This window comes from Chenopodium quinoa, unplaced genomic scaffold, assembly GCF_001683475.1.
Source record: "Chenopodium quinoa cultivar QQ74 unplaced genomic scaffold, ASM168347v1, whole genome shotgun sequence".
Taxonomy (NCBI): Eukaryota; Viridiplantae; Streptophyta; class Magnoliopsida; order Caryophyllales; family Amaranthaceae; genus Chenopodium; species Chenopodium quinoa.
In genome coordinates, this window is record NW_018745024.1 from 6475252 (window position 1) to 6547340 (window position 72089).

Sequence of the window (72089 nt, forward strand, 5' to 3'; positions counted from 1 at the left end):
ATATGAGATTATATTGATGCTACAGTTCTAAACTTTACATATTTTTATAAATGATTTATAATATGAAGCTATTTTATATTAAGCTTGTATTAAGGACACCAATAAGGAAGATGCTTCCAATGATGGACTCATTGACAATAATGTATACTACAAGTATCTTTAAACCTTAAACAAAGATATATACACGTGGTATTTACAAAAAATCTCATAGAATCCTAGAATTTTTACATGCATGTGTATTTTATCATATCACGCCTCTAGTTAGAGCAAGAAAAGAGTGGACTATCAAAGTATAATTTGAAGTACATTAAGAAATAATAGTTGTATGAGAGTGAGGGTTAGCTCAAGTAGTCAGAGCTCCCCTCCCGATTTTAAGTGATCTTGGGATCGATTCTCATTAGCTGCCCTTGTGGCTATCGAAAATAAAATAATAATAGTCGTATAAGTGACCTTTAGTAGTGAAGATGTCGACCTGAGATAGTGTGTTAAGTCAAATCGTTGCAAATAATATTAAACGGAGGTAGTACTAGTATATCTTCAATTTATATTCTAGATCGCCCTAATTATTAATAATTAAGCCTTAATCCAATCCACATAGGCACATAGCTATATCACCTCATTTACGTTTTCTATTAAACGAATTGATGATCATAATAATATGTACTGTTTCGGTTGAAAACAATGGGACCTTGCCGAAGGTCCACTAAAATGGAGAAGACTGGATTCGATCCAAGCTGTGTTGGGCCGAAGGTTTCCTGCACAGTGAACACACGTAAACTAGCCTCGGGGGTGTTTCCGAGGAAGGCCCCTCCGATGCTAAAGTCAGTACAATGTGTAAAAAGGAAGACACTATGCAAGAGAGTTTGTAGCTTGAGGCTTTTGTGGAGTATTTCTCAATGCAAGAATGAGCATATGAATTGCAATAATCGGTGTATGAGATAATGCAAGTGACAATGTGTCTGATAGTGTATGATCTCGTATGTGATGTTATGAGATGTCCCCTTGAATGTGTTAATATGAGGGCTTTTATACCTCATCATATTTGGAGAGGTTGGGCTTTAGCCCAATTGGCTTACTTTGTGGGCTGACTTTTGACTTTTGAGCAATTGGAGAGTTGAACCTTGACCTTGGGCTTTTAATTGGATCATTTAGTGCTCAGGCCCAATTTTGACTAAATTGGACCCAAACATGTACTTTTAAGTTTTAACAATCATAGATTGATAGATACTTGGCGATTCCAAACCTGGCCTTAACCCTTAAATAAGCTCCAATCAAACAATTTCATAATTTAAGGATTTTAATTTTCAGATCGAATAATTAATGACAAGATTATTTTGGACAAAATAAATAAAATCAAATTAATCTTATAACTTTTGCCAAAGTAAGTAGATTGAAATAGGTTCTAAATATTTTATTGTTCATTAACTATTCATCGATCATTTTAACTCAAATCTTTTAAAACTTTTTAGATGATAAAAAATGAGTGATCGAGTGATCAAATTAAAATACCCCTCGAATGCACCTTGTTAATTAACTCTAGGTGAAGTCATGTATAAGAGTAGTTATAAAAAAAAAAAAACATGGGATGGCACATCACAAATCACAATTGACAAATCTTGTATTTGTGCATTGTGCATGGCGACGAATGAGGCAGTGAAATCACAGATCAACATAGAAACTACAAAATTAGACAAAGCATCTATTTCCTTTCTATAATACAACTATGTTGTTTCACATTTTCTGTCGGCTTGGCTTTGCTTTCCTTGTTATGTAGGCAAGTTCCGATCCCGGTAACCCCTTATTATTATTACTTCATTCGTTTCATATTATCTGCAATAAAGGTTTTAATACAAATTTATCGGCAAATTTTAATTTATTTGTAAGTGTTAGATGGAGAGAGAAAGATAGAAATTCGTGTGATGAGGAGAGAGAGAAAGAGAATGAAATAATAACTAAAAAAGGAAACATCCATATATGGTAAATGTTACACATAATATGAAACATAATTGAAATAGCATGCATTTTAACTTGAAGTTATGTAAACTTTAACTTTACTATTTTTCTGGAAATACTTCATTATGAATAAGTAGAAATAATAAGGTGAATCAAATAACACATTATATTAGTGAAATATTTCATATTTAGTATAGTCTGCGTTTGATTTATGTGTGAATAAAAGTTTTTGATACATATATTGTGGGATTTTTGAAAATGAGTGATAATGAAATTACTTTTGTTGTAGATGATGTTCTTCATAACCTAATTTATTATTCATTCACCAACAAAATTACATTTATATATAGCTGAAGTTCATCAATGTAATTAACATAAGATTATATAAGTTCATTAGTGAATTTAACATAAGTTTATTTAAGTGCAATGAACATGATACTGTCAAAACATGAATTAGCAAGCTCATAGAGTTTGTCATTTTGTCAAACACAAAAATTTAAGCGCATAATATATAATCTAACTCGATAGAAGATAAAAGTATTATTGTACTCATCGAACTTGTTGGTTTTTAGGATGCTCTTAAAAAAATAAAGTCAATAAAAAAACAACAAATAAGACAAAATGAGGACGATTCTCCTTTCGATTAATAATTAATAAATGAAGAATCGGTGATGAGATCTCAGAATTTTAGGACATATAAATATATATATAAGTATGTATTATGGTGGCTTAAAAAGAACACGTAAATTAGGGAATAAAGACATTCATGGGGGAACAAATGTATGTCTCATTGAAACAAATGTAGGAAGGAAGGAGGAACATAATTTAGACCTACACAAAAATAAAACATTAATAATCGTAGATGCCAACTAGTTTAGCTTCTAAAGTCGATTTTGAATTTGAGGATATGTAGTTCTCTCTATTTCATAATAATTGACATAAATTAATTAATTTTATTTACTATTCACATAGGAACTTTAACTGTACTATGGCTTTTGCATAATATGTGAAACATTTACGAAGAAGTATATATCATGCAATATGTTTTTAAATAGATGTTTATGTAAAGCTTAAAAATAGCAACTTTTTAATATTTTAATTAATGTATAATTATACTTCGTATATATTAGTGGTTAAATTCTTGCATTGGAATGTGTGTCAAATTCATGTATTGAGTATTATGGAACGAAGGGAGTAAAATCTAAGATTGAATTATATATGACTGCATAACAACTTTTGTGACTCTTTACATATATAGATATATATTTATATTTATTTTACATTTTATAATCATTTATTATTAATATTATTATTATTATTATTATTATTATTATTATTATTATTATTATTATTATTATTATTATTATTATTATTATTATTATTATTATTATTATAGCATTCCTAATCAAAAAATTTATGCAATCATTAGTTTAAAATACGGAGTACTAAAATAAAAAGAAGTCATTGTCGTCGTTGGAAAAGTTTTTTAAAAAAAAAAAACAAAAAATTTTAAAAAGAAGAGGAAACTATAAATTGAGTGATAAGGCAGGGGAAACATATAACATGCATGTTCATCCTGATATTGTCTTAAATTAAATTAACACTGAATCGTGGGGTCTCGATTTTGTCAACTCCCCATTTGTTATTATTACTATCGACCTGGATCTGTTACACTTACATACTCTCTTCTCTTCTATATACTACCTCGGTTGCATAATATTAAAACTTTAGGGATTATTTATGAGAGATAAAATATTCTAAAGTTTTTCAAAGATAATAAGAAAACATAATGACATGCATTTTATAAGACTTATTTACTCATGGTTCGTTTTTGATACATAGAAAGACATTATATAGCACAACAATGCGGCATAGACAAAATCCTATCTAGGTATTATATATTACTCCTACGATTTTTATCCGACATTTTGTGCCTTATTTTTCTCGTCGTCCTCACCATTGAAACTTACACCAATTAATTTAGGTCGTCATGGATTTAACAATAATTGAAGGAAAGTTTATGTTTGAGAGTAGAGCAAAATCATGAAGAAGTAGAGTAGAGCAATCATTGAGAAGTGGGAAATGAATATATATGAATATGAAGATTAAAAATAAATTAATTGAAAGTGATTAAATGAGTACCCTTTTATGATAATGATGCAACATGAGAGTATGTTGGTCCTTGAAGATCGGCTATCATCTTCACCCCATCTCAAGTCATTTTTGTGACTGCCCTATTTTACTTTCCTTTCCTTTTCTTTGGGCTTTTTATTTATTTATTCCATCCATATGAAATATCTTCCTTGTCTATGCATATACGAATATACGTACTTACTATTTTAAAATGTACATAATTTGTTGCGTTATAATACATTTGTTTAAAAATCTAATTTAAAAAGAATTTTAAACATGATATGATGTTTTATCATATTTCTAGTTGTTAACACTTATTTTAATGTTCACATACATTTGCTAATATATGTATACCTTACATTATTGATACAATGAACGATAGTCAAAATAAAATTAGTGAATGATATCAAAGGTTAAATTAAAGGAGTTGTAAATACTTATGTACGTGTAGTAAATAGTCATAATATGTGGCTCATTTTAAAATTGTACCCTTTCTATATAAAGTAAAGGTAAAACTCTTAAAAATCATAACCATCTAACCATGTATATCATATAATAATAATGTACATTCATTACACTAAAAAGTAGATGATACAATATCATATCAATCCAATGTTTCTAATCAAACCTTACCTTAACATACAAAATCGATCACATATAATAAAGTAGATAAAAAGATATGACATAAATCAATCGAATTCCTATAATTGAAAGGAAAAAAAAGGTCTTGGTACTTCCTATAAATCCATAATAAAATCAAATTGAACAACCCAAAAGTCTAGATATCATCTATAATCAAATTAAAATTGTAAAAGGAACATAAAAACAAAGGAAAAGGAGGTGTGTTTGTTGTATGTACTATGTTCATTTCCAAACTTAAATAAATAGGGTCCCATTCTCTGCATGTTTTCACGTGTCTTGCTATCTCTTGCCGTTAATTACACCATCATCACCATCACCCTTCTTCATTGGATTCTTACACCCAAAAAAAAAATTAAATAATTATTTTTTTTAAAAAAAATTAATTATTTTTTTTTGAAAAATATCATTTTGTTAAAATACAACCACACCCACATAGCCCTACAAGTGTAGGGCACTCCCAAATCAAATCCCATCTTTTCTTGTCATTTTCTAAGGAAATGCCCTTCACTTACCTTAAAGTGCCTCATAAATTTAGGGCATAGGTAGATGACAAAAACCCTTGATGAATTAAGGGGGCCCCTTTATAAGAGCAAGATGAAGGTCCCCTATTTTTTTGGTATTTTGTTTAAGGCATTGTAAAAATTTTAAATCAAGTGGTAAAGTTTTTTGGGTTTTTCTTAGAGAATCTATCTCACCCACCAAAAATTAAAAAAAAAAAAAAAAAAAGTATGCACAAAAGATGTTTGATGGAATGCCTGAACAGTTCTACCAATTTTTAGCAGCTGCTGCTACTACAACATCTATACCAACATCTTCTTCTAATATTCTTACTAATACTACTAATAATACTAATACTGCGGCTGCTGCTGCAGCCGCACTTTCTATTCCTTTATCATTCTCTCTTCACCACCACCAACACCAACACCGTCATGCGGCCGGTTTTCCTACATATACACAACAACCACCACCACCACCTCCGCCGGCCCCTCAGCCGACATTCGATGTTCCTTATGGCCACCTTCTACATCACCACCACCATCATCACTCGCAGTTTCTTACAAGGAATGAAGTTGTTAAAGATGAAACACTCCAACTTGACCCTACTAGGTTAGAAGATGGCGGCGAAACACAAAGATCTTCATCATCATCATCCTTAATGTTATTGCCTGAACTTCCATGGTCTAATGATGAAATGCTTGCTCTCTTCAGAATCAGATCTAGTATGGATAATACTTGGTTTCCTGACTTCATCTGGGAAAATGTCTCAAGGTATGTCATACATATTACATAATAAGTAACTCTGTAACATAACACAGTCATTATTTATAATATAATCATCTCGACAGATAATAATAAGGTTGCGTACATCTAATCCTCCCTTACTCCGAGCCAGCACTTCATTGCGCCGGCTCAAAAGGGTTGATATAGTTTGATTAATAGATCATTATTTTTGTAACGATATGATTTTTTGTTTTTTAATTGGACCCATGTTAAAATAGATTGATAGGGTAGTTTATTTGATATCATTGTTGATGAGATTCTAGCAAACTACACATGCCTAATTTCGTCATATTATTATTTTCTTTCTTTCTGTCTATCTGTAACATTATTATTTACAGCACCATATATTATTTCTGGTCCCTTTCAGTATTTAAATCATGAAATTGATACTCCATTTATATAATAGCTGTCAAAAAAAAAAAAAAGTACATACATTATTATTTTTAATCCTTTGATGTTGTTTTTTTGTGTATTTATGATGGGAGCAGAAAGTTATCAGAGATTGGATTCAAAAGAAGTGCTGAGAAATGCAAAGAGAAATTTGAGGAAGAAACTAGAAGTTTCAACAGCAGCATTATTTCTAATAATACTTGCAACAATAATAATAATAATAATAATAATAATAATAATATTCCGAGCAACAACAATTATAGGCTCTTTGGTGAGCTTGAAGAGCTTTGTAACAATAATAACACTAACAACATTAATGTTGATCACGACAACGACGGCGATGATCATCAGAAGGGCTCTCTTCCTGATCAATGTGAACGTGATCATCATAACCTTGAGACTTGTTTGTCTCAAGGGGATGTTTGTGTTGATGATGGAAAGGAGGAAGAGGAGGAGGAAGACGACGAAAGGCAGAAGATTGAAGATGATGAAATAAGAGAAGATAATGACAAGAGTAATGATAATGATGAGGTGGTGGAAGATGAGCAGCAGCAGTCAGTAGACGATAGCGAGAAGACGGAGGAAAGTACAAAGAGAGTGATGAAGAAGAGGAAAAGACAGAAGAAATTTGAGATGTTTAAAGGGTTTTGTGAGAAGATTGTGAGTAAGATGATGGCACAACAAGAGGAGCTTCATTGTAAGATAATTCGCGATATGGTTAAGAGAGATGAGGAGAAGATTGCTAAGGAAGAAGCTTGGAAAAGGCAAGAGTTTGAGAGGTTAGAGAAGGAGTTAGATGCTAGGGCACACGAGCAGGCGGTTTCCGGTGACCGCCATACCAAGATCCTTGGCTTCTTGAACAAGTTTAGTACTTCATCATCAAGTTTTTTGGAAACTCAATCTTTTAAAGAGGCACTTGAGAAGCTTAATAAGGTACCAAAAATGACTTCGTCCAATTCCTCTATTTTAACTCAAGACTCTATTTGTGTGCAATTACAACCCAATTCATCTTGTACTACTCATACTCCTTTGGTGAATAACATCCCTAGTTCTTCATCAAATGAGAATCTTGCTCTAGACAACTCGAAATCGACACTTCCCTTGAAATCATCCTCCTTGGATCATCAAAACCCTAATAATCCTCTTCCTAGTCATCAGAATGAGCCTTTGAAAATCCCTTCTTTAGTTTCCTCTCGTAAATTCTCCAGCTCTGAACATACCAGCACTAATGCAGCGGACCACATTACAAACACTAAGGCCTTAGAGAACATCAAGAGTGGTAATAAGGATGACACCGGTAGAAGATGGCCAAGAGATGAAGTGCTAGCATTGATCAACATAAGGTGCAGCCTTTTCAACAACAATGGCGGTGAGACTCCCCATGATACAGAAACCTCCTCTAAGGGTCCTCTATGGGAAAGGATTTCGCAAAAGATGACCGAGTTAGGGTACAAAAGAAGTGCTAAGAGATGCAAAGAAAAATGGGAGAACATAAACAAGTACTTCAGGAAAACTAAGGACTTGAACAAGAAAAGGTCCGTTGACTCTAGAACTTGTCCTTACTACCACCAGCTTAGTCATTTATACAGTCAAGGATCACTAGTGGGCCCCGCGAACCACCCCGGCTCACCGGAAAATCGGTCCATGGCAATGTCAGGGCAGTCTCAAGGTAACGGGTCAAGTAATCCTCCAGCAAATAATGGTGCAACTAATAGTATGCAAGGTAATGAGGCCAATGTGGTCCAAGTACCAGGGTTTGATTTTGAATTTTGATATTTGAAATAGCAGTTTAAATTTGTATGTGTGTGCTGCTATATAATTTTGTACCTTATGTTATATGATGAACATTTACTAGCTATATAGATATGGCTAGCTGGCTATATGGTAGTAGTAAGATTTAATTAAATTTGGTGTCATTTTTGTTCATTTCCTATATATGCCCACCATAATAAATGTTGATGTAATATGGAGTACAAAAATGAATTAGGAATTAATAAACCATGCTCTTAATTAAACAGCTAATCCCTCCCGCTACCTAGCAAAGATGATCCACTAATTAGTTTTTATGGTGGCTTGAGAGAGAAATTTAGTCTATTAACTAATCCACATATTTATAAATTAAATTAAAGCATATAACAATAATTAATCTCGTTGTACATATGGCAAGTAGCTTAATTAGATGGTTAAATTAAAGTTTAGCTAGGTCAGGGTGATAACCTAGAGTTGAATCAATGCAAGTATCGTTTACATCTATTATTTGCCCTTTGTACCTATCTCTAGATTAATAAGAAAAAAAAAATTGTCTCCTTTTTCACGTTTACCTTAAAAAAAAGAGAAAATTGCATATTTTGTATTGAAATGGCTGGAGCACTAGAAGAGAGTTGTAGTACTAATTAAAGCTTGATCGATTAGTAGTGATTAAGATGGATTTAGGATTAAGATTAGGATTATTCGAGACATAATCATGTCATTCTACTTTAGAAGTATTATGTATGATTTATGATGTGAAATGAAGTCAACTTGAATAATTATATTTTATTAAAGATATGTTGAGTTTCTCAAATTGGTCGGAGAAATTAAGAATGTGGGGTAAAGAAGCAGCATGCAGCATATGCATGTGTGGGTGTGACTACTAGCCTAACTTCATTCAGAAGCAACGGGGTCACTTGATCAGGTCACTACAGTCTTCCTCTTTCAATTCATGTTTTTTCTCTTGAACTAGCCAGACTTTCACCTTTGATTAATTTTTCTGACATTGACCACCTATTGTCCAATCATGTAAACTTCTAAAACCATTTTATTCCATGCCCCCACCAACAATGCCACCTATCATGTGACCACCGACGGTGGTCAACTCCAGATAAATAAGTCAAAGACGAAAAGCCGGTGAATAGTTTTTACAATATTATTTGTTTTAATGGGTAGTTTCTTACAACGTTTTTATTCTAATATATACTTTCTTACAACATTTTTTTTTATTAGGTAGTGTCTCACAAATTTCTGACAAAAAGTCCATTAAATAACTTGATCTCAAGATCCTGGGTTCGAGGCTTCTTAGGTCTCACTAAATCTCCCCAAAATAATGCATACCACCTTAATTAATTATTGACACTCTCTAAAATAGGACTAAAGGACCTCAACAGGGACCATCGAACAAGGTACAACGACACATCCAAAAGTAAGAATAAAGGCGATATAGATCAATAGAGTGCATAGAATTCCAATTCACATTCAAAATGGAAGATAGAATAGTAAATGAAGAGAGTGTATGGAGTCCTTCCTATATAGCTTAGGAGTATGTCCTACAATAATGTCCTCTAGTGTAGAGGCTCCAGTGTATGTACGTGTGTTAAAAAGGTTAGAGCATACTCCAAATTACCATGCGTGCGTTTGGAACCTAATTGCAGAGTTGATGCTTATTGCTTTACGCCTTCATTCCCCTTTATTTTTTCAGAAGAATAGAATCACAATATTCTAATGTAGTAATTAATCAACCAAGATTAATTTAATTAATTACGTACATGCCTTGATCAATCACCTTGTTAGTCTCTAAACTCTATATGTTTGAAATAAGATATGATGAATTCAAGAACAAAAATTAAAATTTAAAGGTTAAAATAGTACAAATTATCAACTATGAAAGAAGAGGGAGACAAGCTAAGCATTAAAAATTTATATAGTTACAAAACAAATGTATTGTAGATGTCGATTATCTTAATTGGTCGATTTGGGATCAATTCACATCTTATTATTTGCCCTCGGTGGCTCTTTTAACACCAAAATAATAAGTTAAAAAAATCAAAATAATTAATTTAACCCCTAAAGTAAGTCTTTATTGGATGGACTTCTTTTAAAAATGTAGGGCCCTGTTCTTTTGAGCTACTACTACTACTACTGCTGCTGCTGCTGCTACCACTGCTACTACCACTACTACTACCACTACTACCACTACTACTACTACCACTACTACTACTACTACTACTACCACTACTACTACTACTACTATTAATATTAATTGCTTTTATAAAAATCAATTATTGTTATTATAATTAATATTATTAGTTATAAGTATTATTATTACTATTAGTATAATTACTATTATTATTAAATATTAATTATTATTGTTATTATTATTATTATTATTATTATTGTTATTGATAATTATTAATAATTTATTATATTATTATTGTTAAATATTAATAATTATTTATTTTTTTTATTATTAAATATCAATAATTAATTATTGTTATTATTATTATTAAGTATTAATTATTATTATAATTAAATATTAATTATTTATTATTATTAAATATTAATTATCTATTATTATTATTATTATAAAATATTAATTATTATTAAATATTAATTATTAATCATTTATTATTATTATTATTAAATATTAATTATTACTATAATAATTTAATATTAAGTATTAATTTTAAGTAGAGCAGAGCAGAGCAGGGCAGAGCAGAGCAGATTGAAGCAGAGTAGAGCAGATTTCAGCAGAGGAGAGCAGAGCAGAGCAAAGCAGATTTCAGCAGATCAGAGCATAGCAGAGCAAAGCAGCTCTAAAGAACGGGGATTATGATATAAAAAGTGGTTTTACCTTAGCAAATAAATTAAACACACAATTACTATATTAGGCATATATAAGACAACTTTAAACTATAAATATAAGTAAACAAAAATATAAGTAAACATTATTAGATTTATAGGAAAAAAACAGGCCTTGAGCATGTGTAAAAAGTTGGAGAATAAGTGAGTCACTATGTACATACGCCATTGTCAATTGATTTATTTGGCATGGAATCTCACATGAATTTGTAAATATATTCATTTTATTTGGATGCTTGTATACAAATATCCTCAACAATACAATTTTCAAAGTCTGTTTTTAGGCCTTACGTCAATAAGTGAGAAAAAAAGTTGGTACTTTTAATAATGTGAATAAGATAACCCTTCCAAAAGAAAGAAAATGAGTAGGATAGTTATTAATTACACGAAGAAAGAATTGGCTTTTTATTATTATCTAATTATATCATTGCCAATTGGTTTTTGGTGAGGTTAGTTGGACTAATCCTTTAGTCATTAATTCATTATGAGTTGTTCGTATCTACAATATAATAACTTTTAAATTTTTAGACCATCATCGTGAAATAGAAGTAGTAATAGATTGATAGTGTGTTCATTATGTTAGCATGTATCAATCTTATAATAAAACATACAATGTAATATAACTTGATTAATACAAGTATTAAATAGCATTATTCTTATCGAATTTTTTTATTATGCCAATCCCCATCTGAAAATAAAATCCCAAGTATTAACATTTCACTTTGTACGAAATGTTTGGTAATTGAGTGTATAACTTAAAATAGCTCAACATGGATCTATTTAATTTGATAATTCAACCTAATACTACTTTGTGTTATTGGGCCGAATTAAAAACTATGACCATTTGATTTTATTTTAATGTAGAATAGAATCATCATCAAAAAAAAAAAAATTGACGAGGAATAATCATCAAAATTAAATAATCTATGTGGTTAAAAATAAATAAAAAATAAAAAACCAATTAATACGTAAAGTCATTGAAAAAAAAAATCAATCTAATAATCGTTCTCCAAAATAACAAGCACTTGTATATTTCATACAAAAAAAAAATATTGCATTATTAGTTTTTATGTTGGTTATAAAATAAATATCATTGTCTTAGAAAACTTAAATAATGAGATATTAACCCATAATGTAGATATACTGATAGCCAAATGATAACGACCAATGAACATTATATTATATCTGTTCCATCTTTGATTACTGCTCGACTGGTTTTTTCCACATGCTCACATCCAAGATATTATGATAATATGATTGATTCTTTATTATTTTTACTTAACCTTCTTGAATACTCTTTTTCATGTGTTCATATTCAATTCGATCACAGTCATCAACAACAATATACTACGTAGCACTTCAGATTTTTTTGTCCGAATGAGGCACACATTATAAATTACATTTGGGAGGAAGGAATTTAATCATGTGGCTTATTGTTCACATATCATCAATTTTCGCCATTTAAGTCAAAATTACATAATGGTACTGTAAGTAGGTAATTGTGTGCTTAACTATACTCGGTACGTACTCATATTAGAATTTTAGAAAATTAGTGTAACGCTTTGTTTTAAAGCATGCAGTTTAAGAATCATATCTAGCTAAGCATATGATATGAGATTTAAATTCCTTTTAATTCTTCCAATACTATAGAGGATTGTTATTATTCACATATATGTATAAAAAAAAAATTGAGATGCAAGAACTATATGTATGTACTAAAATAAAAATGAGAAGTGAAGATGAATAATAGAAATTTCCCTATTTTGGCATGTAATGAATGGATAATAGAAGTTGCAAAATATAGTGACAACACAAAGCATGTATGCTTGCTGTTAAACAACTCGGGTTGAGTACTTGGGTTAGAAATGTGGGTCCCACCACATGAGATAAATAAATCACAAAACATAAAATGTTTTCAAAAAAAATTACAAAACATAAAATAATTATTTTTTTAAAAAAGGAAGTATAATGCATAAAGCCCAAAAATTCGAAAGGCCCTTTTCTTAGTTACAAAAATGGGCCCACAAAGATATTAAAAATAAGTGCAAAAGAGAGGGTATGGTGTGGGCCCAATTATTGTTAGCTAGCTAATGCTGCCATGCATTAACGTCACATGTGACGGGTCCAGTATTCTGGTACAAATTTGGGCCTCTCTTGTCTTTCTTCGAACTTAGAACCGAATAGACTGGCCCACTTTGGGCCCACCTCGTTGCATTAATCTTGCAAAGTCAAACATGTGGCAACATTTTTTAGTTTGCCGTTTGTTTTTGGACTTTTGGGTGAGAGAATGAGATAGCTAATACGCAGTACTCCGTATCTATATCTATACTCTATACTTTGATAGTCTGTATCTATCAGATCAGGGTTCTCTCAAGGCATTGTTCAACTACGATAAAATGAGACCCAAACTATAATTTAAGGGCGAAATATAGAAAAAGTGTAGAAAAATGTGTGTATTTTTACAATATATAAAGTTATAGTGAGCTCTTATCGTTAATAATTTAATAAATCAATGTATTATTTTCTTTAAAAAAAATCAATATATCATTAATAGATAAATGTGTAAAGTTATTAAATTTGCCCTTAGTTGAAGTAAAGTGCATAAGAGGTTGTCTAAAAAAGTGCATAAGTCATAAGAGGTTTTTATACTACGGAGTAGTAAAACTAAAAAAATGAAAGGGGCCTTGTGGGCTAGACTTTAAAAACACACTAAAGGGCCCAATTCCATGTCACGAGTTTAGACGATTAATAATTGGGCTTGTTATTTTTTTTTTTTTTTTTTTTTTTGGTGTACCGACAGTTCTTTATTTGGTCTAATTCGGATTTGGGGATTAATTCTGAGTGGTTAGGCTCCAGTACCCTCCCAATTATTGTAGCGGGTTCTCCCTACCAAGTGCAAACCTCCCTACCAAGTGTAAACCCAATCACCACTACACCAACAAGCAACAACCAATTGGTGGCATGTTAATAATTTTTAACTAGTTTTAAGCCTATGTAAGCTAATTGTAAATGTTGTATTTGTATGTTAAAATTTCATTTAGGATATTAATTACATATTTTGGATTGAAAAGGTATACGGTTCTAAGGGTTTCCCTATCTCGAGAATAGGTCAATAAAAGGCATATTATTAATATATTATTATGAATATATGATGCTAGACATTCGAGAAATTATGTTTACAAAATGACTGGACGAATTTCTAGAGGTCTAGTGTTGCTTCCTAGGCTTTTCATCGAAATTTAGTAAGGGTGTATTGAAGTTATGTTCAATTGTTCATCATATAACTCATTGCCTTTGCAAAATTTATGTCTTGGTGATCAGTTCTATCATTATCACAAGTTCACAACACTTTAAATGAATCATCCTTGCATGTCTACTCGTCAACACAAGCAAATCTAGAACCTGGGCATTGTTGTGGAAAGGCTCTAAAGGGAACTCATATGCTTCTAAATATGTGCTAGCTTGACACATTATGCTCAAGGTGTTTAATTGCCTTCTATATATATAGCTACAAATATAACACATTATGTCAATCTTGTCATGCATTGCAGTTGCAAGTTTTGTCTAATAACTTGACTATATATCAAGTTTGTGTTGCACCTCCTGAAAAATGTCTCAAAATGCTCCCCGTCCCCCTTGCATCAATCTTGGACTTGTCTAGTCTATTTTAGATTATATATAGAATAGATGATACTCGATGGATAGCTTATCTTCTTGGTGATGAAGTCTCTCTTTTTATGTAGTCTTGACTTTTTATAGAGGACATTGCCAACCGGTTCAACCGATCAAATAATAACCTAACTTGGTCTCACTAACTGATAGTAAGGGCAATATTAAAAGGACCAAACTCATGAGAGTTGTAAAATTAAATCAACCGCCAAACGATAAGCTCAATTGTTTACCTTCATCCATCCCTTTTTTTTTTATTACTAGCTAGGTTGTACATGCACCCATGCTAACGCACGAGATATATCCATACTTGTCAAGGAAAATCGTGTCAAAAGTTCGTTGGAAGTATGTGAAACATTTACTCGTATTTTTTCTTTTTATGGAAGTCATGTGAAATTACTTTTTAATTTTTTCTTTTAAATTTAACTAAATAAAAGCTAGAGGAGAGTGCACAAAAACTGAGTATTGAGAACTTGGAGGTTCATGACTAAAACTTGAAAAAAAGAAAATTTTATTATTACTCATTCTGAAGCTATTGCTCTCCGAAATGGCCTCTTTCTTGCTAAGGAATTTAATATTTCTAACATTTTTATTGAAGGTAATAACCTAACTATTTTTAATATTTTGCAGGGTCATTTTAGCTGTCCATGGAAACTTCAGATTCTTATGGCGAATGTCAATCCTCAAGGCCATCTATCTTGGATTCTTTTTCGAGCTTCTAGGCAAGGCACATTTATCGGGAAGGAAACCGGACAACAGACTATGTTGCCTCTCTCGGCTATTCGACTCCAACATATCAACCCTTTTCTGGATAGCAAATTTTCTTATTTTTTTACTCTTAGATAGTTTAGGACATGGTCTTGTGAGAAAACGTACTTAAACTCCTCCTTGTATCTTACTTCCTAAAAAAAAATAGTCATTATACAAAGTATATGAGTGACAAAAACTTATTACTTAAGAATTTAATTTTTCCATCTAAATGTACCATTACTATTATCAATTTTTTTTTTTTTTTTTTTTTTTTTTTTTTTTTTTTGAAAGATACTATTATCAATACAACTTATAATTGTTTTCCATTGTCTTTCAACTAGGTGTCCCAACTTTATTTATTTTTTCCCAAATTTTCTTCCAATATTATAACTTGTCCATTTTATTTTGCAAATTATATTGCTTTTTGGCACCACTGTTCTAGAGTTTCTTTCATTACATGACGGCAAGTAATCACAAATTATAAAGTGCCACACTTGTAATATTATCGTGCCACCAAGTTCTTCTTTGCTATCCTTTTCATCCAATATACTCAATATCACAAAACCAAAAATAGCCAATTAATTATATTAAATTATCAATAATAAACATTTTTATTTATTATTAATAGGAATTTCTAATTTTATCCTCAAAGATAAAGGACGTCCACAAAGAAAGTGAAGATCTTGTCAACACGCGTAAAAGGAATACACGGCCGTATACAATAGAGGGGGCAAGGTCATTTTGGTCATTTCACTTAAAAAGACCTGATTTTAAGTAAAAAGGAGTTTGACCCCGCAAGATCTTAGTGGTCCTTTTGTATGACATCTATGATCTACTAATAATATTCTATACCATGAATCCATCCAAAATCTATATCCTATTTTCAACTCCATTACTCTTTGATTAGAGTCTAAGATGTCCATTTATACCACTAGGATGAATTATCTTACAATGCCATCAAGTTAATCATTACTTTGTTATGGATGTATTATGGGCGTGCATGGTCCACTCGAGTGTGTAATGTAATGTTCGAGACTAATTACCTTTATATTATTTAGGGCATGTTCACATTTACTTAATTTCAATTCAATTCAATTCAGTTCAGTTCATCTCAGCTCTAATCAGTTCAGTTCAGTTCATCTCCAATCAGTTCAGTTTAGCTCTTAATTTTCCTCTCTTATAAAATATTCATTTCAGCTCAATTCAGTTCAGTTCAGTTCAGCTTCAATCAGTTCAGTTCAGTAAATGTGAACAGGTCCTTAGTTTTTAATTATCGATAAAACATTTTGTATATATTTATAGATTTATAAGCAACTTTTGTTCTTTTGAAAAACTTTAACTATTAATAAAGTTAATAATGTAAAGTTACAAAGTTTGTAAGTGAATAGATATTGGAATTACTACAAGTATTTTTGTTCTGTTATTCTATTACATTTATTGCTCATCAAAGTAGTTATTAAAAAAAAAAAAGTTTTCCTTGTGATTTTTTTTTTAATTATTTGAAATGGATATTGGTAGGTTGTTTAAGAAGAAAAAAAAGACTTGAAACTAGATTGTACCTAAAAATCAGCTTAAACTCATGTCAAACTGCAACGTATATTTAGAGGTAGAGAATACTAAAATAATAAGAGACACGTATCATTATTTTCATAATGGAAGAAATATTTAAAAACTAAAATTGGTCGTATAATACCATGAATAAATCATACTTAATGTCATCATGAAATAAGATGTAACATATTAGATACTATCCTAATATCAAGTGTCGCGAACATGTATAAGTTCATTGAGACACGTTATCTCCCCATTTAGAGAGGAAAAATGTATTGCATGTATAATAAGTATGTGAAAAGGTGACTACTTTGCTTACAAAAATTAATCAAAGCAATACTCCTTGACTATGCAAGTAGTTTCTAAAAAAGTAACAATAGTAAATTCGTATGATTAGAATTCCCAATTTGACATTTTTAAATCCATGGATAGAACCACGGGGGTCAGCAACTAGTGGAGACCTAACCCTTAAAATCTAGCGTTAGAAGTCTTAATTAGTTATATTTGTATACAATTTTTGTAACAAATATCTAGACATATAGTCTAATTGATTATTAAAAGTCATTGACTCATCTAAATCCCAAACCCACATTTTACTATACTTACATCATTCACTCATTAACCATCTTTATACACTATTTTAGTCCCCAAATTTTCAAAATCATCATCACATTCACGTACACCCAAAAAAAATAAAAAAATAAAAAATCACTCTTAACACTTGAATAAGATTAATATATGAATATTCCTCAATAATTTATACACTAATCCTTTCCTTATCAAAAATAAAATAAAAAGCATATAATATAATATTAATAAAATATAATATGATCTTGGCTATTATTGTCTTGGCTTTGTCTGTCCTCTAATGTATTGCCTCCTTCATCCCCTTTTCTTTTGGATTTGCATTTTTATGCTCCCCAAATTTTCTCTCTCCTCTCTTTCCATTAATGGCGGACCACTTCTTACTCTCTCTCTCTTCTTTATAGCTCTTCAATTCCGCCATTGTTACTCTCTCTCTCTTCTCCTCCGATCGACAATTGCTTTTCTTTCAGGTATTCACTTTTTCCATTTTCGTTGCTTACTGTTGTCACTTACTCACTCTATTTCACTGCAATTTGGGGGAAAAATTGAAAATGTAGTTGTTGTAGAATGTGATTTGGGGAATCTAGTGTTTACTATCTCACTTGTTTTAGTGTTTTTCTTTGGTTAAATTGCTTAATTTCTTTGTATTTTGTTTGTAAGTTGAATTTGATTTTAGTGGAATTTTGGGTAGTTCGTCGATTTTATTGTTTGTGTTCATGTAATTTTATGGAAGTTGTTCAATTTTTAGTGAATTACTTATTTTGTGTTGAGTGTTAATTCAAATGTTGAGTTTTTGTTGATAAGATGTTGAATTTTTGAGCTAAATTTGTGTAATGTACTAGTGTACGACTTCTAATTTATTGTGATTGATGGGTTTTGCTTTTCTGAAACTATTCGATATGATTTTCGTCGTCTTTTCGGTATTTAATTTTGTTATTGTTTGTCAATTCAATCACCAAGATGACTTTGAAATGGCTTCTTTCTTGTCAAAGAGAAAGAAAGGGAGAGATTTGGATGGTTAAATTGTATTGTTTATTTTAGGGACTAGGTCAAAGAAAATTTTATGTTGTGGAATTTGGAATATTGTTTCTTGGTCATAAATTCTTAATTCAGGGTCATTATCCGTATTGTTCAGCACATCTTGGAATTTATTAATGCTCCCCTTTTTTGGTGAAAGCCTTGGAAGTTGTTGATTTCCTGTTTTTGATTTGATGTGCAGAACTTTGGATGTATTACACATAATATTTCGCGCATAAGTTGTTAAAATTGGGATTGTAAACTAGAAGATGGAGCAGTATGATGTACTAGAGCAAATTGGAAAGGGTTCTTTCGGTTCTGCTCTTCTTGTGCGACATAAGCACGAAAGGAAGAAGTAAGAAGTCCTTCTTATGTTCCTGCCTTTATGCTGTTTTTGTCCAATTCTAATAATTGTGTTGTGAAACTCCTCTGTTGCTGGCTTTGATTGTTATACCTTTGATCATTATTGCAGGTATGTGTTGAAAAAGATCCGTCTAGCTCGCCAAACAGAAAGAACTAAAAGATCTGCTCATCAGGAGGTTTGTTTAAATATCTTATGCTGATCTCTTGGATTGCTCATTCACAGCTGTAGTTTAATCAAATCTCAAATTAGGACATTGCTTCTTCAACTGTGATCTGAACCATGCTGAAAATGCTGTTAGCCTGTGGTCTTTGGATTTTAAATGTAGTAGACTAGTAGCAATTTCAGTTACACAGTATCTATATCCTTCTAACAATCAATTTTAACTCTCTTAGATGGAGCTCATCCGTAAGATACGGCATCCATTCATTGTGGAGTACAAAGATTCCTGGGTTGAGAAGGTGAGCCGAAAATATATATAACGTATGTATTAAATAATTTTTATCTGGTTAGCATGTAGCATGCCTTCTTTTCATATTTCAACATGGATTAGAAATGATATGCTGTAGAATTAGAGAAGTTGAAGCTATTGAGGAAATTGATAATTGATGTGTAATGCTGAATAACCAGTAATACGCCTGCTATTGCTATTGGAGCTACCAAACTTCTGTCATTCTAATTTTGTAGTTTCCTAGATTTGCTTGAAATTTTATGCCCAGCCATTCCTCAGTTTGATGTCAGAAAGGCACAAAAGTACTCGTTACTCGCAGGATCATGAGTAATTTTTAGGTTTGTAGGATGAAATTGTTGAATATTTGAATTTTCAATTTATGAGGAAACTAGTGATTTACTCCAGAATATGTAGTTTTTGCTGTCCTATATTGTTTTTAATTTTTCTCAGAAGATTTTGTATGATATACATATAACTACACACAAATTGAACTAAAAGCTATCCTCCATTTCCTAAATTTGATGATGTTGGCAAATTATTACCAGGGTTGCTATGTATGCATAATCATCGGATATTGTGAAGCTGGTGACATGTAAGTTCCATGGGTGACGAGTAAATTTCTAACAGTGGGTTGCTTTTCTACGTGTTTGGTTTAACCTGCTGCTATTGTTTTTTTTTTTCAAGGCAAGGAGCTGTGAAGCGTGCTAATGGTGTTCATTTTTCAGAAGAGGTTTCCATTTTATCTGTTACTAGAATAATTCTTTTCTATTCCGATATGTGGCAGCAAACTGCATTATGTAGCCTTATCACTTAAGTTTATTGTTTTGACTGCCTGCAGAATCTCTGTAAATGGCTTGTTCAACTGCTTATGGCTCTTGACTATCTGCATAGGAACCATATTCTTCATCGTGATGTAAAGGTCAGTACTTTTATTACTGTGTCAGAACTCATAATCTCACCCCGCTCCCCATTCTCCCTTTGTTTATTAAAATAATTTTCTAGTGCTGAACTCCTATTTATGATTACTACAGTGTTCAAATATATTCTTGACAAAAGAGCGAAATATACGTCTTGGTAAGATGATCGGTTTGGTATCCCCCCCCCCCCCCTTCTTCATTTGCAGAAACTGCTCACAAGTCACAATGTTTTTCATTTCCTAACAGCTATGGATTAATAGTCCCAAATTTATACAGGTGATTTTGGACTTGCAAAAATGCTGACTTCGGATGATCTTGCATCCTCTGTAAGTACTGGCTCATGCTATATATTTTCTCTCTGGTGCTGTATGAAATCTAATTGTCCAAAACATTTATCACTCAGGTTGTTGGCACTCCCAGCTACATGTGTCCTGAACTTCTTGCAGACATACCTTATGGTTCTAAATCAGACATTTGGTCATTGGGTTAGGCATCTATTATATTGACAGGTTTCGGTTCACAATTATATTTAAAAGCTTCCTGAATCAGGCTAAATCCATATTTCTTTCTTAATATTCAGGCTGCTGTATATATGAAATGGCTGCCCTCAAGCCTGCTTTTAAAGCATTTGTAAGTCCTCGTTGCTGTTTCTGATTATACTTAAGATTTAACTCTTATATTTTGTACTAGTAAATCGTATTTATATCCACAATTTACCGGACAATTAACAAAAAAAGGTTATTTTAAAAAAAAAAACATAATAAAAACCCCTTCACTTTCTTCCATTACTTTTTTTCTGGCCAAAAGAATTTTCAGAGATAGTTTCTTATAGACATTGTGGAATTAGCATATGACATTGTTGATTTGTGGGCTGTCTGATGTTTTGTATCTCAAAACTAATTTGTGGACCATCTGATCAGTGATGACTATATCTGCATCTTCTATACAGCACTTTAACTCATAATATACATGTTTTTAGTGGCTCTACGAATCTATGATTTCTACTATTATCATCCTAATAGATAATCTGAAACATCTGCATAAATTTCTTCTTTCAATCTACTTATATGGAAATAGTATACGAATTATGGAAGTAGTTGATAATTTGCTCTCTTCTTTTAAGCCTCTTGTACTCTGTCTTTGCTTGTTGAAGGAATTGACACATGAATAATTAATTTTTTTCTTGTTGTTGCATCCTACTGGAACAGGACATGCAAGCATTGATCAGTAAAATTAGCAGGTCAACTGTGGCTCCTCTCCCAGCCAAATATTCTGGAGTATTGTAAGTGCTTTAATAATTATAGTCTTCAAATGATCTGGGCTTTATGAATTTTAATTACAAGCTAATATATAATTCTGAGCCCCCTCTTACAAATCCTACTCTGGCAACCCAATAAATTAGACACCATTCTACCTCCAAGGACTGAATTAGGATAGGATCTGTGACATCACAAGTGTTTCGTGATATGTTGGTATAGCTCCAGCTTTTACTGTAAACATATTCAGAACTTTGGGGATTCCTGTCCCTGTATTCCTGTGTGAACTTAAAGTGTTCATGCTTGGATAGTTGGATGTACAGGCTCTCTTCTACTGCTGCAAGTGCTTACTGCTTCTCATGTTGTATGCATATTGATAACCAGATGACAGACTTAAACTAATCATTTTCACATTTCTGTTTGCAGTCGAGGTCTTATCAAAAGCTTGTTACGGAAGAACCCAGAACTTAGGCCCAGTGTAAGTATATTATTTATAGTTAAGGTTTGCTGTTATGGATGCAAGATTAAATATGCATATTTCAATGGTACTAACAATTCATAATATCTGAATTATTACCTCTGAATTATTGTTACATGTATCATGTTTGGCTACTCAAACTGGTATCCCTCAGCTGCGCACAGCAAAATTACTTGGGAAACTTGACTAGAAGTACTGTAGACTATCTGTACGAACCTTTAAGCTAATTTAAGTAACATTGAGCTTTGCCTTATAATGCACTGGTCTGATGGTATGCAGTATGGTGTTTTATACATTTGAGATAGACCCCACTAGGTCATAACCTATCTAATGCCCTAGTCCTTAAATTTATTAAAAGTAAAACATTTGAGGATACTTTGTGGGTATACTCTACTAATTGGAAGTATATTTATGTGGGGACAAGTGGACAACTGCCAAATACTGTGTGCTGCAAGTAAAAGATATTTAGTTGAAAAATTGTGTCCATGTTATTACTTGTCTACTAGGTTTTATTGACTAATCTCTGCACATAATTGTTTCTTCTAACAGGCTGCTGAGTTGCTCAGGCACCCCCATCTTCAACCTTATGTTGAAAAGATTCATCTTCAGACTAGGAATCCTAGATTGGCTAGATGTGATGCTGTTGATGATAACTGGGACGATACCGATTCTAATTGTATAGATAAAGCAACATTACCAGAAGCAGAAGATGAAAGGACTGCAGATCCCAGTATATCAGAAGCTGAGCTAGATTCCTTTTACACCGATGACAGAATAAAACCTACATTGTCTGATCTGGAACGAAGGTTGGCTAAATTAAAGGCTCAAGATCCCTTTAGAAGAGCCGCTGGTATCGAACCGGTTTCTTCAAAAGTTTCAGATGTTGCAAGGAATCCTAAATTGTCACGAGCAAAAACATTTGGCACTAATAAAAGACGACCAGAGCAGTCGAGACATCAACAATCGGTAAATTTTAATGTTCGCACCTCATTTGATGTAGTTTAGGTGTGGAGTAAAATGTTAATATTTGATCTGATTGATGGAATATTATCTGATTCATCTCCATTGCCAGAATGCAGTTGAACAATTATATTGCATTTTTACTTCTAGCATATTCACTAATATATTATAGCCGATTGTACTACTACTACTATACTGGTTTTGCAGAGTGTTTGGGCAAGCATTATTGTGCTTATTTAGTGGGAGCATTGCTTAATTTTCTAGCTTAAAGACTTTTATCTTTTTTCTGATGCCTGCAGCCTCCTTTACGCACTCCTGTGAAACGATCTGTTTCTGCAAACCGCACTCGAAGAGCATCTATGCCGTTAGCTACTAGAGCTGCAGTTTATGAACCACCTTGCAGACCTGCTGTGGACGTCCTAAAGAGAATCAAATCTCCAGATATTTCTGTCAACTCACCTCGAATTGATAAGATAGCTGAATTCCCATTAGCGTCGTATGAGGAGTCATTCTTCCTAAACCAAAGGAGTTCAATGATCTCCAGACAGGGTTCATCATCCCCAGTCTATGGTGGCTGTTCCATCACTAAGGACAAATTCTCTGTTAAATTTTGTGATATAGGAATGTCCAAAAAGAACTTTGATGGAATGTGGGAGAGTATTCGGGACAACAAGGTACATGGAGAAGGGAAGGATAATGCTAATTCCTCAGATCAAAATGCTACAGCTGGTGCTTCAAGCCATGCTTCATCAGACATGCGACGCAATCGATTTGACACATCCTCTTATCAACAGCGGGCGGATGCATTAGAGGGGTTGCTAGAGTTCAGCGCAAAGTTGTTGCAACAGGAGAGGTTTGACGAACTTGGTGTTTTGTTGAAACCATTTGGACTAGAAAAGGTTTCTCCGAGGGAAACTGCTATCTGGTTGTCCAAGAGTTTCAAAGAGACCTCACCAAAGCAGGAAAGTTAGTTAATAATTTCAGCGAGGAAGTTTAGTTTATTTAGTTTGTCAATATTGGTTTCATCTGTTCTCGGCCTACAGAAAAGCTCCAATGAGGGCCTGCTGCTGCTGATACCACTTGTTGACAGGTTTTTAAGCATATGCATCTGTTAATAATTTTGACCTCTCCAGCTTTTAGAAATGACCAGGTATTTGCAGAGGATAGGGGATCGGATCATTTATCCAAATTATCCTGTGAGAAATACACATTTAACGCGTTCTTTTTCCAGCTGAATGCTGGATCTACCTTTGTAACCATCATCTTGACAAACATGATAATTCTTTCAGATATACATAATTCTTTTTGTTTTGACCATGTGCGTAGAGAGTATCTAATTTATCTCAAGTTGTAAATTGCAGCAGTCTTACTTACCCCTTGGACTTCCTCGAGTATATATACATTTTTTTTGGGTTATATATTGTATTACTTTTGTTATCTGTCTATAGAAGGGAGTACTTCAAGGCCTCAACTTGAGATCTCAAGTGTTACTCTGGATAAAGCAGCATTCCAACTTCCCTGCTCCCCTCCTTGACCTTCGGAAGTGGTTGTACTCACCTAGCCAAGCAACTTTGCTGACATGCAAGACGCAAGCACCTTGGAAATCGCTGTTACTGAGATGGCTGGAACTTCATCAGAATGTTCATAGAAATGGGAGGCAGAGCAACAATAACAGTGGGTATTCATTAGGTTACTACAATTTTGTTTTCCTTGGGGAAATCTGAGCCTCTCGAAAGCTCAGCTCTTTTTGTTACTTTTTCTTCTTCATCAATTAATAAAAAATCATCCTTCCTTCTATTTTATGTGCTTACTTTGTCAATTCTATCGTATTATCTCGGTGTTTCAGTGTTTGTGATTGAAAAAAATGACAATTTTATTTTTTATTTTTGTGAAGGAGAAACACATCACAAATGATGAAATGTTTCATTCTAACAACTTTCAGATTAGTTAGGAGAGAGATTAACCACTTTGGAAAACTTAGCTTGATTTTAGTTGGGATATGCCTTCAGATTTTAATCATATCCTTGGTGAATTGTTTCATTCTAACCATTGTAAGTTTACCCCCCCCCCCCCTCTTTTTTTTTTTTTTTTTTTTTTTTTGACAATAATCTATTTTTATAAGGGAAATTCCCATTGGTACACCCGTGGTTTTGACTTTTCCCATTAATACACTTCAAAAATTTTGCCTTCCCATCGGTACACCCATGGTTTGGTCTTTTTCCCAACCGTGACTAACACTGTTAAAAAGTATTTCATTAAGTTAAAATAATTAAGGAAAAGACTATAATACCCCTTTTAAACATCTAATGTCTCAATTTGCGTGTCGAAAATTGTTCGGTTAAAGTTTTGGGAGTCCTAGTCGTTAAGGATCCAAGTTAACCTCGAAATTAGCAAAAAAAATAACACAAATGTCTCATGTGCGTGTCAAAAAGTCTCGATTTGCGGGCCATTACTTTTTTGTGATAATAATTGTTCGGTTAAGGTTTTAGGAGTCATTTTGACCCTTTATGGGTCTAAATCGAACTCGAAATAGTCAAAAAATTAACAAAAATATATCATTTTGCACGTCATGATATTTCTTTTTTGTTTTGTCATGACACGCAAAACGAGACATTTTCGTTAATTTTTTTACAATTTTGAGTTCGATTTAATTAGACCCTTAAAGGGTCAAAATGACCCCTAAAACATTAACCGAACAATTACTATCACAAAAAAGTAATGGCACGCAACCGAGACAATTTTGACACGCACATGAGACATTTGCGCTATTTTTTTTTTGCTAATTTCGAGGTTTAGATCCTTAAAGACTAACATGACTTCCAAAACTTTAACCGAACAATTTTCGACACGCAAATCGAGACATTAGATATTTAAAAGGGGTATTTTAGTCTTTTCCTTAATTATTTTAACTTAATGAAATACTTTTTAACGGTGTTAGTCACGGTTGGGAAAAAGACTAAACCTTGGGTGTACCGATGGGAAGGCAAAATTTTTGGAGTGTATCAATGGGAAAAGTCAAAACCACGGGTGTACCAATGGGAATTTCCCTTTTTATAATAAACCCATAATTTGGGAAATCAATAGGGACATACTTAATTACTTCTGGCATTAATATCTAGCAAGAGTGTAATCCGCATTTTACTTCTTCTGTTTCTTAATACTTGCAACATTTCTCTTTCCATACTTGTCAATTCATTATTTCAATCGTTAATATTTTTGATTACCAATATGTTAAAATTATTAAAATTTGATATTATGAAAGTATAAATCGAAGCGAGTATAACAAGATTATACATGACTATATTTTTTTGACAAATACATGACTATATTTTTCGTAACCTATAAATTATCAAAGCTAGTCAAAGTGAGATTTATAAATAGTGTATAAGTCAAACTGTTACAAGTAAAAAAAAAAAAAAAAGGCATATAGACAATGTGAGAGAATGCTTGATTAGTTGATTGGCGGTTTCCTAAAAACATTTGGATATCATAGGAAAATTATTGGACAATATGCACAAATTTTGCTGCTATTGACTAAGCAATTGAATAGCTAGGGCAGCTTAAATTACCCTATCATATGCAAATTTGGAGTTCCCGATAAAGTTAAGATATTTCTTATCTATGATTCGTAAATATTTTAATTAAGGACGCAAATATGTACAAATTCGCATACAAGTTAACAATTTTAAAATTTAATTTTAATTAGTACAATTTAATTTTAAGTTCACAATGGCATGTACAACAATTTCATTTTGGAAGGTCTAACAGACTAACACTATGAACCTTCAATGTTCATCGAAAAGAAGAAATTGAAATTTTTTTTTGCACAAAGGACGCGCATGCATGATGAATTCTTTGTAGCTCGACCAGATACAACGAAGTTAGGGGTTGAAGGGCATTGACATTCAAACCTGCTCGGCTGCTCCGAAATGCTCATTCCTCTTCTAGATTATCCAACATAATTGTAATGTTGTGCTACCTAAAGCCAACATATGCTAGAAAATTCTGTACGTTTTCATGGTATTGATCATTGATGTTTTCAGCCTATGGAGATACAGGACAAAATAAGGGAGCAATTGTCAATGCTTGGGTTGTTCTTAAGAGGTTGAGTTTGATCCATATACATGTCAGTTTTATATTCAAGACCCAATTAAATGTCTAGTTCTAATCCTTGCACGATAAGGGGTGAAAGTTTGGTTTGTGATGTGATTTGTAGCCAAATTGAAATCAAAACATGAAAGGATATGTGAGAGGTTCCGGCTCGATAGAGCCCTTCTCCTTACAACCACCCTCACAAAAAAAAAAAAAAAAAAAAAAAAATCTAAGAAATAATAATTAATGACTAAATAAATGAACTAAAAGAAAAAACAAAAGAAACCAAGATCCAAAAACACAACAATGTCTGCGTTCACTTTGGAAAGTTGGGGCAGGTACCGTTAACCGTTGTTTACACTCGTCATTTAGCTGACTTCTGCTCAGCTTTCATGTCAATTCAACATTTCAACATAATATATAAAAAAAGTTCACAAGAAACCTTCAAAGAAGCAATTTTCAAAATGAAGTAGCTGCTTATATCTATAAGTTAACTGAATTTTGTCAACGAAAGACAAAGGATATTAGAAAAACCAATGTAGCATGCAAGTCATAATATAAAGTATAAACATCAAACTAAAAAATTGAATGTGTTTGAAAAATCCTTCAAACTACTAGAAGCACCTGCATCAAATTCTTCAAATTTTCAAAGTAAACACGGACGAAAAAAGGAGGGGTTAGGAACTGAGAAAAGAAAAAACAAAACTCCTACAGTCCTACAACTATGTTTTTAGTAAGCTTTTTACACAACCTGCCATGAAGAAAATTATCCTATATATAGCATAATCTTGTTCCTTAGCTCTAAGCCTCTCAGCTGTCCTATAAATTTCACCTGCAACTTTGGCAACAAACCGACTACATCCAACTTGTATTCTCTTATTTACATGATAATCAAACAATAATCAATGGCTTCCTCCAGTCTAATAGCATTTGCAGCTCTACTTCTAATCTCACTCGCAGCCACTGCTTTAGGAGATTCAGGTAAACAACTCTCCCTACAGTAGAATCTAACCTGATTTTTCTAATCTACTACAAACTCAGCACACGATATTAAAGTTGCTGTCATGTTATCTGATGTTTTATTTATGATAACAGAAATTTGCAGTCAGGTAAGTTGCGGGAAAGGAACGTGCAAATCAAAACCAGACTACGTACCACATGGTTTCACTTGTGAATGTGATTCAGGTTGGAGAAGAACACGTCTATCAGACAGTGAGGAACAATATCTCCAATTTCTTCCATGTATAATACCAAATTGTAAGTTTTACTTCTTTAAAAGGGTTCATCTTCCATAGTTCTTGGCTTTCTATGGTAGTGAGTACCTCAAAGAAAAGAACCTCTTACTAAAAGAAAAGACAGAGGCAGAGAAAAGGAAGTAGTGCTCACTGATCAAGAAAGGTGGGAAAGAATCAATATAAGTAGTTTTTACTGAAAAAACATTAAAAGCATAAGAAAAATCTTATAATTAGAGCAACAAATTTGAAATATTTCAAAATGGAAAGAAGCACAATCAGTGTAAAACAAGGAAAATTAGGGGAAACACCAAAACAAATGCATCTAGCAATATATTAAAAGCAACTAATTTATTTCAAGGTCTGCAGGCACAAATTTTACCTCGTTACAAATTTGATTTAAAAACTAGTCTAGGTAACATAGAAAGAGATTTTAAGAGTAATACAACATAGGCAGATAGGTTACCAAAAAAATTCAAAATTAAGAAGCAACAAACAATCTCAAGACAAGTGCATAGATCAGAAAAGGCTAAATAACTCTTATTAAACATGCACAAATACTTGATGAAAGACTCCTCTTTTTAATGTCTATTCTTGGTTCTGTATTTGTTATGATGAAACTGCTTGATAGCAAATTGTGATCTTTCTAAATGGGAAAATGAACATCTTAAACAGGTTCTATAAACTACTCCTGCATGCCAGCTCCTGCTCCATTGCCACCCATCCCCACAAAGCCATTCGACACCGCTATCTTTAATCGTAAGTATAAACAACACTCTATTTATCCAATAAACTATATGATTAATCAAAGTTTCTAACGTGAGATTTTGATGTTCTAGCTTGCTATTGGGTCTACTGTGGCGAAGGGACATGCACAAACTCATCAGACTACAAGCATTCGTGTGAATGTCAACCAGGATCCTACAATCTCTTCAATGTGTCACACTTCCCATGTTACAGTGACTGTAAGAGCTTTATAGGAATGCATTTAACTACTTGCATGCTGTTAAAAGAAAATTCCTCAGTTTAGCATTTTTGATTGTTGGTTTTGTAGGTGCTTTCGGATCTGATTGCTCCAAGCTAGGAATCAATGTAACAAGTAATTCAAAGACATCCGTTACACTAGGTCCTAGTTCAAGTATCAGTCAGACTTCAAGAAGTGAAAACCATGGTGAGTTGAATATCAACCAAAAAATAGGAAAATTTCCCTTTACTCCTGCATCTTTAAGTTATCACAAGTGCTGTTAATAGCTAAAATTGGCCAGTACGTTTTGGAAAAGATAAATACTATCATCCTTTGTTCCTTATTACTAATTCACTTTATTATTATTTCATAATACTTGTCACTCTAGGGTACCATATACAAATGTAATATTCCATATTACATGTAAATTTTATTTAACACTATAATGCAGCATACTTGTCTATTTTACATTCCCGACAAGAAACTTAAGGAATGGAAGGAATAGAAACTGAAGAAAATAATTCAATTGAATCACATAGGATTCCTAAGAATTACACGGTAATACAAATGATTCACAGAGAGCTTCAATAACTTCAGATAATAAAAAGGGGTCTTCCATGGTAGGCAAACTAGTAGAAAAAGTTTACAGCCTTATTCAAATGTTGTTGCTTTAGTACTTATAACATAGATATATTGTCTTATTAATCCCCTTTTTTACTCATCCATAACAGGGATGCGATCATGGAAGCTCAACTGGATTGTTATAACAGTGATATCTCTCGCTGTGATATTATGGCAATGATGTTTCTCAGCCGCCATCGATTATGATTTTTTTTATTGTGATACTCATACTCTTCCCCAGAACCACCTCCTCCCCCAACACACACACACACACACAACACATACATAGAATCAAAGAGAGAGTGCCAGCATATATGAGGTGATGCTTATATATTCTATTACTGCTGCTACTTTCAGCAATTAACATTATTTATGAAATACGATTTTGTACCACTATTGTTACAATAAATAAAGGCTTATGTACTGTTAGTCTACTATCACTTTTAGTCCATTAGTATGGGTAACCGTAAAATAATATTAGTATTGCAATTTTCTGCATGTTAAATTTTAACTTTCCTAACAATTATACTCCTTCCAAAAATGTCTTGCGCGAATGTTTTGAGTTAATATAGACCTTCCTAAACCCACCATACACAGGATACATGGTAGTGGTAATTTTTTGAGGGGTGGTGGTTGTTGACTAGTATGCTGGTAGTGTCTAAAAAATTTCAATGCACTCAATCAAATGGACTCCAGATTACATTCATGGTGATTCTATCTCTCTCAACCCTAAAACATATCCAATGTAAAAAAAAAAAAAAAAAAAAAAAAAAAAAGAAAAAAAAAAGAGCAACTTCCAATGTAAATAAAAAGAGCAACTTCTGGATATTGACCTACCTATAAAATTTTGATGCTGCTACATTGGAGATTGTTTACACATGCCATTTCCAGAAGTCAAGATAACAGACATTAGATCGAACTAACAATTTTTACATCATGTAAAACATTGAAAGGAAGTTGACAACCATCAACAGGAATGCATGTTCAGGATCAAAACTGACAAGATGTAGAAATCAGAACTTCATGAATTTAAGAGTCGGAAATTTTTATTGCACCAAAGCGTAATGTACACAATTCAATAAGTTATCTCTGTATCTCAGCATTGATTCTCATCTACACTTCATAACACAACTAAATAACATCACAACAATAATTAGATACAGCAAGATGCAAAAATATCAAACCAGACCAAAGATGCCCATCTAACATAACAGGAAGTGAGAGAACATTCGTAGAGATGAAGAATAAGCAGTTATTGCTGGGAGAAGGAGACTATTCCATACCCGGAATCCATCAACCAATGGAGATCACTTGGTCTTCACAGTTACTCCAGTTTTCCCAGCAATGATGACCTCACTAGCCATACCAAGGAACAACCCATGTTCCACTACACCTTCCAAGGCTGAAATTTCCCTCCCTGCAGCTTCAGCATCCTTGATGGATGTTGGGAAGTATAAATCCACGATGTAATTTGAGTTGTCAGTCACATAAGGCTTGGCATCCCCGTCCATTCTCAACTTTGCCTCACAACCCAACTCCTTAAAGATCTCCTGCAACCAAGAAAGTACAGGCAAAGATATAAACAGGCTTGCATAACAAATGCTTGTCTGAGGGAATCTACAAATGCTACTCTCAAATATAAACAAGGATAAGTCAAAATTTTATAAAAAATAACTTCAACTGCAAGTTGTTCACAGCCATAGAAATGAACTAATGTTTATATCACCCAAAGTCTGAGATTCTTTATTTCATGACATATATCCATGAAGGATCCTTGACACTATGACATTGGACACTTAATTTCAGCTAAAATCATGAAATGTTTTCATAAAAAGCCGAGTCAGGACAATGAAGACATAAACTCATGGCCAATATAAGTACTTGAGTCCAAGTAACATAGACTAATCCTTTTGATCATCAACAAAACCTATACAGGTTTCTACTCATGCCAATAAAAAATCAACATTTACGCTCATTCATCAAAGTATGGGATTTATTACTGATGAAATCTTCTAATGTACCCATGTATCATCGATAGAAATAATTAATTAAACCATCAAAAGAGAGCTCATGTCTAATTTGAGTCTACATTTATAATGATAGACTGATTTCTGTAGCCTGAAATGCAGCACACACAAATACACTCTTTATTCTATATCACTTGACCTTCGACGATCAAGTCCGAGCTCAATGGTAGAGCTTCCACCGCCCAACCAAAAGATACCATGAACTAAAGGCCACAAATTCATTGTTCCATGATCCAACAATCAATGCCATCAAATTGAACATTATAGTACCCCCTTAATTTCCCTTATCTTACTCAAACATTAATTACTCGATTAATTTGTATAAAGGACCAAATTAACCATAAAAGCACACTAAAAACGCAATTTTGAACAAATTGTCACAACCACATGAACTATATCTACAACAACATTAAATTAATAATATATATAGCTACATTTTAAAACTCGGGCATATACCAACTATTTTAATTGGTTAAAGTCACGAGTATAGTACATTAGTACTACTCATTGGTACCCAACACCTAATATCGAATCTCATCTACATCACCGATAACATACAACAAAACATTAAATGAGTAGTAAGAAAGAAACATGCCTGCAATCTCTTAAGATTATATTTCCAGCAAAATTGAACAACTTCAACAGGCATAGCAAGACGACTACCACCCAAACCATCAACAAGCTTAGTATCATCAACAACCACAATAAACTTATCACTAGCAGCTTCAACCATCTTCTCCCTCAACAACGCCCCACCTCGCCCTTTCACCAAATTAAGATCAGGGTCAACCTCATCAGCCCCATCAATAGCAAGATCAATGCGAGGATGATCATCAAGTATCGAAAGCGGAATACCCAGAGACGCAGCCTGTTCTTGGGTGCGTTTCGAAGTCGGAATTCCAATAATGTTGGTGAGTTTACCGGAGGAGAGAAGCTCCCCGATTCGGGCGACGGCGAATGCGGCGGTGCTCCCGGTTCCGAGGCCGAGAACCATGCCGGATTTGATGGAATCAACGGCTTTTTCGGCGGCGAGTTTCTTGAGATCGTCTTGGGAGAGGGTGGGAGTTGGGGTGGGAGAAGAGAGGGATTTGATGGTGGTGGAGAAGAAGGGTTTTGAGGTCTGGTAATGGCGGAATTTGAGGTTGAGGAGTTTGGTGGAGGGGGAGATGGAGGTGGAAGGGAGGAGAGAGAAAGTGGCGGACGCCATTGAAGAGGTTTGAAGGTGAGTGAGGAATGAGAGGTGAGGTTTAGAGGAAAGTGGTGTTCCTCTAGTTGTTTATCTGATGTTGAGATTATTGAGTGAATTTCATTTGATTTTATTTTGGATTGGATTCATATGATTATGGGGTTGGTCCGTTGGTGACAATTGGAAAAAGGAACGATTTTTGTTTGTTTGTTTTTTCAATCTCATTCTTGGTGGGGAGATCACTTCACCTATGGCTTGACAATCTAGACCGGATTCGACCCTATTCCATCTTGATCCGAGCAGAAAAATTTGCTGAGAGTCCGTGAAAAAAATAATAATCCGAGTTAGATTTGGATCCTACTGAAATATGATTTTAGTTGGTTTTTGCTATTGCACTTGTATAATCCGTTCTGAATCCGATCCATAGTCATTCCTAATCACTAACACATTTTTTTTCGAATAAACTATCACCCTATCAGTCTATCACTAACACATTCTAAAGATTAGTTCACCTATTTGAGAAAAGTACTAGTTGATCTATTTGGTTGACGGAATATATTAATTAACATGGTAAAATCGATATTGTCATGAATTATTTGGGGGCTTTGTCGTAAATTCGAAAGGTTAAGTGGGAAAATTGACCACATATTCGTTGATGTAACACCGTAACTGTGTGATTTCATCATCCGAAACTTGAATTTCACCAACACATTTGAACTAATGTCCTAATGAAATGTACACTTGTGTTAACATTTCTTGACACATTTAGTCACTAGTTTTGTATAACAATACAAAATAAATTTTGTTCCAAATTCATTTGCTAATCACTATTTTAAGCATTTACAAGTATTTGCATTTACAATGTTGCACAAGGAAGCTTAATTCACAATAGATTACAAATGTGCACATATCTTAAGCTTCATTGACGAAGAAGTTCCAACGCTTTTACCAAAACTGTTCTAAACTTTCTCATATCCAACCTCACATCTTGATTATCCAAATAAATCTTCTTAAACTCGGGCCAACCCGCCTTTTTAGCTATTTCCGGGTCTGTAATTACTTGATGTTTAATCGGATATTGTTGAATGAGGCTGCTTTCCCTTACACTAATCTCATACTCCAAGTACTTGAGACTCATATTTCTAGCAGGACGTTCGTAAAAGATCTCCGACACCGACTGCAGTCCTATAGGAATTACCTGAATCAGGACAGCATTTTCGGGGAGGTAAAGAATGTTAGTTAGTCCTGCTCCATGAACACCAAGCATCACATCAGCAGAATTTACTATCTTGGAGAAGTTCTTAAGGTTCATTCGTGCATCGATAACCACTACATCGTAGCCTAATCTTTGAGCTTCGGCTACTATCTCATTTTCATTCAATATGGTTCGAGTTTTCTTCCTAGAAATGATCAGTAACCTCGGCTTCCTGTCATCCTCTGCAGTCATCTGAATCGCGGTATCCCTCTGTAACGAATAAATTTTCCTTGTGAACTGTGTGTAGTTCCTTAATGTCAGTCCATATGGTAATTTCTCAGGATCAATACCAAAATCTCGGTGAGATTTAACACCAATAATTGCATTATTAAAACATCTGATCTCTTTGTCATGATCTAAGTCAATAATTTCGTACTTAGACAGTGCCTTCAGTGTAACTTTGTGCCGTTCATTCCAGTAATAATGCTTATCTTGTATTAAGAATTGAACTTCCCTGTTGAAATGCAGGGATGTAAGATAAAGGGGTATCAAGATATCACTCGTGTCGTGGAAGATGTTGCCTCCATACCCACCAGTCGAGAACACAATGGCCGGAACTGAATGATTTACAGTACATTTAGGCATTTCTTGTACTGATGATACTGGTTTAAGCTTCAACTCTTTTGCCTGTCCCATGACATACTCGTCTATTTTTCGAGCATAAATTTTGATACCCCAAGTCCTATTTTGTTGTAACTCTATGTTTTCTAGTTGAGGTGAGTTGAAAAAGATGGAGGAAGAATTTCCATGGATCCTTATGTCACCATTAAACTCGCAATAATCCGATTTTTCCCCTGAAAAATTACACATTGGTGCTAGGAATGGCTCGAAACTGTCGTGTGGAACGAGTTTAACTACAAAAAATATTAAGAGGTGATCAATTGTAGTTAAGCAAAGAAAAAGAAGATTTTTAACCTCAAAATGGTAAGAAATTAGTGTGTTATAGCACCAACCTGTATTCTTATTGTTGGAATTAAGCCTCTTCAAATTGATTTCCCCTGAAAATAAGATTCAAAAATAGCTTGTAAGTTGTATTGAAACTGTCATTTTAGTATATCATAATCATATGAACTAATGTAACTAGATTTTTGAGTCCATACAACAAACATTTTTATGTTAAAATGTTAAATATTGAAATGCATATCAAATGCCTAACAAGTGAAACAACCAATTTACAAAAACAATACAAGCTTATCAAGTATTTCAAAGAGTTCATTAAAAATGTACTAACACGAATTTAATTAAAGATTTCGATGTTTAAGATCGAGTCATCAAACGAGCAATAGGAGAAACTCATATATGCATATAAGTTAATACAAAAAGAAGGCAAATAATAATGTAAACTTACAAATAGATTGAGGATCCATGTAAGACTTGAGAACTGTACAAAGGCTAATGGTGACAATAACAAAGCTAAAAAGCACCCATAATCCAACTCTTTTCCTCTCAAACTTTACACAACATTTTGCCAATAATTTCTCCAACATTTTTTAGTACAACAAAATTTAGAACAAAATAATTTTCGGAAGAAAATCACTATTTAAAGTCAACTTCTTAAGTAGTGTATGAAATGGCCGTGCAAAAGGGTTAATTTCCCTGATTTAGGAGTATAATAGCTAAAAAAAATCAAATTAATGTCAAAAAATGAATTAGTCACATTTGTAAATGTATCTATATATACATATACAAATAATTTTATAATAAGGTTGGTATGAATTATTAGTTTGGTAATCATATAATGCTCCCCACGATTTGGTGAAGGCTTGACTCTAGAATAAAACAAGATCCAAAAATTGTTTAATTTCATTAGGTGCAATGCAGACATACAATATCTTTTGAGTTTGATTATATTTTGCAGGAATTTGGCTAACTTGGGTGTTTCAAATAATTTCATATTACATAAATTATTAAGAAAATTGTGGATAACTATATAAATATACACCTACTACCATATTGGCTAGTATTTAGGACAAGAAAATACACGTACACACCTACCATATACAAGTATTTAGTTTGAATTAGTCATTGTTTATTTGGTGCTTTGCTTCTAGGCTTCTTCGAGTACCATGCATGCTTTGTTTATTCCCTCCTAACCTTTTATTAAGGGAGTTTAGACTGCTACTGTTCCTTCCTAAGTCCTAATCATTACTATGTGTAGCATTATTGGCGAATCTAACAAGACCTTAGAGCTAACTTTTATAATATAAATAAGTTTTAATGAGTAAATTAGTGTGTGGCTCGGAGCCTCGGACGATACCCTAAATTGCTAGTTTATACGTAGTACTTCTTTAATTTGTAATTATATTCGACTGTTTGTATAGCTAGCGTGTGGTCCGGGTGTTGCCTCGGGTGTCTTTTTTTTTACCTCATATATGTATTTATTTTATAATCTTGTGAAAAATTAATAAATTATATAACATCTAATTTACTTAATTAATGAAAGGAATATATAAATATAATGTTACGTTAAAATGTTAATAATAATTGGTTGAGATGATAAGTGTATCACCTTAGTGTGTTGGAGATTACAGGTTTGAATCTAGGTTAACGCATTTTCGCTAGAATTACTTATTTTAGGGTTATTTATTTTGGGGTTACGTACTCTCACACAAAAAAAAAAAAAGTAACCCAACCGCACGATGTGGCTAGCCACATATAGATATTTGTGGTTTATATTAGTACTCGGTAAGTCAGTAATAATATTAGTCATCAATTTTCTTTGTCTTGCGAAAAATGATTACAAAATATATTTAACTTAAAAATAGTTTCATTTAACTTAAAAATAGTTTCAATCTACATATAAACAGGGAATAAGCAAAAACTAATCTTTAATCTGAAAAAGAAAAATCAGTTGCAAACTTGCAATCAATTTAATTTAATTTAATCAGTTTAATTTAATCAAATGTTTAGAACAAAGACTAATCGAATTGATCGTTCAACTGCCTGGTTGTTAAAGGACCAATATAGCTAGAGGCTCAATGCTTGTCTACACCCAAACATGAACCGTCCCAAACTAAACTAATCTCAGATTCTTCACAATCATTTTAATTTGTTTATCTTTGCTTTCTTGCTGATCTGTTTTGTTGACTTGAAATGGTAATACTTTTATTAGTTAGACCAACATTGGTTTATGCCCAGCTAATTTATAATCTTTCGAAACTATGAGAGTGACCGAGGCCTGATGAGGAAAAATTAACAAGCAAGAAAACGAAATGAAAACTACGAGTACATAATATTGTCATCCAAGATCCAGTATGGGACCAGTTTGTGAACCCAAACTCCGCTTAACATCAAACCATTGACCAGTTTCGACACATATGATGTGGGTTACAACCTGTACCTGTCCAGTCCATAGACCAGACCATAAGGTGAAAAATGGCACATCAAAGAGCTATGAAGGGCAGCACATCCTGGACACTCAAGCACATAAGATGTCACAGCTTTGGGGTATAAATCGTCATAAACAGCCAATACATGGCTAGTGTAATCCAATATTGAAAAACCGAATAAGACTGGAAAGTTAAAATACTCAGGTCAATTGTTCAATTATATCCCAGCTCCAGATTAATGCTGGTCCTCAATCTTCTTCAAACCCTTCATATCTGTTGTCTCAACCCTGCATTGAACAATCGTTTAGTTTCTACCTCTCAACTGAAGCATTTACAATCAAAACACTTACATCCATCATCATATTTTCATCAAGATAGCTAGTCCCAACTACGATGGCCCTAGGAAGTCAGTAACACTGAAAATTTAATGCTAGTAAAAAATGATAATAGGGATTGATCGATGCATCTCAATTTTTTATTTTTATTTTGAATGGAATTCAGAATTCTTGAGATTTTCTTGGTTTAGCATAGCATAATAAAATTACAGGTTTGCTGCACATCACCACAGAAATATAGATGAACCAAAGGCCCAAAGCATCAAACCAAGGATCATGACTCCTGACTAAGGCACAGACTCAGAGTCATCAGGAAGGCCCATTAGGATATTTTAAAAATTTACTGATCAAAGGGCCTTGTGCACAGGTAAAGGGAGCCTTAAAAGATTAGGGGTTCTTAAACTCCTTATAGATTTCTAGTTATTGGGTGTATATTCAGAGCTAGTTATGCCCACCAAAACATAAGATCACATTAAGTCAGATACATAAATACATTATCAGCTCTATAGCAAGAACAACCTAGATGCCATCACAGGCAAGTGTCTTTGGGAACTAAACAGCTTTAAAGTCATTACAAGAAGCCGACTAATTCAGTCAACAAACATTTACAATAAAAGATCAACACAGATGTCTCCTTCAATCCCAGACTTCTAGAAAATAGAATATGGAAGGGTATAGAGAAACAATGAGAAGCACAAAGAACCATTTCAAACAGTGTTCATGAAATCATGAGCAATGCATAGTACTCTTATTGAAAGATAAATTATAAAATATTCTACTTTTTAATTTTTCCAGTGAACAGGAACTAGATGTAAAATTATACATGAGTCAAATGGATGATACTAGTGGGGAAAGCATAGAAGGCCATCTAAGCCCAATAGCCTGCAGGCAATTCATTTCTTTAGAAAAAAATAGTTAAGGGAAGCACTGCCAGGCTCGTGAAAAAATGTCAAGCCCTGCCCTATAATTCTAGTTGGACAACAAATGAGGCTCAGCCTGAACCATGTCCTGTCCAAGCCTGCAAATGATGACCTATAAATAAAATGTACTCAGGAGCTAAAGCATAGGCAATTTCCACAAACCCATCACTAACCTATCACTTCAAGTGGCCAGTAGTGAGTAGAGACTATATATTGATGGCAGTGTGGTACATCAGGTAATTGCCGGGAGAGAGCGTTCACGAAGACATTCCTCTAAAAGAACATTTGGACCTCCTCAAAACTCCACATGAACTAATTGCCGCTAGTTTAAAAATCATTTTTATTTTTTTAAAAATAATGGAAATTTTAGTCAGTACTAGCAAACTAAGAATTTTGTAGTCACATCATGTCGAGATACTCATTGTCTGATGGGCCTTCAGTACAAAAGCATTTGAAGTTTAGTGCTATCTTTACAGCACTTGTTCTCTTTCAGCATCATTTCAACTGAATGAGCTCATGGATAGTGTAACCTGATCTTTTAGCAATCCCATTCCTCTAGAAGTAGATCATGATGTGCACATTATGATACTCCAGGTTCAAGTAGCTTGTCACTTGTGGCTACCATCTCAAGTAAAGTCATCAAAGAATCATACTACCAACACTTATCTTTTTCTTTTATATATATGAAAATCTAACATTGATTTACAATTTAACTTTTTGGAAAAAATGAGGCTTTGTACCTAAAGAGAAACATGGTTAGTTCTAACCGGGCTCGTTTCTTACTTTCTTGGATATATAATGAAGATCACCAGACACCTTCCTAAAGTTTTCTGATGACCGCATAACCTCAACCACCCAACAAGGTGCAGGTCGTTACAGGTCATGCGCATTTTGGGGTCTAAACGACTTGAGCTTTTCTATAAGTCCCCCCCCCCCTGGGAATAACACACACACACACATGCAAACAAGATTGAAGCAGTGAACAGAATGACAAGTCAGGAAAAATGTTATCAATAAACAGTAATTACAAAGAAACACAAGATTCATTCACACCAATGATGAACTTACGTTGTTCCGTACAAAGCAATCTTCTGAACCTTGGTCACCTCCGATCCAGACTGATTATCTTCAATGAAAATTGTTAAGCTGTCCATACATCCCAACAAAAAAAATTAGAAAACATATTATTGTCAAGGTTATGGACTTTTCTTCATTTCCGTAAATATGTAGCAATTTGATTCTAGCATTTGCCCATTTATAACTTTGATTATTAATTTCCTATATATCTATTAGTAAAGTTTACAAAAAGTTGACAGTAAGATAAAAGAATTTGAGACATATCCAGCATTTAACATATTTGTAACTTTGTAAGTAAAACATGTGAAACTACTGCTATTATAAGGTAACAGAAGAAAAAAATATGAAAAGCTATTTCAGGCTTTTCAGCAATAAAGCATACCTGCGAACATTTTGGAATTTGACATACTTCAAAACTACGGGCTTTCCCTGCAATTGACAAAGTTTTACACATTGTAAACATATTTTATTAAGATGGAGTTAAATCTTTTAATAAAGTTGATGATAGAAAACAGGGAGCATTGATCAGTTACCTTTATATTTTCAGCTGAAAGCTCAACTGTATCACTAGGAGGATAGTCATTCACATTACTGCCACAAATATTAACCAGAGGTCAGAACCAGAAATACTTAAGAATTCTCAGATCAAGACAAAGCATGAGACCATGAAAAGATACCTAAATCCCATATTCTCTTTGTTTGAGTAAAGTTTGACAGTTTTAGGACCTGAAAATAAAAACTCTCTTCAGAATTTTGACAAACTACTAAAATTGCAGGAAGAAATAAATTTGCAAAATTAAGATGATGCATTTAATGTCCACTGCAACCAAGAAAATGTGAAAATAATAGGTATCTAAAACAATCACAAGCTTAAACTTTTTCCATCATCAATTAAAGAGGTGTTCACAATTAATCAATTTTAAGTATGACATGATTTATTTGAGCTGCTACACCCCCAAATGGAGGCATTGTATAACATATCCATTCAGTGTATTGACCTATGCCTAGTTGCTTATTATAATTACTTAGAAAAACTACATCAAGTTCCACATGAACTCAAATGGTCCATTAAAAGTCTATGCCTCCTTTATTTTAATATTCCACCACAGTGCATGCTCAATGCTAACCTCTCTGGTCATCCAGCTTAGAGCTTCAATACCATTTGTATCCATATGATCAACTTAAAAAGTTAAAAACAAACAAAGAAAAAAAATTCTAAGAAAATCACAAGATATCCCAGGGCATTAGCAAAGTTTTTTGCAATATATCAAGCAATTTCTAGGAGATATGTAAATACTAAATAGTATCATGATAATTTTGTAAGAGAACAGAAAAATACCAGAATTTTGATTTTAAAAAATGATATAAAATAAACGAAACATTAATGGAGATCAATCCTCCACAATTTGATCTCCCAAACATTTACATAATTGATAAAAGATGCAACTAGTGTTTTGAACCATGGTTCATCATCAAGTCTTGCATTAGAAAACAATTCAAACGATGGATTGGGTAAACTCATGACTTGATCAACGACATCCTTGACCAGCAAATCCAAAAACTGAATTTCATAAGTAACATGGAAACATAAGCCCTATTATCACTTTCATCAGAACAGAGTACCCCCAGTCTGCTTCACCAAGAATCTTCACAGTAGCTAGATAAGCTACTCTAAGAACCCCATGAAGTATATTTCTTTAAAACCCCAACCCAAATAGCCTCTCTGTAATCGACCATCCCAATCAAGAAAATCAAAATTAACCTGATACATTAAAGTTCAGTGATCACCTGATACAGGACCAATCCCTAGTTTAAACTCAATGAATAAGCAGCAAGGAAAAGCACTTCTCACATAATCCTAAGTCCTAACTTCTAACCCACACCATAGTTTACCCACAAACTGACATGCAATGAAACTTTACACAAGATCCATAATCCTTACTTCTAATACTGTGGATATGTCTTTTATACCTAGGAAACTATGAGAGCAGCAATGACCACAATGAGCTTGAGCTATCATAATCTCTTAATACAGCACAATCACCATTTCCACAGAAGCAAGAGATGGAACAACAAATAAATATATCAAGAAACAAAGGAAAGCAATATAATCAATTCTCAAGACACACAAATTGTGCACGTAGTACCACAGATAAGAACTTGCAAGATACATGCTACTCCCTACAGTAGGCCAAGTAGCACTGAGGCGTTCACAAAACGATTACCAAGATTAACAACCAAAATCTATCACAAAAAAAATTTACATAGAGAGTCAGCATGAATAGTCAAAAGAAAAAAAATCAAGATCACAAACCAGTACTTGACACTTTGACAGCTAATACACCATATAAGCGTATGCTAAAAAAAATAATAAATAAAATAAAATAAAAAGGTTAATTTTTTTCCCATAACATTTAATTTTTTTTATTATTCTATTTTTTGTTTGATCTGTCAAGAGATTGGGAAATAGGTCAAACTTGATATTATTATACTGACCGTCTTCCTCTGGTCCTTTGATGACAATAGAATGCAGCTTAATGATTTGGGTAAATGGAATGTAGATCAAAAGTTGCTCATCAGCATCACTCTCTAGATTCAAGCCATCATCTTCACGGTAACCCTGGTTAATTGACAGCAGAACATTAAAAAAGCAAATCATAAAATAATTAATCTCAAAGTAACATCAAACAGATTGATAACAAACAAAAAAAAAAAAAAAAAAAAAAAAAAAAAAAAAAAAAGAAAAAAGAAAAAGGCATCATATTAACATCAATTCCCATTATGTAATATTGTTAGAATATTCTCTGTCAAACAGACGATTGCAAATTTCCCTATTATGTAGTATCCCACCTTTGCCTGTACAACAGACGAATGCAAATTTAGGGTTTCTCACCTATTACAATAAATAAGCTGCAACAATTTTTAGGTTTTCAAGGTGTAAAAGTTAAATTCTTTGAGAATGATGTATTAGGGTTTTTGTTTTTGCGGGATTGCAATGGATGGTTTAATGTTCATAATACTGACTATGTGTGCAAGTGTCCAACTCAACTATTTTGTGAAACAATTTAGTGATTTTCACCCAAAATGAAATGCCTATATGTCCTACCAATGTCCAAGTATCAATGATCCAACACTTGTACTTGCGATAAAATGAAGAGTACAGGAAACATCTATTGTATAAGAGAACCAAGGGATTCAAGGCAAGTTTTCCACCTATATAAGAGCTATGTTACTTGAATGCAGGTGTCAAATACACAACATATCCAAGTCACTCACTCTTGATTTCAGACACAGAATTAAAGCTAGACATGGATGTCAGCATGAAGAAAATCTAAGTTTATCTCCTTGATAAACTATTGTTGTTTATCATATGGCAAAGTTGTAAATACATACATAGTTTTTTGTATTGTTCATAGTAACACCGCTACTTGAGATAGCGGTTTTGCCTGTGATATTATGATTTTACCCCTATGTTTAACAAGGAGATAAACTAAGGCTCCCTCGTTAGCATGCGGCATCTATAAAACCTATACTTGATTTAAGAAAAGTTTTGCATGTACTTCGTACATTATAAACAGAATGCAAACATTTAAGCCCTTCAGTCTGAGTTCTTTTCTAGAACTTGTCATATGAGCACAATTATGAGCATACATCACAATATTCCATTCCCTTAAGGCATAGCTATCATAATATGTAGTAGTTTATACAAATTCTAAATATGATATTACTGATATGTGTAGAGTGGCGGATCCAGGGGGGTACACAGAGGTACAACTGTACCCCATTAAAAAAAACACAGTTTAGAAAAGAGACCAGTTTTCTGAAATAGGCAGTCTCTAATGTATGAGCTAAAATTTTGTGTGACAGACGGACATATGCTAGAAGAGGGCGGCTAAAAACACGTAATCAAAGAGACCGGTTTTGTGTAAAAACAAGTCTCTTTGATGTACCAGTTTTTTTGCCTTTTTTAAATACCCAGTTTTAATCTTTTCTTAAATTTTATTTTAAACAAACCCAATTTTCATCTCTTTTGTTTACCATTGTATTATTTATATACTTGTATTTGTATTTATTAATGGATTTGTACTTCGTATATAACAATTTTATGAGGTATTCATTCTTTACTTTCTTTTCCTTAGATCTTTATCGTAAGAAAATGGTTCTTAATTAAAATTTTGACTTGTATAAACAAATTATATACAGTATATTATAATGGTCATCGGTATAATTTTTTTTTATTTTTTTTTTGTTTCCTTAAAAAAATCAAGATCCAACACTCTTGATTGTCAATACTTTTACTTACTCTATACTTCACATATAGTACTAACTAAAATGTACTACGTAAAAAAAAAAGTGTGATTAATCATATGGAACTAAATTAAATTGTTATATTATTGGTTTTGATTTATTTGCCTCTCAATATACGTTGTAAATATTGGAAATTAAAACTCAAAATTTATATAGCAAATAAATAATACTCCATAAATGATTAAAGTATATTTGAATAGGTTTAATTTCCGAACCCCCATTACCTAATTCCTGGCTTCGCCACTGCATGTGTAAGGTACATTCCAAACTAAATTGAAGAGCATTTGGGGAAGCAAAAAGTGTTATTAGTCTATGTTGTTATTCACACCATGATGGATTTATACTTCCTATTAATTTCTCAAATTTAGACACAACAAGATTGTATATTGATACGGTTTATATAATTGGTATTTGAATTTCTTGAACGGACTAGTGCTACATCCCTAACTTAATAAAAAGTATGAGAATGCTCAAATCGTAGATCCACCACTTTGCAGTTTGTACACCAGAAGGTCCAAAACTGTTTTGCGCTTTCTATTAATGTCTCAAACGTAGACAATTAGAAACCACTCCTACCCGTCCCAAGACCGAGAACAATTAGTCCGGGAATGAAATCCCCCCCCCCCTGCCAAATTATCGTACACATCCCTATTGTAAGTTTGCACCTATTTCCAATTCTCCCGCATGGTTAAATTCTTCTCAATTTCCCTACTACAAGCGAAGAATAATCTAGTAATTCATGCATACTCTTTTATTTTTAACGAATTGGAATAAATTGATGAAACACTCAATGATACAATCAACCCAGAACAAAAAAAATCAAATCCAAATAAACACAGCTAGCAAAAGAAGCATCAACCAGATTGAATTCCACAGTATCATAAACTAATCAATCGAAACTTACAAAAAGAAAAACCCTAATTTTCAAATATGTAGTTTCAATCAAAAACACTCACAAATTACTTCAAAATTGCAAAGAAAATTCAAAATTTGAAAGAATTGATGAAAAATCATAGAGAGACGAACCTGTTTGAGGGCATTGGCAACAGTGTGAGTGCCACTTTGATTGAGACATTCAATACCTCTCCAATCGATGTGCTCCAATAAATCCACCTTCGAACAAAAATTAAGATTAAATTCAATTGAAAAAAAAAATAATTGCAGAATCAAAAAGAAAAGAGATTAACAGGCGAATTGAAAGATGAAAAGGAGTTGAAGAAAGAGAAATACTTGGCTTCTCTGAATTGCAGAGGCGGATTCGGCAGCCATGGCGGACAAGACAAGCAGGAGAAGAGAGAGAGTTGGGATCCTTGAGGAGGAAAGAAGAGAATAATAATGCAGTGGAAGTGCAGCTTTCTGTCTCTTATAAGGACTACCAATTTGGCTTAACTACCCTATATTTTTTTATTATTATTAACATCTTGCTAACGAGCGCCCAAGGGCGTTAGATAAGGATAAATTATATTGGTTGAAACGACATTAAGTTAGGAATTCATGACAAAATAACGTGTCGTTCGTTGTAATTAATGTTAATTTATTCTAATATTTGCACTTTTATTCTCTTATCTAACGCCCTTGGGGCGCTCATTAGCTTTTGCTTATTACTAATATGGAACTTGCTAACAAACGTCTTCGGGCGTTGAATAAGTATTTAAAATATTACCTAATGGTATAGCGTTCGTTAGCTTTATTAATATTAACAAGTTGATTTGATCAATTTAGGGCATGTTCTCTTTAGCTTATTTTCAAGTCAGTTCAATTCAATTCCAATCAATTCAGTTTAGTTTCTAGTTTCCTTCTCTCATAAAATATTCAGATTAGTTCCGCTCCAATCAGTTCAGTTAAATTCAGCTATTTCAGTCCTTATAAGGGCTTGTTCTGATTTACTGAACTGAATTGAACTAAACTGAACTAAACAAATTGGAGCTGAACTGAACTGAATAAAGCTGAAATGAATTGTTTATGAGAGAAGGAAATTAAGTACTGAATTGAACTGAACTGAAATTGAGTTGAAGAGAACAGACCCTTAGAGGGTCGACTTTTTTTTTGTATTTAGAGAGCCACCTAGGCGCGGATGATGAGAATCAATTCGAGTTTATTCATATAAAACTAGTTTAATAAACAATATCCGGGGTTGTTTATTGAATTTTAAGATAAACTTTTTTTTTATCTATATGCAAGTTTTAAATATATCATTCATAATAAAAGTATTATATAAGAGGTGTATATTACTTATAATTCAGAATATTTAAACATATAATACTACTATTGTTTTTTATAAAAGCACAATATATATTATAAAAATATACACTTTATATGAGAAAAATAATGTTGCTATTGGATCGAATTTTCTATTCATGATATATATATATATATATATATATATATATAAAAAAAAAAAAAAAAAAAAATATATATATATATATATATATATATATATATATATATATATATATATATATACATACTTCCTCCGTTTTTATTTTATTGCACCATTTGGTCATTTAATGTTCTTTGACCATCATTTATGATTTATCCGTTAGGAAAAATATAGTCATGAGAGATCTAGCTAGATTCGTCTCGAAATCTTCTTTTCAAATATCAAATTTTTATAATTTTTACAAAAGTATAATAGAAGATATTAACAGCTAAAGTAATGCATTGGCAAGCGTGAAATGCCTCATGGTGCAATAAAAAAAGAACGGAGGAAGTATATATATATATAATACTACCGCTCATAAAATTGTGGGTGGATTTGGATAAGAGTTTGAGCTTTCAGATAATTCTTGAAAGTGACACAAGTAGCTTGGTCACATTAATTAAGGGGAAAAAAATCAATTTAGAGTTGTATCTATTTTTATGTTATTGGATGATATTTCTGAAATAAATTTATGTTTTTAATGTCTTTAGTTTTATTGCAAATCTATTACTATTAATAAAACAAAACATGCTGACATCATTAAGGGACACATATCAATTTCTTATTAAAAAATTTCCCGCCTAAATTATTTTGACATTATCCTTTTTTCTTTCCTCTTATATTCCAAAACTAAATAAATGCAGTTTCAAAATTAATTAATGAGATTATGATTTTTTTTTCGAATATAAAATTGAGAACTATTTAAAACAAATAATGACAACTTAATCCGTGCAACGCACGGGACTAAACTAGTAAACTCTATACTAACTTATTTATCCTACAAAATAATCTATCTAAATCTATCCAAACTTTTATTCTAATATAAATCATCTTCTTTATTTAATCCTTTATGTCATATGAATATTGAATTGTCGCGTGCCCGATACGACACTTGGCGAAAAGTTGAAACGCCAAGTGTCGTTGTCTCGTGATCAGGCTAAAAGTTTAGTTTTATATATTAGTGATATAAAACTTTGATGTTCAATAAAATACCAATATTTTTATACAAAATGGCGGATCCAGAAAGGTACAAAAGGAAAAAAAAATCAAAATCAAAAAATCAAAGAGAACTATTATTATTATTATTATTATTATTATTATTATTATTATTATTATTATTACTACTACTACTACTACTATTATTATTATTATTATTATTATTAGGAAAATTTGAATTTTGGTACCTCGAAAATGGGGGTAATTGAATTTTAGTACCCATCTAAAATTTTATTTTAAATTGGTACCTCAAAAATGACTAAACTATAGATATCAGTACCTCCGTTAGCATTCTGTCAACTTTGCCGTTAGTGGGTCCCATTATCTAATTATTTCATAATTTAATTTATTAAAAAAATAAAAAATATTTAATTAAAAAAAACTTAAAAAATAATTTTTTTTAAAAAAAACTTAAAAAAAATAATAATACCCCGCCACCCAGCCCTGCCTCCCCGCGCCGACGCCACCCCCCTACCAGCCCCTGCCTCCCCGCGACGATGCCACCCCCCCACCAGCCCTTCCTCCCCGCGACGACGCCACCCCCACCCACACATCGAAAACCCCCTCCCTTTCCTGTCGCCGATTTCCCTCCTCTTTCTCTTTCTTGGCTGCCTCGACATCATCCCTTCCCCCTTTCCCCCAAATCAATTTTTAGGGTCAAATTTCTGGGTTGTGGGTGGTGGGTTTCAAGGTTCGTGGGTGGTAGGGTGGTGGGTTTCTGGGTTCGTGGGTTGTGGGTGGTGGGTATAGGGGTTCGTGGGTGGTGGGGTTGTGGGTTTCGGGGGTTCGTTGGTGGTGGGGTGTGGTGGGTTTCGAGGTTTGTGGGTGGTGGGTTTCTAGGTTCTTGGGTTCGTGGGTGGTGGGTTTATTGGCACCTCTGCCTGGCCGCGGCGGCAGCTGCTGTGGCTGGGCTTCGTGCCTAGTCGCGGCGACAACAGTCGTGGCTTGGTGGTCGCCGTTGGCCGGAATAAGGAGGGAAGTGTGGCTGGTGGTTTTTTTTATTTTATAAGTTTTTTTTTTTGTTTTTTTTTTATTTTAAAAAAGGGTTTTTTTAATAATTTAAATTATTAAATAATTAGATAATAGACTCCACTAACGGAAAACTTAACGGAACATGGATGGAGGTACCAAAACCTATAAAGTTACACTTTTGGAGGTACCAATTTAAAATAAAATTTTAGATGGGTACTAAAATTCAATTACCTCCATATTCGAGGTACCAAAATTCAAATTTTCCTTATTATTATTATCTTTTTCTAAAGTCTTAACAGGAAAAGTTGAAATGCCAAGTGTCGTTGTCTTGTGATCTGGCTAAAAGTTTAGCTTCATATATTATATTGATATTGATTGATATGATTAGTTATTGGTTGATATAATTAGTGTAATACCCAATAATTCTCTCTTTAAACCTGTGAGGACCCTGAACAATATTCAATCGAATTATTGGCGTGCTACCGCCACGTGTTCAAACGTTAAGGCTTTATCAGAAAATAGCAGCGAAAAAATCAATTATATAAATAAGTTTCAAAACCAACAAATGAAGCCAAATTAAGCGTTACAAGTTGGAACCATTAAGGCCCTTATTCAAAACCCAACAATAGTAGCAAATAAATGAAACTAGAGTTTAAATAAATTCAAACTTATGAAAAGAAATAAACTGCGAATAATAACCAACTCACCACTCAAAATCCCACAACCCTGATGCGAATGCTGCATGTGTAAGAACTTGTGGTTAATCTGCACCCCAATATTACATGTGTAAAAATTGGATCGTCACAGGGTCATTGAAAGGCGAAGGCCATGACCAAAGAAAGACACACACAAAAGCACGCAATCAGCAAAGCTGAGTACATACAAGCTGCGAAATAAATTAAGAAATCCCTAACCTGCTACTAATAATCAAACATCATGCATCATTAAATTATAGACTCAACACACGACTCAACTATCAATTTTATTAAGTCTTCACTAGTTGATAGTAGCTAACTTATTTATTTATTTCATTGGATTAAGCAATAGACAAGGTTGTCCAACTTATGCTCCATTTGGAACATCAATAAAAGAAAAACCCATGCCGCCTTTCGGAAACATCAATAAACATCCAACGACCACGGGCGCGACTCCGTGACCGTAGTTAGTATGAGATCTCATCTAACTCCTAGTTTTGAAAAGTATTTGAAATAAGAGACTCGTAGATCAGACGGCCTCGAGAAAAGTGCACTGCTAATATCCCGTGTACCCCAACCCCTGATTGTCATTACTCCAGATGTGCATGACAGGGTAAAGTCGTATCCCCTAATCAAAAATAATTCCTAAGTCCTCTAACTAAAGTAGATAGGGAAGTAGGGTCGATCTCCACAGGGAAACAAGTCTTTTTACTCCTAATTAATTATTATAATCTAAATTATCTAAGTAACCAATATTTATATTCGAATAAGAAACTAAACTACTAAGATTGAGAATAGAGAGAAAACAATATATGAAAGGATCTAGGGCATAAGTTCACCAATAAATAATACTCCAGGGTAAAACATAGTAATTGTAGACACCCATTTGTGTCTCCCCAAAACCAAACCTAGTGATGAGTACCTTTCGCGTTGAATCATAATCGAATGAAGCGAAAGTGTGGAAAGTCTAGTGTTGCGGATAAGTTTTAATTCTTTTCTCTTCTCTCTGTTTTTGAAAACTTATTTTAAGAAAACAGCCAATCCAGTTTGGTTGGTCCATGATATGGGTCCAATAGTAGTGTAGTTGGATGGAGCTTGCAAAGACCTTTCCAACGATATAATATAAGCCCAATTCCGATGAATATTGAGGAAGTTATGGCCAATTTACTAAACTGGGCCCGGTTTGAGCTTTATATACGGCCCAATGATCTAGGGGAGGGCCTAATATGATTTATCATTCCTAATGCAATTAGGAATGGTTTTAGTCTTCTAGATTCTTCTAGAAGGTTCTTTTCATACCTAATTCAATTAGCATTGATAAATTGACTTTTGTTGACTTTTCAGAGTTTTAATAAAAATCAAATAGCATTTTCGAGGAAATTATATGATTTTATCCTCCAGTACGGTAAACTTATCTGATTTTCGAAAACGCGTTGGAAATAAGCTTGGCGCCTAACCCCAGGCTTTGACGCCTGGAACCAAGCCTGGCGCTAGCCATTGGCGCCTGGCGCTAGTGTTGGTGCCTGGCGCCAGTTAGCCAAGGGTGGCGCCAGCTCTATTTTCTGTGCGTCAGACTCTGTTTTGTTTAATTTATCTTTTTGGCTGATTTTCTCTATAAATATCGTATTAAAAACTCCGTTTTTTTTCATCATCTACATTCACCATCATTCGCCAATTCTCCTCATTCACAAGTTTTCATCTACAATAATTAATTCTTTAGCATTCTTTAATTCATCTTCTTTCTCTTTTTCAAACTTGTTTTCACATACAAAATTTCGCATTCACAAGATCTAGAAACACCTAGCCATATTCGAAGTTGTTTTCGCCCTAGATGTGAAAGGTTTAATTTCTGAGGGTTTGGTCCCAAATCTCTATTTCAATTATTTAATTTAATTGTTTGTTTATTATTTTCATTGAAGTTACTAACGTGTGTATTTTGTTATTAGAAAGAGGTATGAGGCATCAAAGTAGGTACTTTAATGGTTTTAATTGATATTATGATGTAGAATCATGTTTACATTGTTATTATGATATTCTTAGTATCATGTCTAGGGTAATTTTAATATTAAATATTATTGTTACGATGCTTCCTATGTTCTTCCTAATATTCATGATTGTTAGTATCATGTTAGGGTTAAAGATTTGATTTTTATTGCTTAGTGACATGCTAGGGTTTGTTATTAATCTTGTTAGTATCATGCCTAGGATCTTGCTATTATTATTATGCTTTAATGTTAACATGAACATGATTATGATTATAATTGTTATAATGATTATGAATATTATTATTATTATTTTGATGATGATTATTTTATTATTATGATTATTATAATTTTATTGTCATGATATTTATTCATGACTTATTATGTTGCTTGATGCTTATTTATTATTTATTGCTTGATCACGCCTTTTATTGCATGTTAAAGGGAATTGGTACTTGTAATCACGCTTAATAAGATATTTAATAATCTTGTTAGGTTAATTATGATTATAATTCAAGTGATCGCCAATAATAGATTTGTTTGTGCATTAAATTCAACCAACATAAATAAACAGATTTAGGGTTAATCCTATTGATTGCATGTTAATCAGAAAGCGCACATGAATACGATCAGAATAAAGTAGAGGCCTATTATTAGGGCAGGTTCAATCTCTTTTAGGTTGGATTTGTACCTTCATCCCCGAACCCTTATTTGGTTCTAGACCTTATGGAGTTGACGATCTCTTGGATCGTTAAGGGGTGTAACCTTCACCTCGTGAATGGTTTACAAGTTCCTAAAACTTGTTGGCGACTCTTTTGCTCTATCTTCTTCCCTTTTGGACGCCACGGTACTTTAGTGTATGATCACAGTGGGGTTCAAGCTAGTGGGATTAAAGATTGAAATTTATTCCCCATAGTTTTTGGCGACTCCGCTGGGGAGGATTTCTATTTTAATTCCTGAATTTGTTTCGGCAATGATTTAGAATGAGTGGATGAGACTCGAAACGTTCTAAGTATTTCATGTGCGTAATTTTGATTAACATTATTGTCATATGCATAAAAAAGATCTCATTGGAAAGACCATCCGTAATGAGTTAAAAACATAGGATTTTACACGTAGGAAATTAGAGAAATATCTTTCACAACTAGGACCGAAATAACACCGCGCGAAACTGAAAAATTTTATCGAGCACAGAAAGCTGCTGAGGCATGTGGGAAGTAGCGTCAGGGGCCAGAGCTTCGCGCCAGCATTTTAGTCGTAGCGCCAGACGCCAGTATTGGCGCCAGGCGCTACAGTTAAAATTTGGCGCCAGTCTCTGATTGCTGGCGCCAATTTCCCCCAATACCGAGCCAGAAATATGCGTTCTAATTTCAACCGGTTTTTCGTATTGTTTGCTCGAACCTACTTCCTGATTGAATTTTTTTCTCACTTTTCTGAAACCCATATATGTTCTACATATGGACATAACCCTCAGGGAATTCATGATCCATCTACCTGATTGAACGCTCTGTGCAACAAAGGGTACATCCGAGATGTTGAATTCACCAAACCATGGAAGCGAGTTTTTTCTAAAACTCGCGGTGTCCCATCCACTCGTGCCAACCCTTCACGGTTAGGCTTTCGCGCGGTGCATCTAGACAATTAACCATGGACCCTCTTTGACTAAACCATATCCCGAACTTTAGAGAACTAGAGCCATGGTTAGGTTGCAAACTCATTGCATCATATTGTGCCTACTTGACTAATTGTGCATTATTTGTTGTGCATATATATTCTATGTTTCTCTTAACCGTTTGTTGACTTGTGTTGAGACTGCATAAATTAATGACTTAAAGAACTTTGCCTAATTAATTAATTAATTAATTAATTAATTTGAGTCAATAAAGTCCAATATTTTAATCGGAATTGACCTAGTACGACTTTAGGCATACCCTAGTTGACTAATAACACCGAAAACAGTCCCAGACCGAAGCTCCAATACTGGCGCCAAGGTCTGAGCTGTAGCGCCACATTATGGAGTGTAGTGCCTGACGACACCTCTGTCGTCTGGCGCCAAGCTCCACAGTGTGACGCCAATCCTGTCGCTTGGCCGACAGTTCGGATTATTGGTCGAGTCATCACCTAGCTAGGGTCTAATTAATCAGTTTTCTGTTTAATTCGGCTAAAATCTTGCTGTCAATAGTTTTTATTTGAGTCAATGATCGAGTTTAGGCACTAAGTCCCATGGTCATAACACGAGTCTCAACATGTCACCTACACTCACTAGTCTTAGCACACACTTTGAGTATATGTCACCTTGACCACGTCTTAGGTTCATGCATGAGTCGGTCTTTCCGTCATTTGAGTTGGGGGTACATTCTATTCCTAATTCTTCATATCCCTCCATCTAAATCTTCTTCACATTCTATTCCATCTTTGTTCACTTCCTCCATCCATTGCATGTTGAATAAAGTTTGAGTCAAATAATTAACAATAAGTATCCCCAAATTCCTTTTCCACAGTACTTGGTCAAGGAGAGAAGGGCGATTAATCAAGGACAACCTCTTTATTCAAGTCTCACTTTTTGATAAACCGATTCGTCAAAAGAGGAAGGCTAAGAAGATAATGGCAACTCAAGAAGAAGTTAATGATCTTAAGAACCAACCGGCTACCGTGACTGAGACACTGAAGCTTCTCGCACTCAAGATCGATGACCCCGTGAAGCAACAAAAGATGGACCTCATGCAAGAGAGCCTAAGCAAGTTGTCTAGCGTTACAAGTTTCAAGAGCTTACATCACAAGGGGTCTCGGTGGACAAAGATCATCTTCCGCAGAAGTTCAATGCCAACGACATCCCAAAATTCAAGGCAACAGATAATCCTTACTTTCATCTAAGATCTTTTGAAACCATAATGAGTATTAAGGGTATTGATAAGAAGGTTTTTCCCTCTCTGTTCTCACTATCTCTTGAAACCGTTTGCCAACAATGGTTCTTCTCCCTTGACAAGGAGAAAACCTCTACCTGGGAATCGATAGTAAACGCTTTCATTGATAGGTACAAGTGCAATATTCAAGTTGAAACCGACTATAGACAACTTGAGATGCTAAGACAAAAAGAGAATGAAGGCTTTACTTCTTTCTTTAATAAATGGAGGGAAACTTCCCCCAAGATGATTGAGGTCCCCACCGAAAAGGAGTCTGTGAGGATGTTTATCAAGAATCTTCAAGAAAAGTATTCGAAGCATTTGAAATATCAACACAATTTGAATACTTTCAAGGCCGTTTATGACATCGGAATTGAAATCGAAGATGACCTCGCAAAGAAAAAAGCTACTAACAATAGTAACCACGGTGGCTGGAAAGGAAAGAAGAACGACAATCCTTCTTCTTCCGAAAACGCCCACTCTAGTAATAATGTTAGTACCTTTGACCATAGTGGTGTCTTAGCCATGGACAATCAAGGATCTAAAAAGAAACCCAGGCGAGAGTTCACACCCATTGGAATGACCTACGATGTTGCTTTCGATCGCCTCTACGATCGAGGATTAATCAAACCTATTGGCCCTACCGAGGATCCAACACCAGAAAATCGATCTTCGAGATTGAATCCAAACTCCTATTGCAAGTACCATCGAGGAAACGGTCATACTACTGATGAATGCTACAGGTTTCAAAACCTCATTCAAGATCTCATAGAAGCAAACAAGGCCCCATTGCCTCTAGCTAGCGAGAAGACTAGGTGATGATGAAGCGAATGACACCAGACAAGAGGCGAGCTTCAACGACGAGATTTCGTGACCTCTTTTTTTCTATTTCTTTTTTTGTTTACTCTTTCCCCAATAAGTCTAGCATAGACACCTTTTCTTTTCCCTTAGATTTATTTTGTAGATAATTATTTTCTTTTAATAAAAATGAGCATTTATTTCCTTATATATGATCATCACATTGCATTGCATTACAAATAAAAAAAAAAAATCCATGTCGAATTAAACACAAGGTATACCAATGATTTAAGGCAACCCTTGTAGCCAAATTATATCACCTTTCACCCTTTCTAATATACAATATAATCCTTTCTTCATAAACCACTTTGAGCCTTGTCTAACGATAGACCCTTCATTTTTTTTCAACCTACATCTACCTAACCTTGGGATGGGATGGTGTGCAACTTTCGCAATTCTAAAGAAAGCTTGAGCAAATTTAAAAGATTAAAATAGCAAAAATAAGCAAAAATAAATAAATAAAAGTGTACAAAAGGGCAAGTGTTCCAATGTCTTTGATATGAAAATATCTTCGATATGAACACGTCTCAGATTGCGTCTCTTATCGAGTGCTCGGTACCATGTCTGAGAAACATGAATGCCAAGTGAGTGATAGACCGCATGATCGGGATTGCCCACACTTATAAAAATAGAATAGATGTTAAAGCAAAAAAAAAAAAAGAGAGAGCTAAAAAAGAGTAGAAACTCAAGCATAAAATTATAAAGATTCAAAAGCAACGTTGCACACCTTGGGGGCTTATCTAGGGTCTTGAGCCTTTATCCCCTTCTTCTATAACCTTTAGCCTAACCACGTTACAACCCTTAAAAGACCTTTTTGAGGTATACACACACTTGTGAGAGGTTTGGCTAGAGCTACGTTCGGCCTGATTCCTAACGGATACGTAGGCAACCTCACATCGAGGTGCGGCCGTAATAAAAATGCATTCATATTCACATTCATATACTTGCACCATGATCATATCAAGGGATATCCACTGCTCAGCCCTATTCATTTAGAGCTAGACTTGGAGGCTTGATCCCTACATCATTAGCTTACCTAGCCTAAGAGTCACCACCATTTGACTCTTTTCAATAATATTTCTCCACACACTTAGCTCTTGCGGCCTAACTTTAGTGTCATATTCACACACTACACAGATACATGACCAAATATACTTCCCTTAGGAACCCTTTGTCATGAAATCTTAACATAACGCTGAATCATGCCTTGTCATATTAACATCGTTTATCCATCATCACTACATCGAAGTATGAAGTGCTTAGCCTCCGTGCCTAAGTTACCCAAATACTTTCATCACTGAGTCAACCATTGAGATAGCCTAGGATGGATTAATCCTTGCACCTTGAGAGACAGTATCAAACAACATCTGACTAAGCTCATTCAACATGCACCTTCAAAACTTCGATTCTTTTTCGCGTCTTTCTTTTTCGGGAGAAAGTCGGTACCCTCCACAAAAATGACGGAAAATTTTTGTTTTTTTGCATTTTTCGAGTCGCACAATCATAATACAATGCACATGAGTCATGTACACATTGAGTCATGTCGTGTCATATCACTTTGATTTGAGTCTAACACATGTGTCAAACTCTTTGAGTCGAGTCAATCTCGAGTCAATCACAGCGAGTCAAGTTTATACCTTGAGTCGTGTCAAGTCGATGAGTCAAGCAAAATGCTAAACCTTAGGTCAACCCTAAGATAATTAAAGAGATTGGCAAAGTTCTATAGTCAAAATAAATACAGGTGCAGCAGAACAGGGAAGACCCTACTCCAGCGCCTGGCGCCAGAGATATCTAAGCAGCGACAGAGCTTGAAGCCTCTAAGAAAGGTGATTTCGACCTCATACAGCAATTTCGGGTTCCTTGGTACGCCAGTTAGCCCCTATAAGCAATTTAACATGATTGAGTAGTCGATTTAATTACAGTTTAAGTGATCTACCTGACAAAAGATCGTCTCACTTAGCTTAAGCGCCTAAGTATTGGCTCATTATAAGCACCAAAGCATCGGTTCAAAAGCAAGCACTTAAACGACAATATTTCCAAAAATGGATTGTCGTGCATCTTCTTCAACGACAATTTTTCCAAGATTGGATTGTCATCTCTGGCAAACTTTTCAAGCGTGGATTGTCGTGCTCCTTCTTTGTTTGGCAAGTTTTTCCGAATTTGGATTGTCATACATTCATAGATCGCTGGCAAGTTTTCCGAGATTGGATTGTCATACACCCAGTTCCCTATGGCAAAATTTCCCAAAGGATTGTTGTAGGTCTCTACTAATCATAAATTTCGGCAAAGGTTCCTCAACGTGGATTGTCAATCATTTCAATAAGTGGCAAATTTTCCCGAAGAGGATTGTCGGTCGACTCTTTTTTGCAAATGTTCCAAGACGCGGATTGTCAATAGTGGCAATATTTTCCCAAAAGGATTGTCACATGGCGTTGGCAAATTTCCAAGGTGGATTGCTTTCAAGAGTTATATTCCAATATGTGGATTGTCAATCATAGCAAAGTTCTTGTGAAAGATTGTTACGAAGCATTGGCAACTTTTCCAAAGATTAGATTTTGACAAATTTTCCGAGATACGGATTGTCGCTTCATCGTGGCAACATTTTCAAGGATGGATTGTTACGTGGCATTGACAACTTTCCCTAAGTCGGATTGTCATACATCATACAAGAGTTGTGTTGGCAACTATTCCCAAATAAAAGAGGATTGTCGACATACTGGTTCACAAGCAGCAAAGCGCCGACATACTGACATAGCAAACATTAAGAAGCAGTGATCTTTTCGAAGACTATCACAGCGGAAATTGGAGTCATATAAAAAAGAAGCTCTTTGATCAGAGACGAGTGAACATCGAAACAACAAGGTGGCGTACCCTAGATTGTGGAGAGTTGTCACAAACAACTGAGGATTGTTTTAAGAGAAATAATCTTCGATAGTATTCCCTTGGACGAGGAATATTATCAATGCGGATGAGGATTGTTTCAAGAGAAATAATCTTCGATGACATTCCCTTGGACAAGGAATATTATCAATGCAGATGAGGATTGTTTCGAGAGAAGTAATCTTCGATAGTATTCCCTTGAACGTGGAATATTATCAATGCGGATGAGGATTGTTTCGAGAGAAATAATCTTCGATGGTATTCCCTTGGATGTGGAATATTATCATAGCAGAGGAAGATCGTTTCAGGCGAAACAATCTTCTAATTTGGAAGCAGTTACAGGCGTAGCAGTTTTCAAGCGGGATGGCATTCTCTAGCTTGCAGGAGGTCATCGAAACAAGGAAGCGACAGCAAATCAGTTACTTTCAGAGACGTGTACTCGACGGTGCAAGATACGCGTTTCTTAACTCTTTTATCTGTTTAACTAATGCTAGTTTTGCAGGTATCGGCGTTACAAGAGTGATTTAGGATTGCAGAACGTTCTGAATCATTCTCCGTCCCTATCGATACTTTGACTTTTGTTTTCGAAACTTGCGTTTCTCTAAACTCAGTCAAAGTGGGGGCTTCTGTAGACACCCATTTGTGTCTCCCCAAAACCAAACCCAGTGATGAGTTCCTTTCGCGTCGAATCATAATCGAATGAAGCGAAAGTGTGGAAAGTCTAGTGTTGCGGATAAGTTTTAATTCTTTTTTCTTCTCTCTGTTTTTGAAAACTTATTTTAAGAAAACAGCCAATCCAGTTTAGTTGGTCCATGATATGGGTCCAATAGTAGTGTAGTTGGATGGGGCTTGAAAAGACCTTTCCAACAATATATTATAAGCCCAATTCCGATGAATATTGAGGAAGTTATGGCCAATTTACTAAACTGGGCCAGGTTTGAGCTTTATATACGGCTCAATGATGTAGGGGAGGGCCTAATATGATTTATCATTCCTAATGCAATTAGGAATGGTTTTAGTCTTCTAGATTCTTCTAGAAGGTTCTTTTCATTCCTAATTCAATTAGCATTGATAAATTGACTTTTGTTAAATTTTCAGAGTTTTAATCAAAATCAAATAGCATTTTCGAGGAAATTATATGATTTTATCCTCCAGTACGGTAAACTTATCTGATTTTCAAAAACGCGTTGGAAATAAGCTTGGCGCCTAACCCCAGGCCTTGGCGCCTGGAACCAGGCCTGGCGCCTGGCGCTAGTGTTGGTGCCTAGCGCCAGTTAGCCAAGGGTGGCGCCAGCTCTATTTTCTGTGCGCCAGACTCTGTTTTGTTTAATTTATCTTTTTGGATGATTTTCTCTATAAATATCGTATTAAAAACTCTGTTTTCATTCATCATCTACATTCACCATCATTCGCCAATTCTCCTCATTCACAAGTTTTCATCTACAATCATTAATTCTTTATTATTATTTAATTCATCTTCTTTCTCTTTTTCAAACTTTGTTTTCACATACAAAATTCCGCATTCACAAGATCTAGAAACACCTAGCCATATTCGAAGTTTCCTTCGCCCTAGACGTGAAAGGTATGATTTCTGAGGGTTTGGTCCCAAATCTCTATTTCAATTATTTAATTTAATTGTTTGTTTATTATTTTCATTGAAGTTACTAACGTGTGTATTTTGTTATTAGAAAGAGGTACGAGGCATCAAAGTAAGTAGTTTAATGGTTTTAATTGATATTATGATGTAGAATCATGTTTACATTGTTATTATGATATTCCTAGTATCATGTCTAGGGTAATTTTAATATTAAATATGATTGTTACGATACTTCCTATGTTCTTCCTAATATTCATGATTGTTAGTATCATGTTAGGGTTAAATATTTGATTTTTATTGCTTAGTGACATGCTAGGGTTTGTTATTAATCTTGTTAGTATCATGCCTAGGATCTTGCTATTATTATTATGCTTTAATGTTAACATGAACATGATTATGATTATAATTGTTATAATGCTTATGAATATTATTATTCTTATTTTGATGATGATTATTTTATTATTATGATTATTATAATTTTATTGTCATGATATTTATTCATGACTTATTGATAGGGTAAAGTCGTATCCCCTAATCAAAAATAATTACCTAAATCACTAACTAAAGTAGATAGGGAAGTAGGGTTGAAGTCCACAGGGAAACATGTCTTTTTAATTCTAATTAAATATTATAATCTAAATTATCTAAGTAACCAATATTTTTAGATATGAATTCTATACTACGAAGAATAAGTTTAGGGAGAAAAGAATCAATAATAAGGAAACCTAGGGTCACGGGTTCACCAATAATTAATATTCTGGGATAGAACGAAGTAATTAATAATTAACAATGCACAGATAACATGATTAACAAGCTCTCGCAATTTATTAATCAACATAGATCTAACAGGCTCTCGCAATTTACTAGACCTAAGTTCCTATTAAAATTAGCCTTTAGTATTAAATCAACATCTGCTCGATTCATCAATTCAATAATGCTAAGCATTCACAATCAAATTATATCTGCTCGATTCATAATCTAATTGCAAAGAATTAAAACAATTCAATAGGAAATTATCATGCAATATCAATAATCAATAATAACAAACTATCCCTTCATATTAATTATGGATCCCCATAAACCCTAGAATGGAACTACTCACTAATCATCATAACTAAGCCAATCAAGTAAATAATTAAAAGCATAATCAAGAAAACAATTAAAATAGCTGAAATTAAAAAGGGAAGAATTGTACCAAAAATAAAACTGGAATTAAAGGAAGTATTAAGAACAAAAGTTTTGAGAGAATTTAAGAGAGAGAAAAATACTAAGTAGAGAGAGAAAGTCTAAGAAAGAAGGTAACTAAGAATTCCGTACAAATCGTATTTAAACCTTTTCTAAAAACAAGAATTAAAACTAAACTTAATCAGGTCCTGTAGGGAATAATTTCAAGCCTTAAAAATCCCACTAGCTTGAACCCCACTGTGATCATACACTAAAGTACGGTGGAGTCCAAAAGGGAAGAAGATAGAGCAAAAGAGTCGCCAACAAGTTTTTAAGGAACTTGTAAACCGTTCACGAGGTGAAGGTTACACCCCTTAACGATCCAAGAGATCGTCAACTCCATAAGGTCATGAACCAAATAAGGGTTCGGGGATGATGGTACAAATCCAACCTAAAAGAGATTGAACCTGCCCTAATAATAGGCCTCTACTTTATTCTGCTCGTATTCATGTGCGCTTTTTGACTAACATACAATCAATAGATTTAACCCTAAACCTGTTTAATCTATGTTGGTTGAATTTAATGCACAAACAAATCTATTATTGGCGATCACTTAAATTATAATCACATTTAACCTAACAAGATTATTAATTATCTTATTAAGCGTGATTACAAGTACCAATTCCCTTTAAACATGCATGAAAGGTGTGATCAAGCAATAAAGAATAAATAATGTATCAAGCAACATAATCAATAATAATTATCATGAATAAAATTACAATCATAAATAAAATAATCATCATCAAAATAATAATAATCATAATCATAATCATATTCATGTTAATATTAAAGCATAATAAAAATAGCAAGATCCTAGGCATGATACTAACAAGATTAATAACAAACCCTAGCATGTCACTAAGAAATAAAAATCAAATCTTTAACCCTAACATGATACTAACATGAATAAATATTAGGAAGAAAATAGGAAGCATCGTAACAATCATATTTAATATATTTGATATTATAACCTTTTCCCTAAACATGATACTAGGAATATCATAATAACAATATAAACATGATTTCTACATCATAATATCAATTAATCAATAAAGTACTTACTTTGATGCCTCGTACCTCTTTCTAATAACAAAATACACATGTTAGTAACTTCAAGGAAAAATAATAATCAAAACAATTAAATTAAATAATTGAAATAGAGATTTGGGACCAAACCCTCAGAAATTAAAACCTTTCACGTCTAGGGCGAAGGCAACTTCGAATATGGCTAGGTGTTTCTAGATCTTGTGAATGCGGAATTTTGTATTTGAGAAAAGGCTAGTTTAGAAAAAGAGAGAGAGAGAATAATCAAGAAAATCTTGATGAGAGTTGGTGAATTGAAATAAGAATTGATGAAATCTGGTTATCGAAAACGAAGTTTTAATACGTTATTTATAGAGAAAATCAGCCAAAAAGATAAAATTAACAAAACAGAGTCTGGCGCACGCAAAACGAGGTTGGCGCCAAGCATTGGCCATTGGCGCCAGGCGCCAATGGCTAGCACCAGACGCCAATGGCTAGCACCAGACGCCAATGGCTGGCGCCAGGCGCCAGGCGCTAGGCCTGGTTCCAGGCGCCAATGCCTGGAGTCAGGCGCCAAGCCCGTTTTTAACGCGTTTTTGTTTTTATCATATCTTTTGATCCGAAACTCCAAATTAGGCATATAATATGTCGTTGGAAAGATCTTAAAGTCTACTTTCCAACCCAATTAGAATCAGATTAAAATAATTTGTTAGATAAAAATATATGGCCAAAATAGTGGAAGGGTGTCAGTTTTGGATAAAGTTTCATGTCTCATTCATATCTTTTTCGTTATAACTCGGATTTAATATTATAATATATCATTGGAAAGATAATTTAAAGATCTATCCAACCATATAAAATTTGGATAAATATTATTAGGCACAAAAATAAAATCTGAATATATTCCACTTCGTACAAAACAAGGATTCTTAAAAGGAGTAGTTTTATTCAATTTCAAACTCTTTAAAACATAATTATCAATCCTAATTCCATTAGGATTTAAAAGAACCTTCTAGAGTATTCTAGAAGACTATAATAAATCCTAATAGCTTTAGGAATGATAATTAATAATAGGCCCTCCCCTAGATCATTGGGCCGCATATTAGGCTCAAACCGGGCCCAGTTTGGTAAATTGGCCATAACTTCCTCAATATTCATCGGAATTGGGCTTATAATATATCGTTGGAAAGGTCTTTACAAGCCCCATCCAACTACACTACTATTGGACCCATATCATGGACCAACCAAACTGGATTGACTGTTTTCTTAAAATAAAGTTTTCCAAAACAGGGAGAAGAGAAAAGAAATAAAACTTTCCGTAACACTAGACCTTTCCACACTTTCGTTTCATTCGATTATGATTCGACGTGAAAGGTACTCATCACCGGGTTTAGTTTTGGGGAGACACAAATGGGTGTCTACAGAAGCCCTCACTTTGACTGAGTTTGGAGAAACGCGAGTTTCGAAAACAAAAGTCAAAGTAACGATAGGGACGGAGAATGATTCAGAACGTTCGCGATCCTAAATCAATCTTGTAACGCCGATACCTGCAAAACTAGCGTTAGTTAAACATATAAAAGAGTTCAGAAACGCGTATCTTGCACCGTCGAGCACACGTCTCTGAAAGTAACCGATTGTTTTGATGACCTCCTGCAAGCTAGAGAACGCCATCCTGCTTGAAAACCGCTACGCCCGTAACTGCTTCCAAATTAGAAGATTGCTTCACCTGAAACGATACTCCTCCGCATTGATAATATTCCACGTCCAAGGGAATACTATCGAAGATTGCTTCTGTTGAAACAATCCTCAGTTGTTTGTGACAACTCTCCACAATCTAGGGAACGTCACCTTGCTGTTTCGATGTTCACTCGTCTCTGAACAAAGAGCTTCTTTTTGATACGTTCCAATTTTCGATGTGATCTTCTGAATGATGTGTCCACGCTTCTCTGAACTAAGAGCTTGATAATAGGATGCCCACGCGTCTTTGAGCAAAAGAGCTTGAATGAAATGTCCACGCGTTTCTGAACAAAAGAGCTTGAAAATAGGGAATGTCCACGCGTCTCTGAACAAAAGAGCTTGAAAATAGGAAATGTCCACGCGTCTCTGAACAAAAGAGCTTGAATGAAATGTCCACGCGTCTCTGAACAAAAGATCTTGAATGAAATGTCCACGCGTCTATGAACAAAAGAGCTTTGATGATAGGATGCCCACGCGTCTCTGGAGCAAAAGAGCTTCTGATGGAAATGTTCACGCGTCTCTGAACAATAGAGCTTCGGTGCTTGAATGTTTGTTGCGATAATGTCTTGAAGAAAAAATTTCCGAAGACCAACGTTTGTCGATCTCTAAAGCTCGCCTGAACTTTGCTTTTGCTAAAACCAGTATGTCGGTGTTTCCGTGATTAGGCGCTTTAAGCTAAGTGAGAAGATCTTTCATCAGGTCGATCACTTATTGTAATTGTAATCAAACTGACTACTTAATCATGTCAAATTGCTTATAGGGGATAACTGGCGTACCAAGGAACCCAAAGTTTTTGTATGAAGTCGAAATCACCTTTCTGATAGGCTTCGAGCTCTAGCGCTGCTGAAATATTTGTGGCGCCAAGAATTGGAATAGAGTCCTCCCTATTCTGCTGCCCCTGTATTTATTTTGTACTATAGAACTTTGGCAATTTCTTTAATTATCTTAGGGTTGACCTAAGGCTTAATGTAGCTTGACTTATCGACTTGACACGACTCAAGGTATAAACTTGACTCGATATGTTTGACTGACTCGAGGTTGACTCGACTCGAAGTAAAATGACACATGTGACTCATGACCCGTGTGTGCTTTGTAATGTGATCGTGCGACTCGAAAATGCAAAAAGCAAAAATTTTTCGTCATTTTTGTGGAGGGTACTGACTTTCTCCCAAAAAAGAAATACGCGAAAAAGAAAATCAAAGGTTTGAAGATGCATGTTGAATGAGCTTAGTCAAATGTCATTTGATACTATCTCTCAAGGTGCAAGGATTAATCCATCCTAGGCTATCTCAACTGTTGACTCCATGATGAAAGTATTTGGGTAACTTAGGCACGGAGGCTAAGCACTTCATACTTCGTGATGCAATGAAAATTATGGGTGATGTTGATATGACAAGGTATGCTTCAACGTTGTGTTAAGATTTCATGACAAAGGGTTCCTAAAGGGAAGTATATTTGGTCATGTATCTGTGCAGTGTGTGATAGTGACACTAAAGCTAGGCCACAAGAGCTAAGTGTGTGGAAAAACATATTGCTAGAAGAGCCAAATAATGGTGACTCTTAGGCTAGGTAAGCTAATGATGTAAGGACCAAGCCCCCAAGTCTAGCTCTAAGTGAAAAGGGATGAGCATTGGAGATCCCTTGATATGATCATGGTGTAAGTGTGTGAATGTGAATATGAATGCATGTTTATTAAGGCCGCACCTTGATGTGAGGTTGCCTACGTATCCGTTAGGAATCAGGCCGAACGTAGCTCTAGCCGAACCTCTCACAAGTGTGTGTATACCTCAAAAAGGTCTTTTAAGGGTTGTAACGTGGTTAGGCTAAAGGTTGAAGAAGAAGGGAATAAAGGCTCAAGATCCTAGATAAGCCCCCAAGGTGTGCAACCTCGCTTTTGAATCTTTATAATTTTATGCTTGAGGTTTTCTATTCTTTTTTAACTTTTTTTTGCTTTAGCATTTATTTTACTTTTGCAAGTGTGGGCAATCTCGATCATGCGGTCTATCACTCACTTGGCATTCATGTTTCTCAGGCACGGTACCGAGCACTCGATAAGAGACGCAATTTGAGACGTGTTCTTATCGAAGATATTTTCATATCAAAGACATTGGAACACTCGCCCTTTTGTACACTTTTATTTATTTTTTACTTATTTTTTTGCTATTGCTTTCTTTTGAATTTGCTCAAGCTTTCTTTAGAATTGCATAAGTTGCACACTATCCCATCCCAAGGTTAGGTAGATGTAGGTTGAAAAAAGAAAGGTCTATCGTAAAACGAGGCTCAAAGTGGTTTATGAAGAAAGGATTGTATATTTGAAAGGTGAAAGGAGATATGATGTGGCTACAAGGGGTGCCTCAAATCATTGGTATACCTTGTGCTTAATTCGACATGGATTTTTTTTTTTAAAATACAATGTAATGAAATGATCATATGTAAGGAAATAAATGCTCATTTTATTAAAAAGGGAAAAGAAAAGAAAAATTACAAACATAATCTAAAGGAAAAGAAAAGGTGCCTATGCTAGACTTATTGGGGAAAGGAAAAAATGAAAAAGAAATAGAAAAGGAGGTCATGAAATCTTTTCGTTGCAGCTCGCCTCTTGTCTTGTGTTGTTTCATCATTACCCTCATTTTTTGTTTGTCAATCATATGACTCAAACTCGATTCAACACACATGGATGGAAGGAGTGAAGAAAGATGGAATAGAAAGTGAAAAAAGAAAAAAATGATGGAGGTGGAGGGATATGAAGAATTAGGGATAGAATGTACCCCCCCAACTCAAATGACGGAAAAGACCGACTCATGCATGAACCTAAGACATGGCCATGGTGACATGTGCTCAAAGTGTGTGCTAAGACTAGTGAGTGTAGATGGCACTTTAAGACTCGTGTCATGACCATGTGGCTAGACTATGTGATCAAGACTTGATTAATAATTCGACAAGGTGTTATTGACAGCGGAAATTAACCGAATTAATTAGCAAACTGGTTAATTAGACCCTAGGTGATGACTCGACCAATAATCCGAACTGTCGGCCAAGCGACAGGACTGGCGTCACATTATGGTGATTGGTGCCAGACAATTTAGTTAATGTCTTGCGCTACACATTATGTTGTGGCGCTATAGCTCAGACTTTGACGCCAATATTGGAGCTTTGGTCAGGGACTGTTTTCGATATTATTAGTCAACTGGGTGTAGACACCCATTTGTGTCTCCCCAAAACCAAACCCAGTGATGAATACCTTTCACGTCAAATCATAATCGAATGAAACGAAAGTGTGGAAAGGTCTAGTGTTGCGGAAAGTTTTATTTCTTTTCTTTTCTTTTCTCTTCTCTCTGTTTTTGAAAACTTTATTTTAAGAAAACAGCCAATCCAGTTTGGTTGGTCCATGATATGGGTCCAATAGTGGTGTAGTTGGATGGGTCTTGCAAAGATCTTTCCAACGATATATTATAAGCCCAATTCCAATGAACATTGAGGAATTTATGGCCGATTTACTGAACTGGGCCTGGTTTGAGCTTTAAGTACGGCCCAATGATCTAGGGGAGGGCCTAATATGATTTATCATTCCTAATGTAATTAGGAATGGTTTTGGTCTTCTAGAACATTCTAGAAGGTTTTATCATTCTTAATTCAATTAGGATTCTTCAGAGTTTTAATTAGATCAAATAGCATTTTCGACTGAAATTATATTATTTTATCTTCCAGTAATATAAAATTATCAGATTTTCGAAAATGCGTTAAAATCCGGTTTGGCGTCCAACCCCAGGCCTTGGCGCCTGGAACCAGGATTGGCGCCAGACGCCAGCCATTGGCGCCTGGCGCTAGCCACTGGTCCTGGCGCCAATGAGCCAGGGTTGGCGCCAAGGTGGTTCTTTGGTCTTCAGACTCTGTTTTGATAAATTATCTTTTTTTGGATGTTTTTCTCTATAAATATCGTATCAAAACTCCGTTTTCATTCACGAATTCTCCTTATTCTGAGATCATCTACAATCAATTCTCATCAACAATCACTTTGTGATTCACCAATTCTCTTAATTCTTAAGTTTTTCATTCATCAATTTTCAATAACATTGGTCTTTTAGTATTCTTTTCTATACTTTGCTTTTTCATACAAAATTCCGCATTCACAAGATCTTGATACACCTAGCCATATTCGAAGTTGCCTTCGCCCTAGACGTGAAAGGTTTTAATTTCTTAGGGTTTGGTCCCAAATCTCTATTTCAATTATTTAATTTAATTGTTTTGATTATTATTTTCCTTGAAGTTACTAACGTGTGTATTTTGTAATTAGAAAGAGGTACGAGGCATCCAAGTAAGTATTTTATTGGTTTAATTGATTTTATGATGTAGATATCACACTTAGATTGTTATTTATGGTTCCTAGTATCATGTCTAGGGTATCTTTAATATCAAGTATGATTTAAAAGTATGATGCTTCCTATGTTCTTCCTAACATTTATGATTATGATCATGATTGATTGTTAATTATTTATTATGTTGCTTGATATGCATATTATTTTATATTGTTATTTCTTGATCACCTTTTATTGCAGGTTAAAGGGAATTGGTATTTGCAATCACGCTTAATAAGATATTTAATAATCTTGTTAGGTTAATTGTGATTATAATTCAAGTGATCGCCAATAATAGTTTATTTGTGCATTAATGTTCAACCAACATAGATTAAACAGGTTTAGGGTTAAATCTATTGATTGTATGTTAGTCAAAAAGCGCACATGAATACGAGCAGAATAAAGTAGAGGCCTATTATTAGGGCAGGTTCAATCTCTTTTAGGTTGGATTTGTACCATCATCCCCGAACCCTTATTTGGTTCATGACCTTATGGAGTTGACGATCTCTTGGATCGTTAGTGGGTGTAACCTTCACCTCGTGAACGGTTTACAAGTTCCTTAAAAACTTGTTGGCGACTCTTTTGCTCTATCTTCTTCCCTTTTGGACGCCACGGTACTTTAGTGTATGATCACAGTGGGGTTCAAGCTAGTGGGATTTTTAAGGCTTGAAACTATTCCCTATAGTTTTTGGCGACTCCACTGGGGAGGATTTCTATTTTAATTCCTGAATTTGTTTCGGCAATGATTTAGAATGAGTGGATGAGACTCGAAAAGTTCTAAGTATTTCATGTGCGTAATTTTGATTAACATTATTGTCATATGCATAAAAAGGTTCTCATTGGAAAGACCATCTGTAATGAGTCAAAAACATAAGGATTTTACACGTAGGAAATTTGAGAAATGTCTTTCACAACTAGGACTGAAATAACACCGCGCGAAACTGGATGATTTTATTGAGCACAGAAAGCTGCTGAGACATGTGGGAAGTAGCGTCAGGGGCCAGAGCTTGGCGCCATACTTTTAGCCATAGCGCCAGACGCCATTATTGGCACCAGGCGCTACAGTTAAAAGTTGGCGCCAATCTCTGTTTGTTGGCGCCAATTTCCCCCAATACCGAGCCAGAAATATGCGTTCTAATTTCGACCGGTTTTTCGTATTTTTTGCTCGATCCTACTTCCTGATTGAATTTTTTCTCATTTTCCTCAAACCCATATGTGCTCTACATATGGACATAACCCTCTGGGAATTCATGCTCTATCTACCCGATTGAACGCTCCTGGCAACATAGGGTACATTTGAGAGGTTGAATTCACCAAACCATGGAAGCGAGTTTTTTCTAAAAACTCGCGGTGTTCTATCCACACGCGTTAAACCTTCACGGTTAGGCTTCTACGCGGTGCATCTGAACAATTAACCATGGACCCTGCTTGACTAAACCATATCCCGAACTTTTGAGAACTAGAGCCATGGTTAGGTTGCGAACTCATTGCATCATATTGTGCTTACTTGCCTAATTGTGCATTATTTGTTGTGCATATATATTCTATGCTCCTCCTAACCGTTTGTTGATTTGTGTTGAGATTATAATTAATGACTTAAAGAACTTTGCCTTTGACTTAAAGAACTTTGCCTAATTAATTAATTAATTAATTAATTCGAGTCAATAAAGTTTTTTCTTCTTTTAATCGGAATTGACCTAGTACGACTTTAGGCATACCCCAGTTGACTAATAATATCGAAAACAGTCCCAGACCGAGGCTCTAGTATCGGTGCCAAAATCTGGGCTGTAGCGCCACTTTATGGCGTGTACCGCCAGACATTTACTAAAAAGTCTGGCGCCAATCACCATATTGTGACGCCAGTCCTGTCGCTTGGCCGACAGTTCGGATTATTTGTCGAGTCATCACCTAATGTCTAATTAGTCAGTTTCCCGTTTAATTTGGTTAATTTTGCTAGCAATAATGCTTAATTGAATCAATATTCGAGTTTAGACACTACGTCCCATGGTCTTACACAAGAGTCCAAGCATGTCACTTACACTCAATACACACACTAATACACATGTCTTGACCATGATTAAGGGAGTCTTGGTGCGCGCGTTATTTTTTCGTCATTTTTTTAGGGGGGTAAGTCGGATATTAATCCTACAATAAATAATAGTACTTAAGTTCCCTAAACACATGTACATTATTGCTCCTTAAAAATATGCATACTTTTTTTTTAAAAATAAAAGCCATAAAGTCAAACTGATTCAAGTTAAGTAATTAAAACGCAAACTGGCTTAATTTACAGCGCGTGGTCAAGAAAGGAAGGACGATTAATCAAAGATAACCTCTTCGTACAAGTCCAACTTTTTGACAAACCTATAGCTCGCAAGAGGAAAGCAAGAGTTATAATGGCAACTCAGGAAGAAGTTAATGATCTCAAGAACCAACTGGCTACTGTAACTGAGACACTAAAGCTTCTCGCACTTAAGATCGAGGATCCCGCGAAGCAACAACAAATGGACCTCATGCAAGAAAGCCTAAGCAAGTTGTCCAGCGATTACAAATTTCAAGAACTCACATCCCAAGGGGTCTCGGTGGATAAAGATCTTCTTCCGCAGAAGTTCAGTGCCAATCGATAACCCCTACTTCCATCTAAGGGCATTTGAAACAATAATGAGTATCAAGGGTATCGATAAGAAAATTTTCCCTTCTTTGTTCTCGCTATCTCTCGAGACCGTTTGCCAACAATGGTTCTTTTCTCTTGAAAAAGAAAAGACCTCTACCTGGGAATCCATAGCAAACGCTTTCGTCGATAGGTGCAAATGCAATGTTCAAGTCGAAACTGACCATAGAGAACTTGAAATTCTCAAGCAGAAGGAGAATGAAGGCTTCACATCTTTCTTTAACAAGTGGAGAGAAACCTCAGCTAAAATGATTGAGGTACCCAGTGAAAAAGAGTCTGTGAGATTGTTCATTAAAAATCTCCAAGAAAAATATTCAAAACATCTTAAATACCAAAATAACCTTCATACCTTTAAGGCTGTTTATGATATTGGGATTAATATTGAATATGACTTAGCTAAATCTAAAGCTGCCAACAATAACTCCAACAGTGGCTGGAAAGGAAAGAAGAACGACAATCCTTCTTCTTCCAAAACCGCCCACTCAAATAATGTTAGCGCCTTTAATCTGGGAGAAGTCCTCGCCATGAACAACCAAGGACAAAAGAAACTGTTTAGGAGAAACTTCACTCCTATTGGCATGAGTTATGAAACCGCGTTTGATCGGCTAAACGCAAAAGGTCTTATAACTCCCATTGGACCATTTGGAGATCCACCAGTCGAGAAGAGGTCGCCTAATTGGAACCCCAATGCACATTGCAAATATCATCAAGGTAGTGGCCATTCCACTGAAAGCTGTTGGAAGCTTAAGGAAGCTATACAAGACCTGATTGACAGTAATAAGTTGTCGTTGCCTCCTGCCAGTAAGAAACCGAGTATTGACAATGCACCTCTAGCTCACACATTGGCTATCTCTGATGAAGAAGGCGAAGTTGACCCCTCATCTCTCATTAAGCCTGTCAAAGTAATCAACGTCGAAGAAGAAGATGAAGAGACCTTTTTCGATGTCGAAGATAATCTTCCAGAATCAGCAAATGAGGTAGAAATACGAATACTCACGCTATATCTGAGGAAGACATCACAACTGTTACATGAAACTCTTAAAATTCTGAATGAACTTCGCAAGGAATATGATCAAGAACCTAAGAGAGAATTCACACCAGTAAAAACGACTTATGAGGCAAAACACTTTCCCTTACAAGTCACCGAAAGACCCAAGAAGAACAATAAAGTTTATACTCCAATTGGGATCCCGTATGCACAAATGTTTAAAATGCTCTCCGAGAGTGGCAAAGTCAAACCTCTCGAACCGAGACCATTTGAATCATTAAAAAGAACGGATAGATATTACTGTCAATACCATCAGTCAGGAGGACACACCATAGAAAACTGCTTCAAATTCAAGGATTTGGTGCAGAAAATGATTGATATAAAAGAATTAGTCCAAGTTCAATAAGAAGAGGATATAAATGTTAATGGAGTATG

General features: G+C 34.3%; 6 protein-coding genes across 6 annotated transcripts; 3 read left to right on the forward strand and 3 right to left on the reverse strand.

The window, feature by feature from the left end:
• The first annotated feature begins 5187 nt into the window (after positions 1-5187).
• On the forward strand, positions 5188-8305 carry LOC110708403 (trihelix transcription factor GTL2-like). The gene is made up of 2 exons (XM_021886534.1): positions 5188-5997; positions 6498-8305. Exons 1-2 carry the CDS (start codon positions 5468-5470, stop codon positions 8170-8172), a joined length of 2205 nt encoding a protein of 734 aa, XP_021742226.1. The 5' UTR covers positions 5188-5467; the 3' UTR covers positions 8173-8305.
• Positions 8306-17311: 9006 nt separating this feature from the next.
• Positions 17312-24322, forward strand: LOC110708404 (serine/threonine-protein kinase Nek3-like). The gene is made up of 15 exons (XM_021886535.1): positions 17312-18038; positions 18788-18940; positions 19058-19124; positions 19342-19407; positions 19943-19989; positions 20082-20127; positions 20236-20316; positions 20429-20471; positions 20591-20640; positions 20718-20799; positions 20895-20944; positions 21523-21596; positions 21997-22048; positions 22598-23014; positions 23308-24322. The coding sequence occupies exons 2-15, from the start codon at positions 18855-18857 to the stop codon at positions 23977-23979; spliced, it is 1833 nt and encodes a 610-aa protein (XP_021742227.1). The 5' UTR covers positions 17312-18038; positions 18788-18854; the 3' UTR covers positions 23980-24322.
• Positions 24323-27322: 3000 nt separating this feature from the next.
• LOC110708406 lies at positions 27323-30703 on the forward strand. The gene is made up of 6 exons (XM_021886537.1): positions 27323-28081; positions 28196-28357; positions 29008-29091; positions 29172-29297; positions 29387-29503; positions 30028-30703. Exons 1-6 carry the CDS (start codon positions 28006-28008, stop codon positions 30096-30098), a joined length of 636 nt encoding a protein of 211 aa, XP_021742229.1. The 5' UTR covers positions 27323-28005; the 3' UTR covers positions 30099-30703.
• Positions 30704-30930: 227 nt separating this feature from the next.
• On the reverse strand, positions 30931-33267 carry LOC110708405 (probable ribose-5-phosphate isomerase 3, chloroplastic). Its single transcript, XM_021886536.1, has 2 exons — positions 32540-33267; positions 30931-31467 (listed from the first exon to the last, which is right to left on the reverse strand). The coding sequence occupies exons 1-2, from the start codon at positions 33149-33151 to the stop codon at positions 31225-31227; spliced, it is 855 nt and encodes a 284-aa protein (XP_021742228.1). The 5' UTR covers positions 33152-33267; the 3' UTR covers positions 30931-31224.
• Positions 33268-33906: 639 nt separating this feature from the next.
• On the reverse strand, positions 33907-36006 carry LOC110708986. The gene is made up of 3 exons (XM_021887212.1): positions 35734-36006; positions 35339-35383; positions 33907-35239 (listed from the first exon to the last, which is right to left on the reverse strand). Exons 1-3 carry the CDS (start codon positions 35870-35872, stop codon positions 34050-34052), a joined length of 1374 nt encoding a protein of 457 aa, XP_021742904.1. The 5' UTR covers positions 35873-36006; the 3' UTR covers positions 33907-34049.
• A 1584-nt stretch (positions 36007-37590) lies between these two features.
• LOC110708407 (PITH domain-containing protein At3g04780-like) lies at positions 37591-45719 on the reverse strand. Its single transcript, XM_021886538.1, has 8 exons — positions 45585-45719; positions 45381-45467; positions 42543-42666; positions 40724-40772; positions 40580-40637; positions 40429-40475; positions 40038-40115; positions 37591-38001 (listed from the first exon to the last, which is right to left on the reverse strand). The coding sequence occupies exons 1-8, from the start codon at positions 45621-45623 to the stop codon at positions 37950-37952; spliced, it is 534 nt and encodes a 177-aa protein (XP_021742230.1). The 5' UTR covers positions 45624-45719; the 3' UTR covers positions 37591-37949.
• Positions 45720-72089: the final 26370 nt, after the last annotated feature.

Bases quoted from the DNA above. Each gene is read 5' to 3' on its own strand.
- LOC110708986 (XM_021887212.1), bottom strand. From the start codon at position 35,872: ATGTTGGAGAAATTATTGGCAAAATGTTGTGTAAAGTTTGAGAGGAAA. The intron at 35,384-35,733 runs GTAAGTTTACAT...TCTTATTTTCAG, and splicing joins CATGGATCCTCAATCTATTT to GGGAAATCAATTTGAAGAGG. The intron at 35,240-35,338 runs GTTGGTGCTATA...TATTTTTTGTAG, and splicing joins TTCCAACAATAAGAATACAG to TTAAACTCGTTCCACACGAC.
- LOC110708403 (XM_021886534.1), top strand. From the start codon at position 5,468: ATGTTTGATGGAATGCCTGAACAGTTCTACCAATTTTTAGCAGCTGCT. The intron at 5,998-6,497 runs GTATGTCATACA...TGATGGGAGCAG, and splicing joins ATCTGGGAAAATGTCTCAAG to AAAGTTATCAGAGATTGGAT.
- LOC110708406 (XM_021886537.1), top strand. From the start codon at position 28,006: ATGGCTTCCTCCAGTCTAATAGCATTTGCAGCTCTACTTCTAATCTCA. The intron at 29,092-29,171 runs GTAAGTATAAAC...TTGATGTTCTAG, and splicing joins CGACACCGCTATCTTTAATC to CTTGCTATTGGGTCTACTGT. The intron at 29,504-30,027 runs GTGAGTTGAATA...CATCCATAACAG, and splicing joins TTCAAGAAGTGAAAACCATG to GGATGCGATCATGGAAGCTC.
- LOC110708405 (XM_021886536.1), bottom strand. From the start codon at position 33,151: ATGGCGTCCGCCACTTTCTCTCTCCTCCCTTCCACCTCCATCTCCCCC. The intron at 31,468-32,539 runs GCATGTTTCTTT...TCTTGGTTGCAG, and splicing joins ATAATCTTAAGAGATTGCAG to GAGATCTTTAAGGAGTTGGG.
- LOC110708404 (XM_021886535.1), top strand. From the start codon at position 18,855: ATGGAGCAGTATGATGTACTAGAGCAAATTGGAAAGGGTTCTTTCGGT. The intron at 20,128-20,235 runs GTTTCCATTTTA...GACTGCCTGCAG, and splicing joins GTGTTCATTTTTCAGAAGAG to AATCTCTGTAAATGGCTTGT. The intron at 20,945-21,522 runs GTAAGTCCTCGT...CTACTGGAACAG, and splicing joins AGCCTGCTTTTAAAGCATTT to GACATGCAAGCATTGATCAG.
- LOC110708407 (XM_021886538.1), bottom strand. From the start codon at position 45,623: ATGGCTGCCGAATCCGCCTCTGCAATTCAGAGAAGCCAA. The intron at 42,667-45,380 runs GTTCGTCTCTCT...TCAATTAACCAG, and splicing joins TTGCCAATGCCCTCAAACAG to GGTTACCGTGAAGATGATGG. The intron at 40,638-40,723 runs GTATCTTTTCAT...TATTTGTGGCAG, and splicing joins AAAGAGAATATGGGATTTAG to TAATGTGAATGACTATCCTC.